The sequence below is a fragment of the Dermacentor variabilis genome, chromosome 4 (assembly GCF_050947875.1).
Source record: "Dermacentor variabilis isolate Ectoservices chromosome 4, ASM5094787v1, whole genome shotgun sequence".
NCBI classification, from domain to species: Eukaryota; Metazoa; Arthropoda; class Arachnida; order Ixodida; family Ixodidae; genus Dermacentor; species Dermacentor variabilis.
This window is the reverse complement of record NC_134571.1, coordinates 41,761,194-41,833,282: the sequence shown is the minus strand read 5'-3', so window position 1 is coordinate 41,833,282 and position 72,089 is coordinate 41,761,194. Positions and strand designations below refer to the sequence as shown.

At 44.3% G+C, this 72,089-nt stretch overlaps 3 protein-coding genes across 4 annotated transcripts; 1 reads left to right on the top strand and 2 right to left on the bottom strand.

Annotated features, from left to right (window-relative positions):
* The first annotated feature begins 8,708 nt into the window (after positions 1 to 8,708).
* On the top strand, positions 8,709 to 18,996 carry LOC142578994 (uncharacterized). The gene is made up of 4 exons (XM_075688759.1): positions 8,709 to 9,256; positions 16,545 to 16,775; positions 18,078 to 18,162; positions 18,780 to 18,996. Exons 1-4 carry the CDS (start codon positions 8,724 to 8,726, stop codon positions 18,990 to 18,992), a joined length of 1,062 nt encoding a protein of 353 aa, XP_075544874.1. The 5' UTR covers positions 8,709 to 8,723; the 3' UTR covers positions 18,993 to 18,996.
* A 7,432-nt stretch (positions 18,997 to 26,428) lies between these two features.
* LOC142578993 (polyprenol dehydrogenase-like) lies at positions 26,429 to 37,046 on the bottom strand. Of its 2 annotated transcripts, none has more exons than XM_075688758.1 (7): positions 36,618 to 37,046; positions 36,432 to 36,540; positions 33,551 to 33,615; positions 32,693 to 32,794; positions 32,395 to 32,599; positions 32,092 to 32,284; positions 26,429 to 29,379 (listed from the first exon to the last, which is right to left on the bottom strand). In XM_075688758.1, exons 1-7 carry the CDS (start codon positions 36,754 to 36,756, stop codon positions 29,155 to 29,157), a joined length of 1,038 nt encoding a protein of 345 aa, XP_075544873.1. In that variant the 5' UTR covers positions 36,757 to 37,046; the 3' UTR covers positions 26,429 to 29,154. The 2 variants fall into 2 exon arrangements, with proteins under 2 accessions (XP_075544873.1, XP_075544872.1); XM_075688757.1 differs by having other exon boundaries at positions 32,395 to 32,602; positions 36,618 to 37,043.
* An 886-nt stretch (positions 37,047 to 37,932) lies between these two features.
* On the bottom strand, positions 37,933 to 55,827 carry GatB (glutamyl-tRNA(Gln) amidotransferase subunit B, mitochondrial). The gene is made up of 12 exons (XM_075688756.1): positions 55,566 to 55,827; positions 55,335 to 55,488; positions 55,161 to 55,274; positions 51,365 to 51,560; positions 50,823 to 50,945; positions 49,813 to 49,926; positions 49,658 to 49,742; positions 48,518 to 48,737; positions 43,911 to 44,044; positions 39,732 to 39,855; positions 39,333 to 39,422; positions 37,933 to 38,084 (listed from the first exon to the last, which is right to left on the bottom strand). The coding sequence occupies exons 1-12, from the start codon at positions 55,652 to 55,654 to the stop codon at positions 37,950 to 37,952; spliced, it is 1,578 nt and encodes a 525-aa protein (XP_075544871.1). The 5' UTR covers positions 55,655 to 55,827; the 3' UTR covers positions 37,933 to 37,949.
* Between the last annotated feature and the right edge of the window lie 16,262 nt (positions 55,828 to 72,089).

The following is a 72,089-nucleotide window of genomic DNA, read 5'->3' as shown; positions in this document are numbered from 1 at the left end:
TGTGGTGTGCGTGTGTGCGCGTGCGTGTGTGTGTGCTTGAAAACCATCATGATTTCTTGCCAAATTTTTGCCACTCTCCCAACAGCAGTTCTGTCTAATGTATAGATGCAATATAGGAGATAAATTTTTTGGCCAGACGGTATATTGTGCAGTGCTTAAACGTTGCAATTGAGCCAGGAGGATGGCGGCTGTAGCTGAATCCCATTTTGTAAGAATGATATAGAGTTAAACCTCCATATGACGAAGTAGGTAAAGTCAGCAATTTGCTTCATTATATCGAAATTTCGTTATATTGAAATTTGAACTTTTATGCGAATAGTACAGTCGCCAATTGAGTTTTAAAAGGAAAGGGGCCGCAGAATTTTCCAAATGATCTGACAATCGAAAAAAGTAAATCTGAATGAGAAAACAATTCATTTTGATAAAATTGGGAGTCGGCGACAAGTGATGCGGTTTCATGCCATGTAGACGATATCTTCACATCGGTGGTACGAATTAAGCGAAGCCAGCCACGCTTTCGCGTGCACTCCGCCCGCGCGGCTAATAGCGTTGCCCGCAATGGGACGACGCTGTCATTAGAAAGTTTTAGTTTAGGGGGCACAAGATGGTAGTGCCTTCATGAAAGCGGTCGTGTGAAGCAATACATTTCACTCAGAAGTGAAACTGGTGTACTTTAAGAAAGCAGAACGTTTGATTTACTTAAAACTTACTGTTCATTGTCTACTCCTTGCAACCACTGCACGGCAACGGCAAAAATAAGTTGCGTTCACAAACATGTACGTGGTGACTGAAGGGGATATTACGAGATTCATAATTTGTTTCTGCTGTGTCCTCAGTGAGCTAAACGAGGCATGTTGTTTATGTCTAGGGAAAGTTAGGGGCATGGTATAAATAATGCGTAGGCGATGTTCCAAATGGGTGGGTGAAATGCGCACTTTCCAGTAGAATATGTATGCAAGTGGTAGTGTTACTAGCCTGAGATGCCTGTGCTACAACCGAGGTCAAATTTTGCGAACATAAGGGGAATAATATGCCAAGTTTATGTGCGATGGTAAATACGTGTCGATCAAATACAGTGTTAAGAAATTGTAAACAAGTGTTCGAAAGTATCATGCTACTGCTATTAGCTATAGGTTTCCCAATGTCCCAAGAGAACTCTGCGTTTCAGATATTTTATACTTTGAAGGAATCGGCAGCATTTTATGTGCAATGGGTCATGTATTTAGAAGCGTTACGAATAACTATTGAACCCTCATATTCTTTCTTTTTAATTTTTCATGCGTTGTACATTAGTTTCTCCTGGTGTCCTCACTGAACTAACGGAGGCAGCTTCGTTATATCTGGTGACTGTAAGGACAAGTTAATGGGTTATGTGGAGGTGACATTCAAAATAAATGGGTAATTGGGTCTTTTGCAATAAGTTACATGTGCAAGCACTCTGGTGTTATGAGTGTGTCTAATGAGCGGGGAAAGATTGAGCCCACTTCTCTGGCAGAACTATAAAAGCCGCCAACACCAAATTTAGGGGAAATTGGTCGTACACTATGGAAACTCTCTTTGAGATGGTAAATTCGGTTGGAACAAACACAGCCTTTGTAAAAAATTACTTACTGAAGTGTCAGAGCGTGTGAAGCGGCCGCTATCAGCTATGCTTCCCAGTGTCCCGACATAACTGTAGTTTACAACAGGTTTATATTTTGTGGAAAGAGGTGGGGGAACATGGTAACTAATGTGCGACTAAATTTTTACACTCCTGGTCTGGCTAGAAACGTTGCAAATAATTAATGGGCCGTAGTTTTTCTTTCCCTATTTTCAGGGGTCATAACATGTTGCATCTTAGTTTCAGTGATGTCCTCGGTGAACTAAACAAGATATCTTGTTTATATTTGGCGAAAATAAAAGGTGCGTTATGGGTAATATGCACGTAAACTTCAAAGATAGGGCACTAAGCGTGACATTTGTAGTACATTACGCATGTAAGCTATCCGGAGCTTTATGAATGTGTTTTGCGAACAAAGAATTTATCCTGTTACCCTGGAAGAACGGTCAACTCAACAGATATCAAATCTAGCGGAAATTGAGTGTGTGTGTGGGGGGGGGGGGGCATTATAAACCAATAAATCATTGCATACCCCCCTCAGCAGTTGCGGTAGTTTTCAACAGATTCACTGGACATCTACTGTCGCAGGGCCGGGATGGCGAGTCGCATGCAAGGCCGGGATGGCCAGTCAATTTTTTATTTTTTTGTGAATATAGCTAGTAATTTATGTTGATTGTACGTCGTTGCGTATAACCTCGACAATACCATTACCTAAACTAGCGATGAATTCACACTGTAGACTTAAACAGCAAGTACAATTATTTGTTTAATTGAAATTCTTCGTAGCAAATGTGCGTTTTTTTATGTACGCTGTACTGCTGCTACTGGGCGGCATCCGAGACCACTGTGGGGCACTCATTGCCTTTTGTCCCTGTGTCATCTTGAGATTTAATATAGTTGCAAGAGATAAATGCAAATTCAGGTCACTTTTCGGGCTCCCATGGTTCACCATGTGTGATTGATAAATAGGTCCCTGAACCCGGCTTACCTTTCCCCTTCCCCCCCCACCCACCCAAGAGAGCTGGGAGGCTGCCCTGCTCGGCTGCTCTACCTTAGAGAGCCAAAGAGCTCTCGTGGCTAGGGCCCGAGCTGCCGCGGAGGCCACAGGAGTCCCGGACTAGGGACTCCTCCTGGATTTTGTAAGGGGCCAGCCCTTATGGTCGTCCTCAACTCTCTCTGTAAATAAGTGAAATAAATGTTTACCCCACCACCACCTGTCTGTTAAATATAAATATAGCTGACCGAAGCATTTACAGGCTATTTCACTTATTGTAATAGTAATTTGCAATATATATATATATATATAGAGAGAGAGAGAGATCAGAACTTCTGCGGTTTGCCCCCCCTACTCTAGAATTAGTTGGTACGCCATTGGGGTGTAATTTTGCTTATGAGTACATAGCAGTCCTGCAATGAACTGGATCAATTGCTAAGCAGGTGTCCCTTTTATATATGAAGTTTGGTGACGTCACTCACTGATTCGTATGTTGCTGTTGCCCCTTTCCCACCGGAGCAGCTTATGCAACCGTAATCTTTACCAGGAAACACGCGAGGAGGAGGAACGTGCCTCGCATTGTTCACAGGCGCCTTGTCATCCATCATGCGGTTTTGACGCTTGTTTTGTGCTTTTCTTTATTGAAATAAATACTGAGCTGGTGTGCTGTATGCCTAATTTCAAAGGAGCTAGTATGCAATTTTTTTCGGTTTTCTTTTTCTGCTGACGGACACGAAAAATCCCGACCAACTAGAGGCTAACAGCTTCGCTGTAATACTGCAACAATAAATGGAAACCTCCGCGGACGCGGATGGTCCAATGGCTGAATCACAAGCGGCTGCTTGCAAGCGCACCTCAAATAGCGCACCGCACGACCGAGCGCGACCACCTAAGAGGAGCAGCGTCATGTTCTATATAAAATCGAAGCGCGATAAGATCTTATCGTGCCCCGGGCGCTGTACGCTTTTGGTACTTTTGTGCCCTACTTTTGGTGCGAGGGTGAGCCGAGACGTATGGTGACTTGAGCGCCGTCTTCCCGCGCAAGCAAGTGGGAAGAGAGAGAGGGGAGCGAGCTGGCGGTAAATCCGCCTCTTTCATGTTCCTGTGCTGCCCTCTGACGCACGCCGCTGGAAACGTTTTGGAAGGGTGTCGGAGATTTCGCCTGTTGATTTGTGTACCTGCGCCCATGTTGAGTGTGCGTCGGTTGTGCGGTTCGTAAATCGCGATTAATTATTATTGGTTTCTCCGGGGCAGCATGTCGTTCACCCATCGAGTATAGTAGGTGAACATGCCCAAGTGCGCTGTTGTGGTAACAGCGCTGCTGATAAAGGCACGCTGAGTTCCGTCTGCCGACACGGCTGCCTTTAGTTCGTTGTAGCTGATGTCTGCGATTGCACATCGCTTTTTGTATTCCTTTTACCCATTCAATAAACATTTCGCAAATTCAAGGAACCTTCGAGCGCAGCCTTACACGTGGATTTGCTAAAGCGGTGAATTTGTTGACATCTACAGCTTCATATCGCTGTTAGCTTCGGTTATTGTATGTTTATACATCGCTGATGCGCATCGCTGATGTGAAATAATCTCAAAACGTAGCAAAACATACAGACGAGTCCGTATGAGCGGCCGAGTCCCTTAAACAACAGCAACTTTGATCAATACACATATAAATTACGGGCTGTTACTACTGATTCTCGGTTTTGTTTAACTTCACCATACTTACAGTTTGCGCGTGCTATGAAGTATTATTAGAGACAACTGTGCTCGGCATAAGTCCCCCCCCCCCCACTTATTTGCCGTGCAGTTCTCTCGTGAAAAGGCGGATGCCATCGCTGACACCGTTGGCAACTGAGCGAGTTTATGCTGCTGTATCGAATGCGCTGTCTCTTTCCTGTTTGACGCAGAGGTAAACAATGCTTCTTTGGAATTAATAAATGTCAGCATAACAACACACACAGACCCGCCATTTACGGGAATCGGTGACCAAAGTACAAGATGTTGGCACAGCGCTGTGTCGCCGCTTGCCGCTTACTGTGTACGTGCCGTGCGAAATGAAGAGTAGATATCAAATCACTATAGGGCCGCAACCTAACTATAAGAGCGGTTTCTTTACGAAAGGAACTGCTTATTTTAAGTCCAGCTCCATCGGTAGCGCGTGCACGAATTCGACGGGGTCAGGCCTAACCCAAACTTCGCTAAACAGGATCAACATTGACTCAAACTTCACGCGCACGGCTTGAGAGGACTGAAGCTCGTGCATTTCAACTTCGAAGACATGTCGACAAATTTTGAGCGCGAATAATTATATGTACAAGTGAATGAGCTGCAGCTATCGTGTTGCCGGTTCGACGGCTGATCACGCAGGGTTCAATCAAGCGCTATCACTGTCGGCACGCTGATTTTGTCGATGCTTTCGACACGAAAGCCCGTCGCGCTATATGACAACTCGCACCCATCGGTTGCGTCGTTGTCGGCCTATTACGATGAAATGGTCTCAGTGACACAGTGCTGAATAGTCGGCCAATCGTCGACGTCAGCGTCTTGTCGGTCTCGTATCGACCCAATGCTACCACGCCTTAAAACAGTACATGAAGTCAGGCATGCGCTGCCACCACCTGCAACAGTGGGCCGACGCTGCAAGAAGACTGCGTCAGCAATGTGTTTTTGAAGTGTCGCCCAAGTGTAACGCAGTGGTTTATCGATAAATTTGACAGCCGTCAATGCAAGGCGGCAACTACGTGGTCCACGATGCAGTTCGGACCAATTGAGCCCTGGCCCGTTTCTGTTTCAAAGTGGAGTTGCAGTCTTACGCACGTATTCGGCACCGCACCGACGTCGAGCTACTAGTAGAGTTTCAACGAGGTACATGGCACGAGCGTTTGCAACAGCGCGCCTCCAAGCGCTTTCTTTTTTTTCGGGGTACTTTCCCCCCGATATCTGGCCGCGCGCCTAGCCACCATAGCGCGGCCGCGCGCGGGCGTCCCTTCCAAAACGTTTTGCGACTAATCCGCTAGGGCAGGGCGCATGCGAGTGCGGGTGGGAGTGGAGAGCAGGTTGGCGTGCGCCTCGTTGTATAGTGCGGCCGTGGCTGCGCATAGTTGTCCGCGTGGCTGAGCGCATGCACAGCCCGCGCGCCCTATCTGTGGGCAATTTCTGTCGCGTATGCAAAGACGGCGAGTTCAGGGCGTGGCAACGTCTTCCCGCGCGTGTAGTGCTTGAGGTTGCGGAATCTCGAGTTTCGGAGATGCGTTGAAGCGAGAGGCAGACGAAGCATTCGCTGCCGGCGCTTTTCACGATATCGTCGTCCTTTTGCGGGCAACACTGTCAGCCGCGGGGGGGGGGGGGCGGAGTGGACGCGAAAGCGTGGCTGGCTTCGCTTCGTACCGCCGATGTGGATATCGTAGGCATGGCATGAAACCGTATCTCGTTGCCAACTCTCAAACTCAACAAAATATGGTTTTTAAAGCGCAGCTCAGGCATCTGTTCCTGCGGCGAGCGTCGGCGTCCTCGTAACCGAGGGAACGAGCGCAGCAGGGCATAAAAGACTGCGACAGCAATGAGATCGCGTCAGGAGGAAACTGGAGGAGGAGTGTGCAGCAAGCGGAGGAGGAGGGTATGGCGAAAGCGTGAGAAGCGCAGTGCCGCGCAAGACGGGCTTTGCGACGGAGTAGCGTGTCGTCTCTATGGAAACAAAGTGCTGCATGAGCAGAGGTCTGTCTGCGGCGGCTGCTGTGAATCGCGCCCACGCGTCACCCACGCGCTGCCTCTCGCGATCTCCCGATTAGCGAGACAGCTGCACCACACTTCGCTCCATTTGAAACGTGCCGCATGAGACAGATTGTCCGCGCCAGCCAATATATCGCGAAATGAAAACACGTACAGAGCTGCGGTCAAATTTCTCTTAAGGAGTATCGTAATCGTCGGCGAACTTTTCTAATAAAAATTTGCTTTTTCCGATTGCCCGATAGTTCGATAAATATTGCGGCCCCTTGCGCGTGTGCGAAAAATTCATCGGTGGCTTTACTTATTGGTATAAAATATAGAATTTCAACATAACAACTTTTCGATATAACGAAGCAAATTGCCGATTTTACCGACTTCTTTATATCGAAATTTAACTGTAGTGCGGGTATTAGTGTGGACTGCGCATCAACGTCAAAGGCTCCAAGGGCTTGATGGTCATTCACTGCAGTGAGGACACCTGAATCCCCACTTGACCTCCTATGGACAAATGACGGCAGCAGTGCAGAAAGGCCACTCAACAAAGAAAATGACAATAAAACGATAGCAGGGGCATGTAGGCTTGTTATAACTAAGCTCATTTATTTGGTGTGCTGCATGGCGAGCCTGCACTGGTGACCTCAATGGTGAACTGCACGTGAAGGAGTGCATGGTTTTGTGAAGAGTGTTGAGAATACATAATGGTAGGATAGCAATATTGTGGCAACTGCGAAATTTCATTAAGTCAGACACTAAACTTTTGGTGACAATCTGCTTGTATATATGTGAATATAAATTTAGTGGTACAGTTCTGAAGATTAAGTTGCCTGTATTATTCACAAGATTTGGGAGATATGTGGAGTTTATCACGTGCAAGCTACTGCAAAAAACAGCCCATGACACTGAGAATATGATAAGAAAATTGGAGGGTCTACACCAATTTCCATGACATTAAGTACAATGTTGCATTAAACAATTAGTGTGTGCACTTGTTTCAGCAGAAATAAGAATTGCAATTTTTTTTACATGAGTTGGCAACATGATTCACATTTGTAATTGTGTGATGCTGATGCCATTTTAATACTGGTTACTACTGATCACCATGTAGCTTCGTACAAGTTACTAGCAGACGCACCTGTTGACTGAAATTTTGTGAGCTATGCTGTTTAATGTCATACCGACACATTTCAAACGGAATGTAGCCCTCATTCTTAATGTGAAGACGCAAATTTCAGTACAACCTAAGCCACCAGGGGTGGCTAAAAGGGGTACGACCGACCCCCAGCAATTTCTCCTGCACCCCCCCTCCCCCCGTTTACTCCTCTAGCGCCATGGAGTGTCCCCTGTACCTCAATAAAAATGAACTACACACACATATAAGGGATGTCCCACGTAATTTGTGCCAAAATTTAAAAAAATATGAGGGTGCCACGTTGCTTGGGGCAAGTCAGGCAATTTTTTTTGTAATTCGCCCAATTACATAATTATTTACTATTAGCTGATCAACTTCTCCCATTAATCAGATCAAAATTGTCAATCAGAAAATTGTAGGCCATCATGAAAAATTCCCTATCTATATTTCTGTAGCTCTAGAGACGCGTTACAGAAAAACTTTTTCCAAGCATGAAAGAAGCTCACAAACGCACGCGAAAGATGCCACGTGACTAGTCGCGCGGCACTTTCTTGTGTTTTGCGGGCTTTCTTTGACGTCACGAGCGAAATATGGTTCGATTTCAGGAACAGCTTTCTGCGCAGCACCTTTGCAGTTGTGGTGAAACCCATAAACTTGCGTGACCACGTGGCGTTTTCCATCACAACGCCGGTGGTGCCACCTTCGGTCATTGACCTCTCGATCGCACTCGGATTTTTTTCATCCAAACTAAGGACGGAGCTACCTGCATCGCTTCTCCACTGAAATGTGGCACAGATGTCCAGAAAGTCAATTCCATCAAGAACTAACGGCTTAATCTATGGTTGGTCAAAACATCGACAGATATAGTACAAAGTGTACCCTTCAGATGAACCGAAATTTCCAGCGTATATTATGCTTGGTGATCAAGACGATTGTCAATAACTCATTTTCCTGTCCATGCGACGGGGACGACAACTGTCACCTATAGTTTTCACTCTTGCAAGCTGCCTGTTGGGGCACAGCTCAGAACTACGAGCTCGCGATCGAGCAGCGCATCACACGAGCTTTGCGAGGACGACGACGAAGGCACGAGAGTGCGGCACACCGGGCACGTGACAACGCGCTTTCTTTCAAACTGACCCACTAGGCTCGGCGCTCAACCGTCCAGTCGGCCGTTGCTGACCGCACTGGAGGGTCTGCCGACCCGGTGGGTCTGCCGGGTCTACCGACCTGATCTGCCGACCTGATCGTCGCCAAGCGTGTCGCGCTGGTCAGCTATGCGGACGACCTGCTGCATCTGCATGGACACCATTCAGGCCGGCAGCAGCAGCGACTCGAGTAGCGGCAGGAACAGCGTGAGCGCGACCGAGTGCGGCCATGTCTTCCACGAGGCTTGCTTGCAGCGCTGGCTGGCAGCGTCCAGGAGCTGCCCAACCTGTCGCAAGCCGCTCCGTGCGCATGGGACTGTGAAGCTCTTCCTGGACGCAGCGGACGTGCTGCCCGGAGGTTGCATTGGCAACGACGGCGGTCCACTGCAGCTGCTCCAGCGTGAACTAGGCGAGGCCAGGTCACAGCTGGAAGCGGCCGCTGTCGCTGAGAGGAGGCAGCAGGAGGCGACCGTCGCGCTACGCAGCAGCATGCGCCAGATCGAAGGCGTTGCGCGAACGTACAACGCCAAGTACGTGAACTCGCTGCGCGAGAACTGCCACCTGAGGACGCAGCTGAGGGGCCTGAGAGAAGAGCTCAGGGATAAGAGACACCTCCGCAGGGAGAACATAGCCCTTCAGGCTCGCCTACACGCCAAAGAACGGTACGCAGTATACGTATATATAGACATTGTTGTACACCTGGCAGCATAGGCGCCGAAAACGGAGGGGGGGGGGACTCCGGGGCTGGAGACCCCCCCCCCACATACTCAATTTGTCATTACCAGAGTTTTCTCACCCACGTCATTTGAGGTTTCTTTTGACTAGCCTCGACCATTTCACTTAAATATGTTATTGTGGCTAATAGCTTACAGCATCATTGTCGCGGACGTGCACGGATTTTAATTCATACTTTGCTTCATTTCTACAAATCCTGACAATAGGAGAACAAGCGCATTAGCAGTATCAGCTGCGGCTGCGTCATCCGTATTTTCTCCCTTCAACATTGTTTTAAATTTCCACTGTAAAAACCATGCACATACACAATATATATTTAACTATATACACAGGATAAACTTTATTATATCTTTAAAGAGAAGGAGGTAGCCAGTTAACAATTATTTCTAAAGGAATAGACAGCTTATTCCTAGAGAATGAATATGTTGTATGTTCACTTCGTTTCAAAATGCTATGCGTGCTTCTTTTGGCCCTGAAAAAAAAAAAAGAAACTTTAGGCGTTAGTGATCCCTTCGGCACAGTCTTTTATCAACGGGGTGTGAAAAACACGTGAATGATACGTGTCTCAGTATCGCTTATCTTTACAGTAAGCAAAGATAAGGACTCGTTAAAAAACTTCTAATAATTTTACAACATTTATTAGGGATGGAAACATGGCTTGCATGCAGAGGTCATAAACATACACAGAGTGTCCCAATTAACTATCATGCACCAAGATTTTTTAAAAAATGCATTACTCAAAACCTAGTGCATATTGTTTCTAGTGCAGTGGAGCAGCTGCCCGTAATTTTTTCATTACTGAGATTCAGTTAATTGGAATTATCTAACTCGAGATGTACTATCATAATTATCAAAGTGTCAATGAGGCATTTGTAGGCACAGCCAAGGGACATACTGCGGTGTTTTCAGCAACGCACAAATTTTTTCCGACTGATAAATAAATCCTGCGAAATATGACCAATACCACGTGATTGCGCTCCCACCCGCATCACAAGGCAGCGCCCTTGAACGGGCTCCTGGGTTAGCCAGGACGAAGTGAAGGAAATAAAGAGAAAAATCACCGCCCAAGCCACCCGTGCAGATGGTTAACCAGCGAAGCTGAAACGTGCGGCCCCGGTGTTTATCACTGGGTTATGGGGAGCACACGCGCCCATCTCCTGGGGGCGAGCTCCACCACTGGAAAAGCTGGCGCCACCGTCAGCGTGACGCGGTATGAGGGATCACGTGGATGCAGCGGCCGCGTCGGCTGCTTCGGAAGCGCCGAAACTGAAAACGAAAGCTTAAAGTCCCACCTGCGCTGTGGTTCTGATTAAGTGGTGAGGTTTTCCCGCCTTGGGTATCTGCTTGACAGCATTTGAAATAACTATAATAGGTAGTGGCTGATTTTTGAGGCGTGCAGCATGGTAGGCTACTGCTCAGTGCCGGCCGTACGCAACGGAGCCAGGTGTCAGCCTTATTCACACATAGCCGCGGGACAAGAAGCTGCGTGAAGCTTCGGTCGGGAAAATTAGAACCGGCAAACAGCCATCGGCTAGAACGCGGTCATGCAGCAAGCACAGACGCGCAGAAGATTTCTGCTACGGCGTCGGGACTGCGATGTTCGGTAAGGGCAGAAAACGCGCACTGAGACGCCCGTCCACGCCCGCTGCCCGGCTAATGTCATGACGCTTTATTTGGTCTACGAACTTGCTGATGCTTGATTCTGGTAAGTTCACTGGAATGGAAGGGGAGCGGTAAGAAGCACATCAGAAAAAGGCGTGACACATGGTAATGTTTTTGTTGTGAATTAACGCACTGGATTACGAAAAATAAGCAGCGGGAAATCGCACGCTGAGAAGACCGATAAACATGCAGTGCGACGCAACTTGAGAAATAATATTGAAACGTCCAAGAATTTACAAGAAAAAGAGACTGAATCGTCGCGACGGCACATCACAGTCGCCGTAGGCATCGAAGTCTCTCACTCTGTAACGAAATTATTTTTAAACAGCTCTGATAGCGTCCACGCAACAATGGTTGCTTGTGTACTGTCAAATGCTCATATTCTGCGGTCTAAAGCTCACGGCACGGCACGAAAACGCGCCCGCAGCGAAAGCAAAAATGGGCAGTGGCTTAGCTCGGCTATGCCAGGATATACGTAGCGAAAGCTAAGGAATAGCATCATTAGCCTTGGTTAATCTTGACTGCAAGTCAAGGTTAGTCTGGCTGTCTAGCTATGTTAGGGCGTTTAGCCAGTCGTTCGGCGCGCTGTTAGTCTGTTTCCTGGGCGATTCGTTTCCTCTTCATCCCGTTCCGATGTCGATTCCATGCCTCCTCCTGCTTTCAGAATTGTCGCCGTGCGTACTGCCGCCTCAACTGGTTGCGGCGCACGCTAGCTCTCCTTTTCAATCCTCCGTCATGTTATCAGGCATGCGACGCAGCTGGCGAAGCAAGCGGAGGCGAGCGCAACGACGAGGAACGCAGTGTGACGTAATGTGCCTCCTCGGAGCACGGCCACGGCGAAATCGCAAGTTCGCGGCAAGTGGAGCTATCGCTTTAAAACATTGTGCGCGGACATGCATGCAGACGCGCAGTCGGTCGCTGCGAACCCGTGCACTCGCTGCGTTGAGGCTCCATTCTGATATGCTCCATTCGGTTATACAGACAGCCCATTATAGGAACATATTTCAGATAGTTTACTCTCAGCGTTTGCCTATTGCCTACCTTTCACGCAAGAAGCCGATTCGGGAGACTCCATCGCGGCGACCGCGCGCAGTGGTGCTCACAGTACATATTCGGTAAAGAGATAGCGTCTATAAATGATTATATGCTTTCAGTTTGCTCACGATTATTATTTTGACAGTAAAAAACTTCCCTCCGTTTCCGTGTTGAGAGTACTTAGAGATATGTCCAGGAGGGCTGCCGCGTAGTGTTCTTATTGAGCGCCGTAAGCCAAACTTATGAGTATCGCGCCGCGTTATCCCTCAAACTACGCAAGGGAGGCGCTTCCGAGAGATGGCGACTCCGTAATTCCTCGCCCAGAAAATAATGTCGAGAGCAACGCCACCTAGACCACTAAGACAAGAGAAGGCCCTAGTGCTCAGCGAGTGACGTCACAGAGAAGAGGCCAGCGGCGTGCCCGGGGAAACGGGTTGAATGAAGGGATCGCGCCCTTATGGGCAACGTTAACCTGAGCGCAGTTATTGTTTTTTTAGGCATAGTTGAGCAGATGGCCCGCAGAGAACAGAGGGCGTTCCAAGATTGTTTATGCAAAAATATTTACACGCTGCATTATTAAAAAGCCCGTACATAAAAAATGAAATGGTTCTACCTGAGGATTGAGAACGAATTTCTGGTAAATGATGACAGGGAGCATGGCTTATATTGAAAAGTGACAGTGCTGCCCTCTTCTTCAGAGTAGCTTCTTTGCCTTGATTTATCGTCGGCGTCAAAGAGTTTGCCCTTCATGTATCCACAAAAGTTCAACGAAATGTTACCACTGCACAATAACACATATCTCATGACAACTTCACTGGTGTGCCCTTCTTCACATTCGGGACACATGTATTTATTCCAGTATAGATTGAGCTCTAAACGAATTATTTCGCTTTCGAGGCATTATTACATACAGTACCGCAGTCCACATATTTACAACACTGCAAATGAGTTTAGCAATGGAGATACAAAACATTCTTGCAACTATTTACAAAGAAACAGCTGCCTTATTCCGCAGAATTCCAGCTTTTCTCTTCGCGTTAGCATTAGCACCCAATATTCTGTCATTGATCTTGCGGAAACATGAACGCATGATTTTTCGGCCCCGATTAGTAACTGCTCCAGCAATCGGGCACGCAGCACTTATTAGGCATATCCTGGCATGAACGTAATCCACATTCCGCGGCAATGAAGGCTTGCCGGACACACAACCGCAATGACAACACAAGCACTGGGACTACATGCACGGTTCATGTCCAGAAAAAAAATTGCGCTCGGAAACATGTCGCAGCATGCCAGGACTTTTCTAACCCCGAAACGATCCAAGGAGCGGCAGGGTTCCCGGAACTAATCGAATTATCACCGTTGTCGCCTACTCGGTCTTCCGCGTCTCATTTTCAACACAGGTGCGCCGCTCGTAGCTTTGTAGCACGCTGCACGGAATTTCTGTGAGCCTCTTTTGCGTGACGTACTCAAAGGGAGAAAGTACAGCCAGGCCTTAAGTTGGGGAGAGGCGCACTACGCCCTCTCCTATTTAGCCCTCTCGCGCTTCTCCCTCGCTCTCGCGCACCCTTCCTCCCCGACTCACGAGAAGGTATCTGACGGGCGAGGAGGACATTCCTCTCGCAAGGATAAAAAGGTACAAAACAGCGCCACCGGGGGAGACTCTCTCGGACGCCGGACCCCTAACCTGCTGCACTGGAGTACTTGCCGGAACCCGTGAGTGACCTCGCTTGCCTGACTATCCCGGGCAACGAGGCCAGCCTATTATTACTTATTACAAAGAGGGCTTTCCTCTGCCAGTGTTCTATTTTGCTGGTAGCAATAAACGTAGTTACAGTCGACGCCGCTGGTTGCCTTGTTCGTTCGAACCCGACGTGGCAGCGATTCCCGCGCTACGGGTTGGGGAGTACGGATCCTATGTGGGGCTAGATCCGGAGCTCGCCTTCAGCCCTAGCCGTACGCAGAGTGGTGACCCCGCATTCGGCGCTATCAACGTGGATCGAATTTGGCAACACTGCGAGTCTTCTGGTATGCGTTGGCGCTAGGACTACCGACGTTTCAACGAACAATGGGGGCTGGCTTGTCTGACCTCTAAGATTTGTTCTTGTCGGATGTAGCGGCGCGAAATCGGGGACCTATTGCTAACGTGGCGGCAGCTGCCGAACACTCTACGCGTCGTCTATTCGCCAAAGCGCTGCGTGAACAGAGGTCCGTGTGCGGCGGCTGCTGTGAATCGCGCCAAGACAGCCTGCCAACGCCGCTGGTGGGTTCGACCCGCCTTGCAAGAACGAGAGAGAATGGGTCATGCCAATGCTTTGATTCTTGTATCTGTCTTATCTCTTGTCACATAGCATCGGGTAACATTTGATTGTGTCTGGTTAGCAAGCGGCCAGACGACGGTGGCGCGGCGAGGACGCTCGCTCGCTCGCGCGCGTGTTGAGGACGGACAAACGGTGCCAAGAGATGGCGACACGTGTGTCACGAAAACGATGGATGCTCTGCCTTCCCTGCGACGCGGCCGCCAGGCAAGCTGTCCGGTCTGAACAGGGCGCTCACCGCCTCGCCACGTTGAAAATCCGCTTGGCCGCTTTGCCCGCCCCGCCTTCGGTGTGAATGCGCCCTTCGCTCCGTTTGTAACATGCCGCACTAGGCGGATTGTCCGCACCAGCCAATATATAGTGAAATGAAGACCCATATAGAGCTGCACTCAAATTTCGCACTAGGAAGTATCATAATCGCTTAATTTTTAAAGCGAAGCTTTTGTCAGGGGAGAGCATGTATATAGATGGCAGGCACGAGTAAGAGAGGAAAGGTGACCTGAGAAACTCTTTCCACCCCGCCGTGTCGAATGCCCACAGTACCCTCTGGAGCTCTCTGGGGGTCGCCACATTAGCCGCCTGACAGCTGTAATTATCCGTGACTCCCCTAAAAAGCATTGCAGAAACTGTAGAGAGGAGAGAGAGGCAGTTCCCATACAAGAGAGGGGGAGGTGACCTGAGAAGGCAAGAAAACCCCACTACTGTACCACAGCCATTGCAACCGGTAGGTTGCTGCTATTTCTGAAAATAAAACCATGCAAATATTATTACTTACTCAGGGTGTGAAGAGCTGCACTAATTAAAGCGCACCGCAGGGTTCAGGAGACACTACCGAAGCAGTCAACCGTCAAATTAACACTTTTGTGCCCGCTGGATTACCCTTGTGGTTGTGGCATTGCTAGAGGTTGTGGATTTGATCCCAATTGTGGCAACCGCATTTCGATGGTGGCAAAATAGAAAACGCACGTGTACTTAGATTTTGGGACATGTTAAAGAACATCACGGTGTCAAAATTAATCCGGAGTCTGCCACTGCGGCAAGCCTCATAATCCAAATGTGGTTTTGGCACTCGCAGCCCCATAATCCAATTCAAGTTTAATACTTCTGCCACAATGCGATGTGCCATGTGAGGCAATGACAATGCTCAACCCTCTCGGAGGTTATAAATTATGGCTCACAACAATGCCTCTCCCTGTGTGTTCTGTGTACTATGCAGACAATCAGCAGTGGTAACAGGCAAAGTAACGGTTAACCTCAACTCTCCACTCTCGTGTTAGCTTGAACGTTGAAGAAATTGGGCTTTAGCCTTCACCATTGCTGCTAATTATCGTCAATCAAAGCATCCAGCACGAAAAGCTTCGCTTACATAGATTCCTATAGTGCATGGGATCTGCATATATCTTTTGTCTTTATGGTGTTGACACACTTATCGCAGCCTGAAAAACATTTATTGCACCTTTGACTTAGACACAATTGCAGAAGCCAATAGCAACTGCCGCATGGTTTGATGTCTGCTCAGTGTGCTCAGAAGTCTTGGTACCACTAATGACAACACTGTATAAAATTTCGTTGTTAAAGCTCTTTGCATGACTATTCCATTGTAATGTAGTTTCAAGAGAACATCATGCAATGTTTGTTCAGACACAGAGGCCGGCACTAAATTTTAAGGAATTCTAAATTATTCAGCTTTACACCTCTGTTTCTTCACACAAATTTGGCTAAATAAGGTACAATGATAGCTTAATTCAGTTCTTTGAAGGCAAAAACTAAATCATGGGGTGTTATGTGCCAAAACCATGATCTAATCATGAGGCATGCCGCAGTGGGGGACTCCACAAATTTGAATCGCCTGGCTTTCTTTAATATGCACCTAAATCTAAGCACACTGGTGCTTTCACATTTTGCCCCCATAGTTCTTCGAAGGCTAAAAAAATTTGTGCTCACAAATGTCTGCAGGAAAATCTTATTTTGATAGGCTGAGTAATTTTGAGGGGCGAGTCTTCTAAAACCTGTTTGTACTGCAGCACTTTCGTGCATGCTTTTCTCAACGTTGACATAACATCATGACATTTCCATTTCTTTGTATTTCCCCTGGCGTTACAGCAGTGCACACAGATACACTTGACTGATTTTCACCCACTCACCAGAGCCTCAGCCTTGTATGCTGTAGTCATGCTGGTACTTTCTTTTCATGTAACAGCCAACTGCAGACAGTAACGGACAGCCGATCACAGCTGAACAAGGAGGCGCTCGACTTAAGGAGAACGGTGGCCCGCTTGGAAGTTCTGACGAAAGAGAGAATGGCCCGCATACGTGCGTTGGAAGGGGATGTTAGTCACCTCAAGGACAGGCTCCACAGGGCTGAACACAAAGCGAGGAAAGGCAGCACTTCTGCGAGCTCAAATGCCGATGATGGTCCGTTTGCAGAAAGGTGAGAAGCAGTATTGATTTCATAGAACAGATTGCTCTTTCATCTGCAGCACCAACTTTGAGTACAAAGAGACACCCAAGGGAAATATTAAAGGAACAGTAAAGTGAAGAGTTCTTTCATAACTCAGTTTCTTTCATATGGCAGAAAAGATTATTTTAGGGGTAAAATAAATACCAAAGTTCACCTTTTTTTCTTAATTTCACACAGAAAACGACAGAGCCAGTTACGCCAGTGTGACATCATGAATTTCACATTTCTTTTTTTTATATGTGGGCTGTTTTGCAAAGGAAACATTCTACTGTTGCCTACTTTCTCTTTGCATACTGTTGAACTCATTTTTTATACTAATAACAAACTGGTTGCAATAATGTGCCTTTATCTGCTACTATACGGCTGCCACATGGTGTTGACCGAACTGGAAAAAATGCTTCGCGGCAGACTATGAAACCTTCAGTTTGTCATTGGCAGAGAGCAATTAGATGCTAGGTAAATGCCTGACATCAGTATGCTTAACTGCTATGTCCCGCATTAGAGCACACATAAGATCCTTGCTGATCACTTGACAAAGTCCCCAGAAAAGTTTTCCTGCTGCTGTTAGACCCTCTTGTGCCATTGCCTGTTTTCCTTCTTTGTGCACTTGCTAGCTCATAACTCTGTCTGGCGGTTGGCTTTCTTGCAAAGTCTACGTGCCTAAATTCCAGCTCAACAACTTTGTGCAGTACTGCAAAGGCTAGGGCTCTTCAGCCAATCAGCAATGAAAGCCGATTGTGCCTTCTGAGAAGGGAGGACTGGCGCACTGTACACTGAAAATCCTTTTCGGCAAGCTTCCATTCAGTTGGCATCAAGCGATGCGCCCTGTACCTTTCATTGTGCTGCACAAAGTTGGTAAGACAGAATAGTGGCCACATTTTTCTATATATGGGTGTGAATTTGGCAGCAAAATATGTGTTATACTTCGAGCGCGGTTCTTTGTTTAACCAGAGGTATTTTCTCAGGCTAGCAACACTGAAATGAAAAATTGTTACTTCGCCATGCAAATAGGGAACTATCTCACTATATGCTACTGCAGGGCAAAGTTTGTTGTGCCTATAACGAAAACCTGAGAAATGGGCCGCTAAAAAGAAGATGCAGCTGAAATTCGATGCGCAAATGTCAGTCATTACACGACAGCGTGTAGAACATTTGCCAGCAATGCCATTTTGGCACCCATGCTCATTGAGCACAGTAAGGATGTATAATATCTGGTGCCTGCCTTAGACATAGCAATTCCTTAATTTTTATTTTTTTTTGTTTTTCATGCAGCCCAGCGCCTCAACGAATGAAGCGTCCACGCATGACAAACCCTGAAGAAACACCTTCTCCAAGTGTTGCCTCCCCAGCTCTTCACGTAAGCTTGAGAACCACTTATTGGTGTAGGTTTTCGCTTAAGTGGTTGTAATTTGCACATGTCTCACTTTAGCATTATAAAGGTAATGATCTTGGAAGCCATGTTTTGTTATAAAATTGCATAAAGTCTGTAACAAAAATGTTGTCGCAGAACCTATGGATACGTACATTATCAATGCATTCTAACTATGTGGTGGAAACTTGGAGGATAACGGATAGACTTGAAAGGAACATAAGCACCATTTAACGAGTGTTGGATGGAAAAATGAAAGGCATAATCTTAAGAGATAGGAAGATGGCAGTATGGAATTGGGACAAATGCAGGCAGCTGATATTCAAGTTGGGATATCCTTAAAACTAAACCTGCTGCTCTATCGCCAGTCTGGTTGCGAAGGGAACAGAAACAGTCAAATGTGGCATTGGATTAGATATAGAGATGTTAAATTAGTAAATATGGAGCCGTAGTATTGAGGTCGCTGGTAGAAGTCTTTGCCCTACAGTGTACTTAAATTTACTCTGATGATGATGATGACAGCTCTTGTTATTGCGCTGGCCTTTTTTCTTATATGACCTGCATTTTTATCTCTAGTGATCCTTGCTGCATCAATTTTGTTTCAGACTGTGACCTCTGCTTGGTGCTCGACGGCTCCAAATGGCACGACACCGATGAGGGAACCACTGCTGCCATGGAACACAAGCTTTTCCCGTCCACCTGCTGCTACAGCATCATTCAATTCAGTCAACTGGACTGGCTGCAATGCTCTAGGCGGTCATTCGGATAATGTTGCTGGATCGAATCCATCTCTGAATAAATTCTACGGTGCTTTCTAATATACTGATGCTTGCATATGCCATTGTTAGCTTATTTCATTTTGTGTAAATATTTTCTTTATCCTAGCAAATGTACCATCCCATTTATGGATACCAGAACACAAATGCACTCAAATTTCACATTTTTGTACTTTAACTTCACTGAACACTTACATACCTCTTATTTCGCACACACAAAAATATTATTGACGCGCTGTGAAAAGTGTTGTGCAAGTATATTTCTAACCTGTATGTCCTAAGTTGGAATGTGGCACATATGGAATTCTTATTATGATACAAATTTATTTAAAGAGCCCAAATAATGTTTTGCCATGTCTGATTGTGATGTTCGAGTACGCACATATTCAGGCCACTGCCATTATTACATTTCTGTGATGTGACCCAAAGGAACCAACAACCACCTTTCCTTGCAAGTGGCTAACCTCCTTAGATCACCTGAAACACCTATCGAGAGTTGTAAATAAAGAACTATAGGATGAAGTTGGGCACCGACACGGAGGGATGCGAGGATTTGGAGGTTATACTTCTCACCCGAGGTCAGCCGACCCTCGGACATCTCCAAAAAGCACCTTTTCTCTCTGTGTGTGTGAGCATGTATGTAGCCATTGAGCTTGCTGATCACGTTTCCTTCCTCCATGGTGCTGGTAAAAGCGTCACCATTGTTATAATGAACCGGTCTGGTTATACCGCAGAATCGCCATTTTACAAATGCTTTCATTATGACTTCACTAAACAAGTCTCTCTAAAAGCCATGCAATACCTCATTACAGAAATTCTGACAATGTGATCGATTCTTTCATTCCACTAAGTCCTACTGAAAGTCCTGCTTTTACTGAAATTACAAAAGAAAAACAACCCCAGTTGTCATATTATTTCTGATATACAATCATGGGATATTTGTCCAGCTATGCAGGTTCTCTGATGAATAATATCCTGGCTGCTTTTAAGTTGCATCCACTGCAGGCTTGGAGTAAGACGTGACACTGGCAAAAGATGCCGAGAGAGAGTGGGGGCTATGCTAATCCAGCTACAACCAAATTGGAAAGGCCCACTTTGCTTAAACAAAGACACTCCCTCACCAGAACAGGAATTTGCCTCCTTGGTGCAGTATTCGGCCACCACCTTCCTGATTCCTACAATCAACGCATGGCCCTCAGCCCCCAGCAGCTGTGGAGCAGTTAATCAAGGCAGTGGTCAGACTTGTAACGCAGCAGAGGGTCCTAAGGATCTCTGGTTCCAGACAGGCCGCGATTGGAAACTGACCCTGTCAACCTTTAACAGCCGAACTCTGTCGAGTGAGGCTAGCATAGCAGGACTCTTTGAGGAACTATCAGACATTATTTGGGATATGATCGGCCTTAGTGAGATTAGAAGAACTGGTGAGGCTTGTACATTGCTGAATAACGGCAATGACCTCTGCCATAGAAGTCTCCCAGATAAGAAGCAATATGGCGTGGGATTCCTAACCCACAAGGACGTAGCGGGCAACATTGACGAATTCTACAGCATTAATGAGAGGATAGAAGTAGTCATAATCAAATTTCATAAGAGGTATAGATTAAAGGTAGTACTAGCCTATGCTCTAATTTCCAGTCTAGATGATGAGGAAGTAGATCAGTTTTATGAAGATGTTGAATTAGTGATGAGGAAAGTGCAAACTCTGTATACTATAGTAATGGGCGACTTCAATGCAAAAGTGGGGAAAACGCAGGCTGGAGAACAAGCAATTGGCAACCATGGTGTCGATTCTAGGAACACAATTCGCAGACAGGAATAAGCTTCGAATAATGAACCCCTTTTTCAGGAAGCGTAGCAACAGAAGGTGGACCTGGAAAAGCCCTAATGGTGAAACAAGAAAGGAAATTGATTTCATACTTTCTGCTGATCCCAGCACAGTGCAGGATGTAGAAGTGATAAGTAGGATAAAGTGCAGTGATCATAGATTAGTGAGGGCTAGGATTCGCCTCAATTTGAAGAGAGCTAAATTGATTAAGGAAAACAGGTCAACCTAGAGGCAGTAAGGGTAAAAGCAGATGAATTCAGACTAGTACTTTCAAACAAACTGCAGCCTTAGAATAGGCTGGCTTCAGAGGCGGCAATAGGAGTGGGAGGCAAGGCACTAAGACAACTAGTAGGCTAGCTCTCCCAAGTTACAAAAGACCTAATAAAGAAATGACAGAATGAAAGTGTCGAACTCAAGAGATAAGATAGAATTCGCAGAACTGTCAAAACTGAACAAGGCGAAAATAAGTGACATTCGAAACTGCAATGTGAGAAAGACTGAAGAAGCCGTAAAAAATGGACAGAGCCTGAAGTCAGTGAGAAGGAAACTTCGCACAGGACAAACCAAGATTTATGCACTGAAAGATAAGCAGGGTAATATCATCAACAATCTCGAAACTATAGTAAAAGCAGTGGAAGAATTCTATACTGACCCAGAGGAATGAATAAAGGGAAATCAGACATCCACCCGTTCGTAGCAATTGCTACAAAGGAAACCCATACGAGTTCCTCGAAAGAAGAGCCTCATAGTTGAAGAAAAATTCGTCCTGGTCCGGCACTCGAACCCGGGACCACCGCCTTTCCGGGGCAGCCGCTTTACCATCTGAGCTAACCAGGCGGCTAGCAGATGATAGGGCGAAGTAGAATTTGTCGACAACACGAAGCAAGGGCAAGAGTTTGATGTAGTAGTTCTGCAGAAACCCGCAAGGTGGAGAGAAGTAATGAATAAAGGGAAATTGGACATCCACTCGTTCGTAGCAATTGCTACAAAGGAAACCCATACGGGTTCCTCGAAAGAAAAGCCTCATAGTTGAAGAAAAATTCGTCCTGGTCCGGGACTTGAACCTGGGAGCACCGCCTTTCCGGGGCAGCCGCTCTACCATCTGAGCTAACCAGGCGGCTAAGTCGAATTTGTCGACAACACGAAGCAAGGGCAAGAGTTTGACATAGTAGTTCTGCGGAAACCCGCAAGGTGGAGAGAAGTAATGAATAAAGGGAAATCAGACATCCACCCGTTCGTAGCAATTGCTACAAAGGAAACCCATACGGGTTCCTCGAAAGAAAAGCCTCATATTCATTACTTCTCTCCACCTTGCGGGTTTCCGCAGAACTACTACGTCAAACTCTTGCCCTTGCTTCGTGTTGTCGACAAATTCGACTTTGCCCTACCATCTGTTAGCCGCCTGGTTAGCTCAGATGGTAGAGCGGCTGCCCCGGAAAGGTGGTGGTCCCGGGTTCGAGTCCCAGACCAGGATGAATTTTTCTTCAACTATGAGGCTTTTCTTTCGAGGAACCCGTATGGGTTTCCTTTGTAGCAATTGCTACGAACGGGTGGATGTCTGATTTCCCTTTATTCATTACTTCTCTCCACCTTGCAGGTTTCCGCAGAACTACTACATTTTTTTCGGAGGGGAGCCACGCACTTGACGAGACACGGCAAGGGAGAGCTGGGCAGGCTATATACTAACACAGAAATTTCAGGAGGAGGGGGCACATACTTGGTGCGCCAACCCCTGGCTAAGCGACTACTTCATAGAAGTGAGTGAGCATACGCAAATGGCTGGCGTGTTTATTCTCCGTGGATGTTAGATATATTGCTGCAGCTAGGGAGCTCTCCGCGTTCAAGTTGCGGTCTAACGTGGTACCCAGGCCCTTCCAAGCACATCATTGCATCGCCGTCACAAGAGCGCCAGTAACGCCTCGCACATTGTGACACAGCGCGTGTATTTCGTGCACGAGCCAGCGCCCGAGTACCTCGTCCAATCAGAAGTCACAGCATGTCTGCTGATCATCAGACCACAAAAGAAGTGTGTTCTGTGAGGGGAGGAAATGCTGTCGAAAAAATTTAGTGAACTTCTCTTGCAAATTGTGCAAAAGTGTTTATAACCTTTAGTTTATGGGCACATGTTAATTTGGCCACAATAAACCAGTTTGCGCATTGTCCTTCGTTGAAGATTGTTACAATACACGAATGAGTCACGACACTTGTCTTGCTGACTCTGCAGGCCGATGGCAATGACGGAAGACCTTGGAACCCTTCCAGGTTCGGTGAGTGGCAGCCTTGGGGCTGAACAAGGGCTGTGCGAGGCCCAGCAACAGCGGCAACATATCCAGGCATGCAGGGAGGATGGCGACGATGTCAGAGCCGTGTGCCACTGCACCGAGTTCAGGCTCAGGCCGCGGAGTGTGTAACGGCTGCACGGAACCGAGGAAGAGGCTGCCTCATGCCGAGCTGGCGCATATGTGTGCTCCTGAAAATTGGTTAACCGTGGAGACTGTAGGTAACTCTATCAGCGAAATACCGGCATAATCTGAAAAAATCAGCGCTGTCCAAATTTGAGAACTTGTGATACACCGACCCATTAAGGATGCTGATTTCTGTGACGTCACGTAGGACGCGTCCCTCAGGAACTATACTTGGCTAAGTTTCGGAGTGCGGAGCCACAATGGCAGAAGAGATGTGGTTTTGTAGGGAGCATTTGCACTAAATTCTTAGGGTCCTACATTTTAGGTTTTGTTATAACGAGAGTTCTGCTGTAACAAAACCTGAAATGCAGGATCCAACACAGCATCGGTTATAGCAAAGCAAATTTTTTACACAGGCCTCAGAATATACATTCAATGGCAAATATGTCAGGTACAGTTGCACACCGATCCTTCATACCTGGCATGATTCCTGCAGTACCACTATCTATCCATAACACCTATGTATAACTGTAATAACCAAAATGTCAGACGCCGCATGGTGTTTCACACATGGACCCCGCATGTGATGCTGCAAACATGGCGACCATGAACATGGTTGCTGTTATGTCGACTGGCACGGAACAGCAGCTTTAATTGCAGACTTCCGATGAAGCGGCACTGGTTAGGCCTAGCTGCCTAAGCAGTACAGCCAGTGGAATGAGTGCAGGTGACGAACTGTTGCAGGAAGCATGGCCACCAATATGTTCGCACTCATAGACCTTGTCGACAATTGAGCAGGATTAGACATACGGGCTAGACCGATGGTCATAGTAGCGGAGTACGGATCCAGATGCTGCCCCTACGTGTCCAAAAAGTCTGTCATCGGCGTGCGCGTTTTTGAAGTTAAAGCATTCTTAGCTGGCTTCACAAGGGCGCCAATAGATTTAGAGTGTCTGGTATTCTGGTAAATGAAAACTGACTGGGTGTTTTACCAGATGAGTGGAGGCACGAATGTGAACAGGGGAGGAGGGGTCACTCAAGTATTGTTGCTAAAGACAAGGTCGACATAACTGAGCGTGAAATAGGATACAAACAAGATACCAAATGTGTGAATAATTAACTTGAAATAAGAGACAGATAATGAACATTTAATCATAGAATCGTTCGAACTACCATGTACGATGACCTTTAACGTCGACACTTGGTTGACCCTTTCTTTTTATGTTTGCACTCGCAGACCTTACCGTCAATGGAGCGTGATGCATATGAACGAGCGGGATGGCTTTAGTAGCAGAATATGGATTCATGTGCGGTCCCCTCTGTGTGCACAAAGTCTGTCGGCGGCAAGTGCGTTTTGGCCAGCACGTGAATTTCGTTGGAGCGGAGTCAGCAAGCCAATGTGCCAATTCTGCGCGATCACACCGACTGCACTGTTGTGTATTCGTGGCGGTGGAGAGTGCATGTATGTAATTTAGCGTAGTTCCTGTGCCTCATCATTGGCATGGCAGGATGTTGACGGATCATAAAAATCTGCAGACCCTCTGCTGGCATGTCGGAGGCACCTCGCTTGCACTCCTTTTGCATAGACCTGATAGTGACTTTCTTGCCGATATCTGTGTATGCTTATAACGAATATAGGATATAACGACAGTATTGTCCTGCCTGGGGTGACTTTGTTATAATGAAGTTTGACTGTAGCTACAAAGTCTGTGTCATACCTACTAGTGCACAGCAAAGCTTGGATAGGAGCATACACTGTACAAAAGGTTCGGTTGAATTACTGTGTATGCAAGGTATTCGAGGATATCACTTCAAATCGCCGTGGACATTAACATTTGCGCTCTATCTGTCTAGGCTCTTGCTTTATGTGCACACCAATCAATCACATTTATTCTAAGCTATTAGCATTTGGCCTGACACTGGAGGTGATGCTGTACATTCCCAAAGTCACCCTACGCGTTGACCATATCCGTTTGGAGATAGCTATTTCTTGAATGTCACGAGATCGCTTGTTTTCAAGGTGAGACAAGACCTCAGGGCCAATTATCATGTGTTAAAAAGATAAATAAGCACCGACACTGGTCAGATGCCATTCCAGCGGTTCAGTTTCTCGAGCAGATGGAGGCCATGATGGGTGACAATGCTGAAAAGTCGATTATGGTCATTCCTGAGCAACTTCAGGCAGCAGAGTCAACAGTCAAGCTATCTGTGCACAATTTCACTCTTAACTAATGCATTTTCTTGCTCCCACAGCACCTGCACGACGCAGGAATGTCTGGTGGTGAACTGCTGTGGCCAATGTAGTGTCCTAGTTCCAAATTTCTAAACCTGTACACCACTACATATGGCGGGCATCACTGGGAGGGAGACTAAAAAACAGCTACACAATGATAAAAACTCACTAAAATCTGCTTCTGTGGAAGCACTGCCCAATATCAACACGCACTAGCTCATCCAAGTATGTAGCCGTTATCGAAGCTGAATTAAGCGATTAATTGAGGCTGTAGATGGTTTTATTCCCCGGTCTTATAGAAGTGGAAATAGAAACAATGTAAAATATTTGGAACGAATATACTGAACCTTGTCTAAAATATTGTCGATATTCCTGAAATTGTCATTATGTCCTCAAATACCTTGCGCAACCATACACTGCCAAGGCTTCACGAGAATATTGTACATGCGTGGACCAACAGGACTAATATGCATGTGGAAACTTTTTAAACGAGGATGTATAAGAGATGTTCCTATGCAAACAGGGCTCTACGGACAATGAATAGGTGTGTCTGTCACATACAGTATTTATAGGCAAACACATCTTGGCTAAAATATTAGTTCCATGTACCCAGCTAATGGTTCTGGACAACAATCATGCAATTTTACTTTGTCGCACTCACTCACTGCTATAGGCCTTGCTGTAGGCTGGCTATAATTGACTCTTGTGGTATGCTTATCAGAGAATGTAATATAGCCTACAGGTGCAGATTAGTTTCTATAAAGACCAGAACATTAAAAATGTGTCGTCCATCATGCTGACAAGATTCAACATATGATGCAGATTTGTCTCCTTCAATTGCAGTCAACAATGTGTATTTGATCCAGGAGGACCACGGCAGGTGCTGCCTTAAGAAAGCAAATAAAAGTCTTGCAGAGATGAACTATCCGCAAAGACTGCAGTGTATTCACAGAAATGTTTAGCTACAGATGACCACGGGATGATTCTCGCGAGAGAAATGAAATACGTCAAGTAGGGTGTTGGCATGGCTTTATTATTTAGAAACACATGGCATTAATAATAATGAAGTATGTAAATAAGGCCTCACAGCACATTTATTCTGGCGTGAGGCCCAGTTCAGCACGCCAAAAAGTTCCAAGACCCTATGATATAGTAGTTGAACTTCTAGCAGCATCTGGTTCCGGTAACAGATGGCAAGCATGGCATAAAAGACAGCATAGAGGCTATTTTGTTCTCCAAGCATTTCACAACAATTTTTGGCCAATCGATCACACATGCTGATGTCTACTCATAGGAGTGAACATTTCAAGCATTACTAGGATTATATTATAAAAAAGTTTGCACTCTTGGGGGTTGTCTTGCCCTCAAACAATAATCGTAATCCATCTTTCATGCCTTTCCGTTAATGTTGCATACCCAGTACTACAAGGTCATGAATGGCATGCACATTATCAGCATGACACAGCATTCTTGACAGGAAAGTAGCAAGGGCAGAGTTTTCACGAACGGAAATTCAAGCAAGATAGACTATTCTTATTTAGATAAGATCCTTTGAAGGTGTTCAAATGCTTGCTTAACAGTCTGAATAATACTTCAGTGAAAGAAAGAGGAACATGCTAAAGCACCAAGCTTCAAGAGAATGACCATGCTATGGTTTGCAGCTTGTCCACAATGTCTTGCTCTTTCACAGATGAAATTTGGATTTGAGTAGTTGGCTGAACAAGGGCAGTCTCCATGTGTTTTCCGTTTTCTTTTTTGAAGTTTTCAATTCATGCTCACTGAATGAATCTCTTTTTGTTCATTTTAAAATTAACATATAATTTAGGCTTTCTAATCACACTTTCATTAGGTCTACAATTTTGCAACTCTAACTTATTGTGATTTTGATTACCCATCCAATTCTTGACCAATATTGTTGCTACAAGCAATGCAAACAAAAAACAACAGCAACAAGATTATCTGGGCCAATGGCATTTGGCTGCATGCACACCAGCAGACTAAGAAAACAAAGGAAAAAAAGTTCTAGGAAGAAGTTTAGACTGCCATCAGAATTAGTAGTTTTGTGGTAGTAGATTTGACTAGGTGCAGTTTCAATATAGAAATTACCCACTGCCATAATGCCACAATAGCCTGTATACAGCTTGAGCTACTACATATGGCATGCACATGGATCCTTGGTGAACGAGACTACAGATGAAAACGAGGCACCATGCAATTGTAATGCAGATATAACACCCACAACATGGTTCACATTATGACAGTGATGCAACCAGACATTCTTTAGTTAGACATGCCTTTTAGGTGAGAACAAGTTGGATGGGGTAAAAGTAGTGAAATGTTTAAGCAGTAACCATACGTAACTTCTTTAAGCCGAAATTGTCTGTACAAAAATGTCTGTGCCATAATTTTCATCAAAATGTTTATATGTGGATATGTAACGTACCTCAACTGCAATTCATAGTACCTTACATGTTCAATCGTTCTGCCCTTCGTATAACAACTAACGTTACATTCAAATGGTTTCAACTGTGCTCTGATTCAGTTTGCTGCCATGCACAGTCCTCTTGAGATTGGAGCCTTTAGCCCGATTCATTCAGAGTGTTGTGCTACAGCAGAAAGAACTTGGAGGTGTTCTTACCGTTATAGAGACACTAAAGGCAAATATTAAGACAAGCTAAAGCAATGGATTAATGCTCGAGAACCTCTATGGTGTCATTATAGTGAACAGAGCTTTAGTAATCAAGAAATTGAGGTAAATGCAGAACACGATTTGAGACTCCCCTGTGACATTCAAGTACTAGCCTGATAATGTAGGCACTCCTCATTACAATTGTCACTAGTACTCGACCACTTATAATAAAAAGATCACTGCATTGCATGCAATCATCTACTTCTAGTTGAGTAATAAAGAAAAATAACTTTTTGACATTACCCTTGACAACGAGGCAGCCGGTCAAAAGGTTTCGTTCTTGCTCGACTCTGCACTGTCCACGCTTTTGCGTTTCAGTAATTTCGTTATCATGTAGTGCTGCTCTGGTTTTGCTGGCTCGTGAAACTCACACAAACTGCAAGTAGCAGAGAATTCCACGTCCATGTGATGTTGTGGGATGCCCAAATGGTCTGTCACTTGACCCAAGAACAACTGCAGCAGCGAATCCGACGCTCTGTCTTGGCTTGGTTTCTCCATGGCTGTGCGTTTGTGTTTTATGCAATAAACCATAGCACCATCTATCTGGCGCCTGTTAACGCAGTGATGGCAGTAAAAGGCGCTGATGACATATGCAACATGACACCACTCCCTGCTCGGGGAGCGGTTGATTTGAATTCCTCTGCTCTAAAGGTATGCAGACCCTTCAGGCACAATTTCATCTTAAACTAAGTCTTTTCTGAACACGGAACATGCACTGAAACATTTCTGGAATGGTATTTTAACAGTTCCTATTGACTTAATATTTGCCTTTGGTATCCCTTAAGCAGAGAGGGCAACTGAGATCCAACAGAATCCGGCCACGCCTTTAATCCATTACAATCCTCCAATCGCTCTGGAAGCAGATGAACATTCAGCTTGGGCAGGGTTTATCAAATGCAAAGTGCATATTGAAAATACTTGAAAGCTACCAGTCAAATGTACCAGAAGTTTGCATTTCATGTTGCCGATTTCCATAGCCTCGACTACGTTTGCGAGGTGTTTAAGGTACTGAAGCCTACTTGGACCCCCAATCTATGACTGCATTTTGAGACCTAGGCACGAAGGAATGGTTGAGTAGCAAGTGGCGACGCTGCAGAAGGAAGCCAAGGCTGCAAGCAGGCCCAGGTTTCTTTCCACAACCTATCTTGCAAGGCACGGTCTTTTGACTGTGGTGCTGGCTCAGAAACAGTGCATTCCTCCAGGTAGGCACCACTGACACCCTCCATTTCTGAAGACAAGGCAGCATACAGGCTTGTTTGTGCTCCTTCGTCGGGTGTCTGTGGAAAGAAGCAGAGAAAGAAAAAGCCGACATCTTATTACAGCTGAACTTTCATGTTTGAAGCATGCCACTGACAATAATGCACAGATTGACTAGTACAATACCAGCAAAACGGGTTAGGCTGCTTAGCAAGGCTAAAGCGATAGAAGATGTAAACATGTTTGGTTGTGCAGTGAAGGCAGAATAACGATAACAGTGAAGGGTCTAGACTAGTCAAAAAAGCAATGTGCTAATATTAACTTTTTAGTTATCTCCCCAAAGCTATACTCCTCATCAAAAGTTGAGCTAACAATGCCAGTAATGAGAGTTGCCAATTTATGCCCGTGCTCCACCTTGCTTCCCAGAGACAAAGCAGGTATATCAAGGTATCATTTCCAACCCACTGCGGTGGTTTAGTGGCTATGGAGTTGCACTGCTAGGCATGAGGTTGCAGGTTTAATTGCCGACCGCACTTCGATGGGGGGGAAATGCAAGAACACTTGTTTACTTATTCGCTGCACAGTAAATAAACCAGAGTGGTCAAAGCTATATTAAGGTTCCCCACTACAGCTTACCTCATAATCATATTGTGGTTTTGGCACCTAAAGCCCCAGAATTTAATTTTAATTTTTAAAAAATAAATTATGGGGTTTCACGTGCCAAAACCACTTTCTGATTATGAGGCATGCCGTAGCGGGGGACTCTGAAAATTTCGGCCACCTGGGGTTCTTTGACATGCACCTAAATCTAAGTACACAGGTGTTTTCGCATCTCGCCCCCATCGAAATGCGGCCGCCGTGGCCGGGATTCGATCCCGCAACCTCGTGCTCAGCAGCCCAACACCATAGCCACTGAGCAACCACGGCGGGTAATTTTAATTTTTACCTATAATTTCCAGTGATGCCAGAAAGCAGCTGAAGTCAAAATAAGACATATTTTGGAGTTGTACACACATACACTTGAGCAGGCAATGAAAACTGAATGCTTCCTCAAGAGTGCTGTATGAAACTTATCACTAGTGTTCAAAGCTCAGCAATACGTACACTTTGTTGCCTCTAGCATGTTTGAGTTTACTGAACGTCACATGGGGGGGGGGGTTACATACGGAGAAAGGTATACAGAAAGAGGTCCCTTAGTGTGAACACTGCAAGGGATACTGCAATGTCACCCTGTCTATACTTGTAAACTGCTCTTTCACTGTTGCTTATTGTTCCATAACATGGGAGAGGAGAGGAGGGAGAAAGGAGAAACACTTTGTTCTGAGGCAGCAGCTTCGATAATGAAAGTACAATCCTTTGAACAAGATAAAATTTACTGCAGAAACAGCATCAATCAGGCATTCTAGTTGCTTCTACCATTGACCATTTTATTCACAATGGCAATTGCAAAGTTTCATTGATGGCTTGGTCAAATGTAAAAATTATGCTTCAATATAGACGACACAAACCTTAGCCTATCAATGTTGTGGCTTTTAAGTTTAATGACATCTCTTGCACATATATGTGATGGGAGCGTTTTTTTCTTTACTTTCTAGAGTCCCATTATATGTATGGACATAGCATCATGCTTGGACAGAAGCACTTAATTTCAGTGCAGAGATGCATCTGCCCATACACTCTCAGAAAGGCTGGAGAATTTATGAAGCAGAGAGAATGGTATCGTAAAGCAGGCACAAATTTCTTGCATTATAGGCCACAAGCGATCTGCAAAATATGTTAGGTCATGCATCACTCATTATGCGGGATGATAATTTTTAAGTTTTCTGTAAAATTTAAATATTGCCTGTAGCAGATTACATGATTTTAGTCCTTGAGCTGGATTATTCAAAGAGGAAGAGAATTATCCAAGAGAAATCGAAACACATATTCAACCAATTAAAAAAAAATCACAAATTAATTTCTTAATGTACTTCTTTGGGCATGTATTGCCATTTGCGAATTGTAGCCAGTCAGTTTGCAAGGGCATCCACTTGGAATGAATTTCCAGAATGACACTAGATTAGAGATATGCACCATGAAACTTGGCATAAAAATGCACTATTGTTTCACTTACTTTTATAAAAAAACGCTCTTATGCATTGAAACACAGAATTGAAATGCCCATGTTTTTCGTCCCTTCAGGAAATATCTCAAAATTGGTGTCGTCCTTGAAATTCATTTTCGAGTGGATTCATTCATTCATGAGTGGATACTGTAGCAAACTCACTAGCTGCAAATGGTAAATTTCAATGCGTCATAAAGTAATCAATCAATCAATCATTTTTATTTCAGTATCAAAGACACTTGGTGGGTACAGACAAAAAGCCATTCATCAGGCTTGACGATTAAGAAGGTACTTAAGACGTTAATGAAGAAGTTAATTAGCAAATATTTTTCATTAGTTTAATATGCGTTTCAATTTCTCATGCTAGTAATGTCTGCCTCTTTGAATAATTCAGCTCAAAGACAACAACTATGCTATCTACCATAGGTGGTTTTTAGAAATTCCGGGACATTTAATATGATCACCCTGTAGATAGCCAACAGCAATTATAAATGCTGAACAACATTTTGCCATGACACATTGCATTTCTGTTGCCATTTATCCTTTCTTTTTTGACATGCAGACAGTTGACCAACCAACTTGCATGTCGACTGAGCCACTATTTTGAATGCTCTAGCGCAAAAGCACTTATGAAGGAGGATGGACAAAAGCATACACACAAAATAAAAAAAAAAAAAAGAAACCATACCTTGAAGAAAATTCCAGAAACTAAAGGAGCCCAGAAGACTCGTTTGTACAGGTTTGTATCCACAATTCCAGGATGCAGGCAGTTTGCTGTCACAGGAATGTGTTCCACACGACAGTAACGTGCTAGTGACTGAGTGAACATCACTTGAGCTAGCTTAGATTGTGCATAGCCGAAGTAACTTGAATAGAGCTTTCTGTGGGGAAAGAAAACAAAATGCAGCATTATGGTGGAAAGAATTATATAAGTGTGCAAGGCAGCTGGTTATCAACCACTGCACTATAGACAATACAATAGACAACGTACCTGCTGTGCATGTCATCGAAGTTTATGCGGGCAACTTTGTGCACACAGGAGGAAACATTAACTATCCTAGCCATCCTCTTCGGTGTTCCAGCAGATATTAATCGCGGAAGCAGTAAAGCCGTCAAAAGGCAGTGGCCAAGGTAGTTGATACTCAGATGCGATTCGAACCCATCTTCAGTCTCTTGGTATGGATTGAACATGACCCCTGCTGTAAAACGTGCACACACATATTCCAAAGCCCTTACTTCACTAGTACACTACACTAGAGTTGCATAGGTAAAGTGAAGCAAAAGCTCACCACCACAGATGAGTATATCTACGACGACATTGCGCCGGAGAATTTCCTGCGCGAAATTGTCAACAGACGACATCGACCTGAGGTCAAGTGGCAGTATTTCCACTGTAAAGTATGAAGCAACACCTTAAGGTCATGCAAAAACTAAAAGCCTCAATAAACACTTGTGAGTAACAAAAGAAAATGTCCAAATTGGTATTGTACCATGATAGCTCTTCTTTGCCTTTGGGCTATGTCATTCTGCTGCTGAGCATGGTGCGATACGTGGGTTTTACTCCTATTCATGTGGCTTCTTTTATGTAAGGCAAAATGCAAATGAGTGCACGTGCAGCACAAAGCTTGAAATGCTTTGTCTTTGCTTAAATAAAGCCTACCCAGTCACAATTAATCTGCAGCCCCCCCCCCCCCACCCCCCCAGTGCAGTGGATCTCATAGCCAGATGGGTCTTGTGGCTATAATAATAATATTTGGGGTTTTACGTGCCAAAACCACTTTCTGATTATGAGGCACGCCGTAGTGGAGGACTCCGGAAATTTTGACCACCTGGGGTTCTTTAACGTGCACCTAAATCTAAGCACACGGGTGTTTTCGCATTTCGCCCCCATCGAAATGCGGCCGCCGTGGCCGGGATTCGATCCCGCGACCTCGTGCTCAGCAGCCCAACACCATAGATTGTGGCTATAAATTGTCAATATCTTAACATTTCGAAATATGATGCATCTGCGGTGAACGTCATCTACATGATGACTTGAGCTTGCACACAGAGCAATTGTTACCAAAAAGCAAATTTATAGTTTTCTTTCATGTCGCACATGGGTGTTTATCATCTCATCTAGCATTGCACAATCATGCAAAACACACCTTCACATCCAGGGATGTCTTCTTCCAAGCATTTCTTTGTGTTTTGAGATCGCACTGGTGAAGAACTTCCTGAAAATATTTTGCATTCATGCAAGATATATGTGCATACACATAAGTGAAAGTAAGCTTACACACACACACACACACACACACACACACACACACACACACACACACACACACACACACACACACACACACACACACACACACACACACACACACACACACACACACATATATATATATATATATATATATATATATATATATATATATGAAGAAGTAAGGAAAACGTGGGCCCTGATTTTTATTAGAAATATAAGTGAACAAACAGTGACACCAAGGACAGCACAGGGGAAATTACCCGCAGTTTTTAATTGAATTATAGAAATGATAAGTAAATGGCTATGAAAGCGGATGAAAAAACAACTAGCCACAGGTGGGATACAAACCCACGTTTTCGCATTATGTGTGCGATGCTCCCACCAACTGAGCTACCGCAGCACCATTTTCTTATCCACTTTCTGGGGTATTTATGTTTATCTGTGAGAACCAACCCTGGGAATGCTAACCAGTGCCAATCCTCACGGCCTTTGTATACATACACAGGGTCCTGCATGTTTTGCTTAAAATGTACAAAAAAGATTTTGTGCTTACCGCTGCACTGTTCTTGCTGAAATTTTCCAGGAGGATTGCATTTTGGGGTCTACGTCGTTCAGTGCAAATTTGCCTTTGCTTATGGGGATGCAAGCTGTTGCTGCAACGGCGCAAGCTTTAATTTGTGTCATCGCCTGCCGGCACCTACAGAAAGCAGCCGGTCAGGGAAGGTTGCTGCGTGTTGCCCATGTCTGGAACGCTGCTTTCTGCAGCTGCCAGGAGGCGGCTACACAAGTTTATGTTTGCGCCATTGCAAGAGCAGCCACATCCCCATCAGTAAAGGCAAATTTGCACTTTTTTCTTAAAAGCTAGGCAACTAACTGTGGCAAGTGTTACTACTGAATGGCGCGGACTTCAAGATGTGATCCTTCTGCAAAATTTCATCAAGAAGCATGCAGCGGTAAATATAAAATCTTTTTAGAACATGTTAAGCAAAATATGCAGGCACCTGTATACAGATGCTCCTCTACCACAAAAGAGGAAAGAAAAGTAATAAGCAAGCAGGGACAAATGACACAACACAGCAGTGATCAAATAAACAGTGAACCATATTTATTATATATTTGTAAATATATTTATATCTTATTGTAGCATTGTCAGTTGTTGAAAATAGTCCCACTGCCAATCACAACTCAACAAAAATTCCCTACACTGCATAGAGTAGCCCTGAAATTTGCATATCTTATTACAAATGCCATAGCAAAGTTATAAGCTGGGTTGCCAGGTTTAGCGACTTCTTGCCAAATTGGCTGCTTTAGAGCCTATGGTGACTGAAAATTGTGGCTGGCAACTTGGCCACTGTCTGGCTACTTTTGGCAGTGGTAATTGGTTTAGGTAGTGTCCAAATCGCACTCCCTAGGACAGCTCCCTTGAAGCAACAGCCCCAAACGCCAGATCTTGAAGATCAAGCCTTTGTCTCTTGCAAGCTCCAGAAGCAAATCCAGGAGCTGAAAGCGTATCATAGCTGACATATGGCCAGTAGGGCTCCTCGACTTGTAGTGCCGGGCTGTCCAAGATAGCCCAAGATTCGTCATACGCAATGCTCATTGGTTGAAATCAATGCCTCAGGCAGTCCAGGAATGTCAGAAAAGTACAAGTGAAGAGGCCCATTGAAGTTTCTCTACAAGTGGCGTACAGCAGCTCTCTCCGAGCAATAGGAATTAATCAGTCTTAAAGGTAAGTCTTAAGCCTTAAATCGTAATTTGTTAGACAGAAGCAATAAGTGGTGTCCTAATCCCAGCAACGGTTACCGCTATAGCGAATCTCGAAGACCTTGCTTCTCAGCACCAGAAGTGACTGGAACAATCACAAATGCATCAAGGCAGCCATGACACTAAACGTGCCAGTGTCTATGTACATTCTTTAAAGGCGCATACCAGGGAGAGTAGAATGTGCGCGACACTATACAGTTTGCATGGGAATGTTTGAAGAGAAGTCATAGTGGTGCAGCGATGGCATGCAGCGAGTTTATTGTGCTAAAACTGGCGACACCACTCTGGCTATATGAGAAAGCACGCAAGTGTACATGTGTGGTGAAAATAATCAAAGAATGTCAGCTGGTCTCTATGGTAATTTATTATACACAAACATGTGATAACGATTGTTTTGTTATTCTTGTTTGCCATCGGTACAGCAGAAGACTGCATGTATTTTCTGCATTTTTTTTTTTACTTTAGCATCGAAAATGGACAAGTGTTGGTTTGTCCTACTGTGGCTACTTTCTTGGCTGCCAATTAAACCTTTTGCCACAGTTGGCGACTTTTTTGGTTACTTTGCGGAATTTTTCGGCTACTTTTTCTCCCGAAGACCTGGGAATCCTGGTTATAAGCGCTAAATTAGAAGGGTGCCCCGTTGTGCTTGATGATAAGAGAGTAGAGATGACACACACACTCACACGTTCCAGTACTGCAAGCTTTCCATGTAAATAACGATAACTATTGCAGTCACCGTACAACGCGTGATCGCAATTTTAAATTTAATATTTAAACACAGTCCTATAAACAGATTCCACGCAATAAGGGTGCATGCACAAAGAGACTGACTTGCTATTTGACCTACAGTCATGCCCAAGTAACTAAGTAAACGTGATTCAAGCGCTACGTACAGATAGCAGGAAATTCGAAAGCGTCAGTCTCTCCCCGAGCTCAAATGCGGCAACAATTATCCCAGAGGCGGTTGTCAGAGTTCTGCGAGCTACTTCAAATAAGTGAAGGTACGAAACTTGCCGACAATGACTCGAGCGTTTAGAGCTAGCAAGGCTCTGACCGTTTCCAACCCTAAACCCTGCGTTCCGCCAGTAACGACAGCAGTTTTCTTCTCCACAGAGCAATCTGAAAGCAATCGCGTGAGCGCTGCAATCAATCAAACTGCTTTAGATCGAAACATTTCACTAAGTAGCTGTACTTACATGTTTTTGGTGCAGGCACAGAATATACACTTTTGAACCGTTGCGCGCATTCTTTGAAAAAGTACTCCGCAGCAATGAGGTGAATTTTGAACCAAGTTTCAATATGAAATGCCGCACACTCCAGCCAGTGGAGAACCATCGTTGCCGCTATCCCCAGTCGCCTCAGCTCAGCTGTTGCCGACACGAGTGCTTCCGTGTAGCGCGACGAAGCACATGCGCGCGCCCTTCACCATAAATCAGCATGCCTAATCGGCAGCGCGTCGCCAGCTTGCCGCGTGCAGACCTGCGCGAAACAAATCCACGTGGGTACATCCGTTGGTGCAACACTCCCACACTCCTTTCATTTCGCAGCAGCTACAACAGACCGCATTAAAGCAGCGTAGCGCTAGCTAAAAAACTCCGTAGCCAATCAACTCCCGGCGAATTGACTTGCATATGCGCGCATGCCAGGATTTCGCCACCGCATGGCGCCCTGAGCGCTTGTTGCACAAATTTTGTCCGAAACCCGCATGTTTTCGACTGTTCCAATTGGCCGGAGACGTTACCTATGCACATCGGGTGCCAGATGGCGAAAGATGACCGCATGATTGAGGGCTCGGTCAAAATATTTCTGCACGACCGCGCTACGGCAGGAAATGGGCGGCGGAGGCAAATGTGAATAACGTGACAAACTTCCTCCAATGTCAAAGGAGAATAATGAGACACAACGTTTACGAGTCTGTCCAGTTTATCGAAAGCTGGAGAAAAATAAAATAGCGATCTCCGTTGCATCAAATCATGCACGAATAAGTAAACCTTTCTTTCACTGTGCGCACCAAAGAAAATCCTTGGACAATGCCTTTGGCAACTTTGATATGAAAAACACTGCATTCTAACTTCCACCTCTTACTGCCCCTCAAAACACACACACACACACATACATAACTTCTGGGAACTTGCATTAGTAATTCTTTCCAAAGCTCACAACTAATAACCTACACAACTTTACACTTTCGTCTGAACATCACAAATGGCATATATATGCCCTCCATTAACCTTAAATATAAACTTGTTGGCACATTTGGTTTTCATGGGACACAGGGAAAACATGATATAACACTTTTATAATACTTTCGAGTGCTCCTATAAGTATTTTTTCCAAAGCTAGGTCATATTAATAGCATGTCACTTTAAACTTTACACACACACTGCCCATAAATGCCCTCCAACCGTTCCCTCTAATTGGAAACTTGGTGTGACATTTCATTCTCCCAGCTGGACACAGAGAGAACATCTATATAATGCTTTCAAGTGCCCTTGTTACTAACAGCTTCACTGCACAAACATTCTCTTTTATTTCAGTTTGTCAAGAAGCTCTGACATAATTTGCTTGGCAAGTTTCATTTGGGCTCGGCTGTTTGACAATGCATTCACTTTTGTCATCATCGAGTTGAGGAATCGCTCTTTTCCTTTGGCTGCCTTCTTCGCCTGCAATAACGCATTATGCAAGAAATAGAAGAGAAAGTAAGATAACACGTAAACACTGATGTAATTAAAACAATTAGCTAAATACACAATAGAGCAGTCATGCTACAGTCACACCTCGTCATCTGCCGTTATGTAAAGGAGCTGAACACAAAAGCCTTGGTCAGGATAATTTAACAATCCTATTCCAATTCTGTTCGGGCTTCATCAGTAGTCCGAGCGGCACTTTTCTCAGATCATCACTAGCATAAAGCAGTCGTGCATGGTGGATGGTAAGAAAGGAACAGAATCGAGTGAAAGGAATCAATACATTATACTGGCTCTACCCAGTTTGGAATATTTAAATTTTTTTTACAATGTATGGTTGCTGAGTGTCCTTTATACAATTTACAGGTTCTCCACACTCAAATAACGAAGATACCAGCCTTTGAGATTAACCTGGTGCACTAAATGTGGGAGGCCACAGATATGGGTAGCTTGCTGTCCGTCGTGTGTAGCTAGAGTTTATCGCTGTTCTTGTCATTCTGCCAGGCAGAAAACCGCTTGCTCCTGTGAGGTGTCATGCCAGACAACGCACAAAAGTGAAAGTATCTCCAAAAGTGTTTGACTGGGATAACGGGCCCTGCTGAAGCTTGTGCAGTTTTCCCCGAATATGTTCTTTAATACATGATGCATGAGGCACTAGGCATGCTTGTAGCATCAGTGTTGACAACACGACGTAGAGGTCCCCCAACTGCTACATTTAATATGACCAGTGGCACTTGCAATACACCTGTTGGTATTTTCCACTAGCCAGAATAGTCCAAGTGAATGTACTAAGCTCAAAATAATTAAGTTTTTATTCCACAGAGTGGTAGAGCACTCGTACCTGTCTTGACTATTCAATGCCATCAAATTCACTGACATGCTGAATCAACCTACATTACATTAACATAAGTCTGGTGTAGTTTGTACAATGTTACTTATGCACTCCTTTAATTAAGAAGTGTTCAAGAGGTCACCTAGTTTTCTTTTTCTAATGCAGTAGCAAAGTAGAGATTAACTTGAAGTATTCTTTCATGACTTCTTACGCACCCTAATGCAAACAACAAGACATGTTTCAACATATGCTATGTTGCACAATGTTTGAAAGGTCAAAACCACTGCTAGCTTTAGATCTTCCTTATTACTAAGCTCTCATGCTTGCATCAATTTCCAGATATGCTGCAGGCAAGTACAGTAATACAAGCAAACAAATTAGTTCACACTTACATCTTTTGGATTCTCATCTATGACAGCCTGACATAATTGCTTCAGCTGCTCAACATCTGTTATCTGCCACCAGTCATTCTCTTCAATAATCTGGAAAGAACAAATCATGTTCAGGGGGCAAACATTTGTTATTGTTGTGCTATAGTAAAATAGATATAGTTAGCTAGCCTAATTAGTAACTGTGTTCTGAAAAATTATGATTATGCAGCTTGCTCATGACATCTACAAGTATATTAGGTCACAAAATATTTTATACAAAACATTGCATACAAAAAAAAGTACATTCTTTAGTACAGTGAAAAAATAGTTTATTTTTTTGTTAGCAACATCAGTTCAAGTAGTTCAAATGAAAGAACTAGTTATTGTCTAAGGAAATTTCTTGGTGCCGAAGTACTTCACCTTTGTCGGTGTTCTTGGATCGCCATTCAGCAAGAGCTCCAAAACGTCTTGTGCAGTTGTGTTGCTAACCTGCTGCTTCTGTATAAGGACAAGTAGCTCGTGGAACCTATCTGCATCTAAGGAACTGAGTAAAGAGACAGGAGGACAGGTACGTGAATATATGCAGTTTATTAGTTGAAGGCGAGTTTAATGAAAAGTTGTAATTTGTCATTGCAGTTAATTTACACCAAACGCCAACATGTTGACGAGAACCAGTGTGTCAAACCGGAAGAGAATCAAGAAACTGAAAACCTCAGAAAAGAAAACCTAAGATTTTTTTATAAAAATCACGAGCCATTCCAATCTGCGAAGGTAGATGACCAGCGAAGCTGTTTCCTCATAACCACACACACACACACACACACACACACACACACACACACACACACACACACACACACACAACACAACACACACACACACACACACACACACACACACACACACACACACACACACACACACACACACACACACACACACACACACACACACACACACACACACACACATATATTGTGAGACGAGGTTTAGGCAGCCAGTCTCTTCTTTATTCTCCCGAGTGAGAGCCCCACCACCAGGGTCCAAAACGGTGATGATGAGTATGTACAGGTGAGAATATGAAGCGTATGAATAATGCTCACACTAATTTCCCCGCACGCATATAGGGTCCAAGAAAGCGGGATTCAAACTTCTCGCACAAACCGGGTGTACGAATGGGCGTCCAAAGGAGCACTTCCTCTCCAGGACGAAAGGAGACGTCGCGACGAGAGATGTCGTAACGTTGCTTGCGATCTAGCTGACTGACTTCGGTGTTGAAGCGAGCACGTTCACGGCATTCCTCAAGTCTCGAGACGAACTGTTCGGGTATACTGGCCGAGGTGTTAGTTGGGGCATTAAAGAAAGCGGCGTCGATGGTGAATGTCGGGGAACGGCCGTAAACTAGGTAGAAAGGTGAGTATCCCGTAGTTCGTTGGATAGCGGTGTTGTGAGCAAAAGTCACGAAAGGTAAAAGTTTGTCCCAGTTGTCGTGGTTTGGCCCGATATACATGGATATCATATCTATTAGTGTGCGATGAAATCGCTCGGTTAAGCCATTTGTTTGTGGGTGATATGCGGATGTTGTCTTATGAACTGTGCCACAAGCTCCGAGTACTTCTGCTAGCATTGTTGACATGAAAGTCTTGCCGTGGTCGCTTAACAGTACACGAGGTGCACCATGGCGCAGCACAATGGCATCTAGAAAGAAGGTGGCAACGTCGGAGGCCGAACTAGGGCGTAGAGGAGCGGTCTCTGCGTAACGTGTGAGCTGGTCAACAGCTGTCACGACCCATCGATGACCCGCTGGCGTTATGGGCAGAGGGCCGACTAGGTCTATCCCAACGATGGCAAACGGTGTCGCGGGACATGGAATGGGCTGTAAAAGCCCAGCAGGAGGCGAAGTCGGTCGTTTCCGCCGTTGACACTGAACGCAAGAAGCGACGTACTTAATAATAATAATATTTGGGGTTTTACGTGCCAAAACCACTTTCTGATTATGAGGCACGCCGTAGTGGAGGACTCCGGAGATTTTGACCACCTGGGGTTCTTTAACGTGCACCTAAATCTAAGCACACGGGTGTTTTCGCATTTCGCCCCCATCGAAATGCGGCCGCCGTAGCCGGGATTCGATCTCGCGACCTCGTGCTCAGCAGCGCAACACCATAGCCACTGAGCAACCACGGCGGGTGAAGCGACGTACTTGGCCACAAAGGTAGACATGCCTGGCCAAAAGAAACGGCTCCTAACGCGGTGGTATGTTTTGTGGAATCCCAAATGGCCAGCAGATGGGTCGTCGTGCAAGGCTTCAAGGACTTGTGTGCGCATCGAACGTGGAGAATAGGTACCCAGCACCTCCACCACTTGTGAGCCGAGGTTTAGGCAGCCAGTCTCTTCTTTATTCTCCCGAGTGAGAGCCCCACCACCAGGGTCCAAAACGGTGATGATGAGTATGTACAGGTGAGAATATGAAGCGTATGACTAATGCTCACAATATATATATTCTCTGCATTACGAGCCGGATGAGCCATTGCATTTTTTGCTTGCCTAGGAGTTATGATCTATCGTTGATGATGATAATCTGTTTTGACACAGAACAAAAATGCACGAAAGCCTAACCATAAACAGCTTCGCTGTAAAAGGAAACCATATTTGAGGGTTGCTCTTATGCAAGGTGACAGTTCCAATGCTATTTTTTTCTTACAGTGTTCTGGCAGGAGTTGAACATATTAAGAAACTTGCCCTACAAGTTAAGCTATCTGTTTTCTGCAAAGTGCTTCTGTAAAGTTTGGAAACCTGTAGCAGACAGGAGGTCGCATTTTTTCTTATGTCTGCAGCCTCTTAAGTTACTAGGTTACATTAGAATCTCAATTGGTGGGAGTACTTTGTGGGGTCACACTGCAATATGTTTGAGCAAGTGCAAGGAATGAAAACAGTTCAAAAGTAGTAGTGACATTAATGCGATAACTTTTGTAGCTGAGCACTGCAGCATATCACATGGCTTAACACACCTGGCACTGTATTTTGTAACTATTCGTTTCTCCTGTCATGGTGGCTAAGCAGCTAAGGCATTGTTTTGTTGAGCACAAGGTCGTGGGAGCAAATCATGACCACGGTGGCCACATTTCAATGGGGGCGAAATGAAAGAACACATGTGTGCCACGCATTGGGTGCACATTAAAGATCCACAGGTGGTCTAAATTAACCTGGAGTCCACCACTTATGGTGCTTTTAATAATAAAATTATGGTTTTAGCACATAAACCCCAGAACTTTAGTTTAACTGATCAATTATACTCATATATAGTTAACCACTGGGCAAAAGCAGTGCAGCTGCATGAGAGCCAACAACAAAGGGTTAAAAGTATGAAAGAAGAAAAAAAAATGCTAACAAAATATTGCTCACTGCTGATTATGTGTTTTGCTCTGCGTGACATGTAGAGTCCCATACATGCCTGCCAACTGATGTCTTACATTTGTGCTTGACAAGTGTCGAAATCATAAAAAATGAGTAGTTCCAAATAAGAAAAGAATGTGATGAGTCATTGCTGGCAGCCATCCTCATAACTGTAATAAATAAATTTAATTGTTATAATTTCACCGTGTCCTCACTTGAAACATGGTGCTGTGACCAGGATTCAAACTTAGGAACTTGTAGTAAGCAAGAAGAGGGGTGTTTTTCTTTTTTTTTTACCAGTGCACATCGATTCATGCGCTACTGGTGAAATTTCATCAGTCATGAGACTTAATTCCTCTCGCCATCTTTTTCAGTGACGTGAATACGCAGAAATAAGACAGCACTAGATTGGGTGACCTGATATCATTGTTGGATGACATATTGCCATGAGTACATTGTTTTAGCTTTTCCTTTTTCTGAAGACCATTTTTCAATGTATTATTATGAAGTAATTGTTTTATGCAAGATGGGCCCACTATATCCAAGGTTTCCCAAGTATTGCTGCCTGCTGTACAGCATAAGAGATTTGTTTAATCAGTTTGGGCTCACAACTTTCTCGGATGTACAGGAGCACCAGCTAGCCTTTACTCTGAACTTTACGGAGAAATGTACGTGTATAAATAACAGACATATTTGACCTGAAAGTTCAGAGTCTATGATTGATGAATGTGCTACCCCCTGTTATTGTGATTCAAGTGTTCCTTGTTATCCTGGTCATAAGTTTACCCCAATAAAGGTCTAGATTCTTGATTCACGCTATTAGCAGTGTTCGGTCCTTCTCTCACTATGAAGTGACGGTGAAGAACCATTCTGATGCTTATTTACAAGCCCACGACAAATGCTGATGTTCTTCCACCACAGAACAGCACTGTTTCGAGTGCAAAAGTAGCAGAGTTCTGCAGTTTTTATTTTCAAGTGTGATATGTACCGCAACTGCACGATGGGCGATGGAATGAAAAATGATAGGCATAATGTTAAAGCTAGGAAGGCAGCAGTATGAATAAGAGACCGAACAGGTGTAGTATTGATATTCTAGTGGAGATAAAAAGGAAGAAGTGGAGTTGGGCAGGCTATGCAATGCATAGGGCAGATACTCAGCGGTCTGTAAAGAGTAACAGAATGGCGATGATAATGATGAAGATGTACCTGGATGGCAATGTGATGTCCGCTTTGTTTAGCTGGGCGAGCAAGTGAAGAAGCATCCAGTTGATAATGTGCTTAACTTCACAATCGTTAAAGCTGGCCAGTTTAAGAAAGAGTTCCAGGAAGCCATCTTCATTCTGCGAAGAAACAGAGAGAGAGAGACACATGCTAGAAGCATGCTGAATTTCAATGTGACTGAACTTCAACTTGAAATATTCGGGGGTTTTTGCAACAAGAGATTCAGTCCCAATGACCTTTGCAACATCTTTCGTGAAAGGTGGAAAATGGTTCTAGTATTGAAGGGTATCTCTTTGTGAATCGTGGAGTGGGGTGATTCATATATTCGTTTGGTGCATACACACTAAAGGACAAAAAAAAAAGTGTATGAGAAAAGGCTAAGTAGGATGTGTTGTTTTGATCCTGCTTTATCCACTTGTATGCTTTGTTTGGGGCCTGTACTATCTTTGGCAGGTGGATATGTAGCAATGTGAGGTTGTGTTCTCACATCGTTACTTCTAAGAGATGTTCTACTTTATACTTTTGCATTTGCATTTCATCTGTACATGATATGCTCAGTGGTCACTCCTGTGTCATGTTCAGCTGTATCCTTGAGAGTGTGTATAATGGTCTAACTAGTGTGATGCACAATGATCTACTGAGTGCACGCTACACAGCCTATCACTGTGGTCCTCCCATTGGTGCTAAGTGCCTTCAAATTTTTGTGCATATTCTTATAAAAGGATTACACTGTACTTTTTTCTTGAGTGCGAAAAGTCTCGACATAATATTAAAAGGAAAAAAGAGCTTACCAGCTTTAGAAATTCAAATGTGTATAACTGCACCATCTACTCCCAACAGGCATGTACCCAGGGGGGGGCCCGGGGGGGCCCGGGCCCCCCCCCGAAATCAAGTGGCATACCGCCCCCCCCCTCCCCACCTACGCCACCACTCCTCACACATTCCTAAAGCGCCGCCAGATCAATGTTAAGACTTCGTAGCTGTTCATCGGTCAGCATTATGCTGCCTTTTTCACTCCTTTTAGATGGCGGTAGTTATCGGCATCTCTTGTAATGTGAAGGACAGTTTTCTCGTAGATTCCGCACCCGCACGATTAACTCGAGATACGTTCAGTTGTCACCATCTATTCAACAATCACGCGCATAGCTGTTGCTTTTGTTAGTTCAACCTTCTTTGTTTAGGCTGATCCTGGGACCAGGAGAGGGATGCGGCTGTTACTCAGCTGGTCTGTACTCTCATGGAACGAGTTGCGGCCGGAGAAAACGCCAGTTGCGTTTAACTTATCCCTTTGCTTCATTATTTCCTTGAGTTACGGCTCGCCGCGACGCTGGCAGATCCGCCGGAAGCGCTGCCCGGAGCCATATACACGTGATATGGGTTAGATAAGGTGGGAAATAAAATAATGTGAAAGAGCGTCCATCATGAAACCCTGCAATAACCCTTAAACCCATAAGCAAGATGACTGTTGCCTGTTACCTCGTCTGTTTTTCCCTAATTGTATAGCACTTTTCGTGTAAAATTGGCAACTGGAAACAAAAATCGCAAGGAGTTGAGAAATCAAGCGATCTATTAAGGGAGAGAGCCAAGGCAACAACCAAACTGCAAGCAAAAGCGAATAATAAAGAAGTTAACCGTTGTTTATGAGAATATTTATGGATTAACATCTTTTTATTTAAAAAGGAAGTAGAGAAAACGCCGCCGGAAGTGGAGAACAATTCCTTGTTTTGAATGACGCTTCTACAGTTATCGGTCGAACCGCCTCACGTAGCCACTTCTCTGCTGTGCTGATGTGGGTGTTTTTCTAACCTTTCGCAGTGAGCACAGTACGTCTAGAATCGCAGAGTCCTGCGCTCTATGCGGTTGTATGGGACTGGCAGCCGCACAGCGTTACGCAATTCGCAACTGTCAAAACTGATCAACAAGGCGAAAATAACTGATATTCGAAACTATAACATGAGAAAGACTGAAGAAGCCGTAAAAAATGAACGCAGCCTGAAGTCAGTAAAAAAGAAACCTGGCATAGGACAAACCATGATGTATGCACTAAAAGATAAGAAGGATATAATATCATCAGCAATCTCGAAGATATAGTAAAAGCAGCGGAAAAATTCTAAGCTGACCTGTATACAATACCCAGAGGAGTCACGATAGTTCACTTAGAAACAGTAATGAACAGTATACAGAAACCCTCCTATAACTAGCGATGAGGTCAGAAGGGCCCTGCAAGACATGAAAGGATGAAGAGCGGGAGGATAACGTGGAATAACAGTCGATTTAATCAAAGATGGAGGAGACATAATGCTTGGAAAACTGGCGGCTCTTTATGCGAATTGTCTATCGACTGCAAGGGTCCCAGAAAACTGGAAGAATGCAGACATTATACTAATCCACAAAAAAAGGAGACGTTAAAGAATTGAACAATTATGGGACCATTAGCTTGCTCCCAGTATTATATAAAATATTTACCAAGATAATCTCCAATAGAATAAGGTTAACACTGGATTTGTCAACCAAGGGAACAGGCTGGCTTCAGGAAGAGATACTTTACAATGGATCGCATCCATGTCATCAATCAGGTTATCGCGAAATCTGTAGAGTACAATAAGCCTCTCTATGTGGCTTATATAGATTACGAAAAGGCATTTGATTCAGTAGAGATACCAATAATCGTAGAGGCACTACGTAATCAAGGAGTACAGAACGCTTACGTAAAAAGCTTGGAAAATATTGCTACATGCTTGAGGTATTTGTTTGTTTGAACGAGGCACGTAGGCGCCATCACTCCAGAAAAGAGGAGGAACAACGAACTGGGCTCGCGCTGTGAATCTAACCGGTCAGCGCTGCAACCGTTGTTGTAAATATAATCTATAAATAGTTTCTCGTCTTACTGACTCGTCTTTCGCGTTAGAATATCTACAGAGGTTCTACAGCTACCTTAATTCTACACGAGAAAAGCAGGGAGATACCTATAGAGAAAGGGGTCAGACAGGGAGACACAATTTCTCCAAAGCTATTTTCTGCGTGCTTAGAAGAACTCAAGCTATTAAACTGGGAAGGCTTAGGAGTAAAGATCGACGGCAAATATCTCGGCAACCTTTGGTTTGCCGATGACATTGTTCTATTCAACAACAATGCAGACGAGTTACAACAAATGATTGGAGACCTTAACAGAGAGAGTGTAAGAGTGGGGTTGAATATTATTATGCAGAAGATGAAGATAATGATAAATAGCTGGGCAAAGGAACAAGAGATCAGGATGGCCAGTCGGCCACTAGAGACTGTGAAGGAGTACGTTTACCTAGGTCAATTAATCAGAGGGAACCCTGATCATGAAAAGGAAATTCACAGAAGACTAAAAATAGGTTGGATCGCATACGGCAGACACTGCCAGCTCCTGACTGGAGACTTACCATTATTATTGAAAAGTAAGGTGTGCAATCAGTGCATTTTGCCAGTGCAATATGTCCAGTGCCAATGCATTTGCCAGTGCATTTCCCAGTGCATTATGCCAGTGCATATGGGGCAGAGACTTGAGAGCATGTTAAGGACCACGCAAAGGGCGATCGAAGATTGATAGGCATAACGTTAAGAGAGAAAGAGAGTGGTTTGGATCAGAGAGCGAACGGGTATAGACGATATTCTAATTGACATCAAGAGGAAAAAATGTAGCTGGGCAGGTCATGTAATGCGCCGGTTAGTTAACCGTTGAACCATTAGGGTTACAGGATGGGTACCAAGAGAAGGGAAACGCAATCGAGGACGACAAAACACTAGGTGGAGCGATGAAATTAGGAAATTCGCGGGCGCTAGTTGGAATCGGTTGGCACAGGACAGGCGTAATTGGAGATCGCAGGGAGAGGCCTTCGTCCTGCAGTGGACATAAAACATGATGATGATGATGATGGTGGTGATGATGATGATGGAGGTGGTGGGCCCCCCCCGAAAAAAAATCCTGGGTACGTGCCTGACTCCCAAGGCATCAGTTTCGGACAGGAACATTATCATTGAGGCTACATACACTTCATATACACTTCACTCCATGTAAACAGTCTCCGGGTAAGCAAAACTTTCTGGTAAACAGAACTGTGCATGCAAAATTGGATGGTTGCATATCCTTCATGCAAAACTCTGCCCATGCAACAAATTTTTCGTGATAGGGTTCTGCTGATAACAAAAAATTTATCTTTAATCCATTGTTGCTACGACAGCATTTGACTTGATTGTGGAAACACCAAATGAAATATTCAAATCAGTCATCAGACACAATAAAAGACAGTCGAGGTCTGCAACACAGTTGAAGTCTGCCAATCAGTGATAGCTGGCACTGACTGTGCTTCTCTGCCAGCTTATTAGGTGAGCACATACTTTGTTCAGAATGAGATTTCATATGGGAAGTGCTCCTACCTCTTTTTCTCAACTGTGCCATATTATTTTTGAAAAAAAAAAAAGCTTCAGCAATAAGTGCACTCTTCTTTTTGGCAGAGCAAATTTTCAGTGTCATTTCTGTTTGATTTAGGCAGATGCTACAGGAACATTTTATGCCATGTTAGAAGCACAGCACTCTCAGAGTTTTAGATGAATGCGCAGCTTACCATTATAGTCTGAGCTTGATGTGGTGTCAAGCCGTGATCTTCCACAAGTTGTTCTTTGTGTTGCCATGGAAGAGTGGGCATTTCTTTGTGTAGCTTCTCAATGCTGATTGTGGCCAGGTCATCAGCCTCGTGTGCAGAAATCACTAAAGGAGGCAAGTTGGGTTCCGGCATAAACCTGTAATCTTGGACAACTTCTTTGTCTCTCATTGGAACAGTGCACCTAAAGAAGAGTTTTGTCAAAATGAAGCAAGGTCCATTGACCTTCAAAGCAGGGCTGTCAATTCAAAGCTGATGCCTTGAAATAGTGCAAATTAATAGACAATTGACTGCGTCATCTCATTTCTTTCTTTTATTATGTCGCCTGTGCTTTTTTATAATGGCAAAGTGCACGCCCTGAGGTGGCCTTCACGAACTGAAGGATTATCAGAAATTTTGGCAACACTTTGCAGGAGCAGTGAATAACCTGCAAATGGAATCGCGCCATGTCAATTCAGTTTGCTATGTCATGCAGAGCAACTCACCAACACAAATATGGCGGACACGCTCAAAAAAAGCAAAATAATATTACTTTGGAGGCAGTCTGGCCATGTTAGCCAAGAGATTGATCCATTTGCGCCATGTATAACAGCAGCACTGCACTAATTTACCTTATTCAGCACTGTCTGCACCAATCCATTTTGCAACATTGTTAAAAATTATTGCAAGGAACCCTTATAGCCTAGTTCACCATTACCTATGACACCCAGCGTAAATGCCTCCATCAAACAATGCTATCAGGAGCATGATGTGCAGATTAGGTGTTACTGATGGTGACTTTCCAGAATTTTACCCATTAATCACTTATTTTTGACACTGTACATACTACTGCACAGAAATTTCACAATTTAATAAACAACACTGAACAAATAATGAAAAACATTAGCTAATATTTGCTAAAATTAAATTAGGCAATATCGCAACCATAGATTCATGGTTGGATGGGTACAAACAGTATTAAGAGTTTCTCATGCACCTAATCTAGTCTTATGGCTATTCAAGTGAATGTTCTTTCATTATGATCTCAACTTAAAGATTTATCTTACATTACAGCAGTAAAGACAACAAATGAAGTATACACACAATCTGTGTGGTAAATGTTACCTCTTCAAGCTGTCAAATGACATAGTTGTGTTGATAATTTTCCCACCAGATGAAAGAACTTCAATCTGTCTTGCAATTTCAAAGTCTGCAAAATTAAAGAGAAACACAATGCTCATGTGTAGCAAGCACAAGGCATTTGCAATTTGTACTCTTACCTACAGCATTAGCAACAGCACGCACACTGTTTAAGTTCTTCACTTCAGTTCGTGTGCCCCATGGTTCACCTGGACGATTCACGGATACATTTGCATCCACACGCAGAGTGCCTTCTGCAAATGTAATGTGACGAAATGGGGGAGGGGAGGGGGGGATGAATGTTAACTGTGTTATAAGATGCTTACAAAAGTATAAATATGTGCCCACTTGTTACAATGGCTCAGTGGCTATGACATTCTGTTACTGAGCATGAGACTGCTGATTCAATTCCCATCTGCATTACCATGAGTGTATAGTGAAATATGCGCATGCCCTGTGCTTTCAGTGCACAAAAGAGCCCCCTATGTACAAAGAACTAATTTGAAGCCCTAAAGTAGTACGTCTAATATGTTTTGATATCTTAGAGACACTAGATAGAAATGCTAGATCAGTTTAGACAGATGAAGCATTATTTGAAAAGTCTAGTTTCATTATTTCACTCTGTTACTTATTGGAAGAGAAAATAAAAGTCAACACACTACTTTTTAAACTTTGCTGGTACTCAAGAGTGCACTCAAGTGGTACTCAAGTGGTACTCAAGTGTGATGTGTGAAATCTTAAAGGTATTTTTTCGTAATTAGGCCAGTGTGGCTCAGCGAAAGTGCTTGAAACTTTCTAAGTGCAGCCCCTGGATCTTTTTAGAATACAATGTAGTCCACTTAAACTGATAGTAAATCAAGTAGGCCTGAGCGGACACCATCAAAATCCATGCTATCATGGCAAACTAGTGTGAAAACTTCCACTGTGGCATTGCCTCCCATCTTTCCTTTTTGTGTCCTTCCTGGCTTAGCCTCTTCTCATGGTGAGAGTGAGAAGGGTGACTTACTATTACTACTTAAGATATCTTTATCTGTGTTCTCTGTAAACTTGATCAATCAACAATACAGACATAGCTTTTGAAGTTGTGGCACTTGCAAAAAGGTATACCCGCGGCATGTTATTCACGCATATTACCAGAAATGCAACCCACCTTCCATCTTGCCGCTACACACATTAAGAGTGCGTAACGTGATGAGCAATTCTTTGACAAGGCTAGCTGCCTCTTCACCATCCTTAAGACATGCGTCAAAGACCAACTCCATGAGACCAACTCCTGTCGAAATAACCGGTGAATAATATTACAGTGTAGCTAGCAGACCAGCTAATGTATCATTAGCATCATAATTAAGCCTATTTTTTAAAGTGCACTACAGGACGAAGGCTGTGATTTCCAATTACCCCTGTCTTGCGCCAGCCGATTCCAACCTTACACTTGCAAATTCAGTAATTTCATCACTTCACCTAGTTTTATGCTATCCTTGACCTGGGCCTTCCTTCCCTCGGCACCCATTCTGTAACTCTAATGGTGCATGTATATGCGCGTGCACGCACGCACGCACGCACACACACACACACACACACACACACACACATGCGTGCGCGCGCGCACACACACACACACCTAAGTTGCAATGGCTTTTTCGGCAGCAGAAATGGGAAGCAGCTGTCAGGGAGAGGAAAGCAAGGACTTACCTGCACGGTTAAGATCAATGAGGCTCCTACCGTGTACGACATCATGCAGGCTTTTGCCACTGTCCTGCTCAAGCTGAAGTTGAATTAGTGTTGCTCGCTTGGAGTATGTCTCTTGAGAGCCAGGCGCAAACACAACAAAGTCTAGGTAGCCACCGGTGGCCAAAGGTGACCTTTGTTGAGTAATCTGGTACCCTGCCTATTGAATGAAAAGAAACATTTGCCAAATTATAGGATTTCATTTTACTTCTTGCTCACGCAAGTTCAAACACCACATATTTTGCATGCATGTAAACTGTAACTTCTTTCCCCGAGGGGACTGCAGTTTCACCCATAACGTGAAGTACTGGCATAATAGCTGGCACAATATTATGTGCAGCAAGTTCTGCACTTTTCATTTGGTATCGATTAAACTAGACATTATGAGAGGTGCATGGGCAATCTGTTCCAGAGAAAAGGAAATTTTTTTTTGATGTTGACTGTAGTTTATGTCGTCTTCGTTTGTGGAGGTAGCACTCCCTGGTGAGGGAGAAGTGGAGCGACATAGCTTCTTCCTTTCTTTATATTCTGTCTTTTGCTCCTTATTGCTAACGTCATTTAAAATCTTTAACCTGTGCTGTTTTATATCGATCAGCTGCAGATCGCCGTGTGAGCCAATCATGGCTCTACAGGTGAATTAGCGACTCTTTTCTGATGTGGCATTGGCAAAATTGCACTACCATTCCTCCCTCCCCCCTTTTCTCTGTATGTATAGCATTCCCTGGAAAGGCATGTTTTAAAGAGGATACACATTTTTACGTTGTCTAAACAACACTTTCCTTAACTTCTGACAAAAGTTTTGCATTGCTAAGACGTGCAGCCACTTCACATCAAATCATGCTATCATCCTTATGCTACATTTATAAATTATGATATTTAAAAAAAATGACTATATCATTTTGTTTACAAATTGATGCATTTATATAACGTATGTTGGTGACCTAGTTGGTACATGACTGAGAAAAATGAACCGCGCTAAAAACGGGACCAAACTCTTGATCAGCACACATTTTAGCGGTGTTCGTTTTTCCAAGCATTTAAATAAGCAGCAATGCCTAAAAACAAATAGTGAACAATGTAGCCCTTTGTTGCCCACCTTCTGCAGATATATTCTGCACATGCATGATAGATGTATTTTCCAACCACAATATTCTTGTCACCAGCTGTAGTTGCTTAGTGGTTTTGGTGTTGCACTGCTAAGCATGAAGTCGCAGGATGCCCTGCCATGGTGGTCGCATTTCGATGGAGGAGAAATGCAAAAACACCCATGTACTTCGATTTAGGTACATGTTTAAAGAAACCAAGGGGGTCAATATTAATTCGGAGTCTCTCACTACAGCGTGGCTCATTATCAGATCGTGGTTTTGGCATGTAAAACCCCATAATTTTATTTTTTTAATATTCTTGTCCCCAGACTAGCAGAACAATGTATTCTTACCATTGTACAGCTTCGACTTTACCACTCCAAACCCAATCTTCTAGGCTTCAGGGACAGAAAAAGCACTAGAATCATATCAATGCATTTCTTCAGCAGCTAGGTGTGTGGGGGAACCATGAGGACAACAAATTTTTCCAGGAATTCTAAAGCCTTTGTGCTCGTGCTCGTCCCCCTTGAGAGACCACAATTAGAGGGGGAAATAGAGTCTGTAGAGAAGAACTAAAATCAACATTGGGATTGGCAGTATGTATGAAATAAATAAAATAAATAAAATGCCATACAGCCGTGCAAAGCAGCAAACTTGGATTCTTGCAAATGGCCTATAAAAATACATCATCTGTTTTTCGTGAACGGAAAAAGGATTGGCATTTCCTTTAATCGTTATTACATGATGCAGAAAAAGGAGAAAGAATGGCGCCAGAAAGAAAGGCAAAGCGCAATAAGAGACTTGTTGAAGCTCAGGTAACAGCGCAGATAAGTGTTGTTTTCCAACCAGATCGTCTAGTGAGTGGTTATGCCACAGCTACATATAGAAGAGGGTGGGCACTATTTTACGAGATGCCTATTACGCAATGGTGCTTCTGAAACTGTGGGCATGCTATATTTTTCTACATTTAAAATATGAGAATGAACCTTTGCTCTACAACTTCAATACTGTCACATAAAGCAAGTTTCATTCACTTTCTGTGACCTGCTGTCTGACTTGTTTGAAGAGATGTGTGGGAACCATATCATTATTTGACCATCCTCAGGAATCAATGAGGCAGACAGTTTGAAGTAGGGCTGTTTTCTTTGCCTTTGTCAAAATTACGGCTTAAGATAAGGGCTAGCAGCTCCAAGAGATTTTAAAGTGTTGTGCATCCCGACAACTGGGTGTTCTGAAGACTGGAGAAACGTTTTGTTAGGAGGGACTCTCTGCAGCAAGCAGCACATGTTACGATGGGGTACGTGAATTTCAGCTAGGCAACTGGCCTCAGCTGTGTGGTGTCGACGGATCAGGCAGTGACAAGACTCTCTTCCTTCCTCCATAATTTCTTTGCCACCTTCGTTCTTGAAGTCTTTTATGTGCGTCCAAGTAGAGGTGCACCGTAGGTGGGCTGGCTGCAATTTTCTTCCTGCTACAGGAACTGAGCAACAACTGTCTCTTACTGCTCTCCTCGAAAGTGGTGCAGTCCTTGTGCCCATTTGACGCAAGGAGTGTGGTCCTAAACATAGCTATCTTAAATATCGGACTCGGGGGAGGGGAATCTACAGCTGAGAGAAAAAAAAAATTGATGTCACGCCTTTGTCCACAGCACAAATATGCTTGCAAGCAGCACATGTTTCTGCAAGCAGCAAGGTCCATGGAGAATCTCATCAGTGGTGCTCGTTGTGTGCACAACCGGTGACAGGCACAAAGCAAGGGCTGGTCATTCTCCAGAAAATGACAAAGTCATAATTCTTTGAACAAAGAAAAATGTATGGTTGCTTCAGACAGCTTTTTGCATGCTTGCCAATTTTCCCTTCACTAACGCATCTCTCTCTCTCTCCGCTCCCGTAACCACTATGTGCCTGTCATAAGCATGTGCACCAAGGGGAGCAGTGACGTGGATGAACTTGGGTGTATGCTTCAAAAACGCACTGACACCAGCCGTGGATGAAGCTAAGGCCCCCGAAAATTTTTGGAATCTTACTAGATACAATAGCCCCGCAGCCTGCGCTTCTTGAAATGGGCCCTTTTAATTGTCTGCTGGCACTCTTCGTGCCCACTAGCCGGTACGTCCCCTGCAATTGGAGGCAAAATGTTTCAGTAAATTGTCCAAACTTCAGTAAAGGCCCTTTGTAATTTCTGCTCCCCACTCTGTGCTTTCTCTCCAACTCTGTTCCCTCTTCACTGCACGATCCCTCTTTCTGGCCAATGCTCAGGTGTCAGAAATTGACAGTGCAGCCAGCGAAATTCCTTTTTTTTTTCTTTCTTTTAACAATCACAAATGCTGCCGTTATTTCCACAATCAGACGCGAGCTGACGCGGGCGCGTAATAAGCTGAACCTTTCACCTATTTGTTCTTGGCGCGACTTGCTATCACAGGCAATGCTTTCACATTCAACACCCCCTTTCATCCATGTAGCTTTTTCTGAGCCCGCCTACTGAAATTTGGGGAGGGGGGGGGAGCGTTTAGATCTGCCCCTCCTGGCTACGACAATTCTGTATATAACATATGCTGCTCCCAAGCCCAACGTGCTGGCCCTCAATGACAATGCTCCGACATAAAAGATGTAGCGAATCATTAAGGTTTACTGTTCCTCGGCTTAAATAATGTCAAACAAGAGCATCGCTCTTACTGGCATATCTGCGTAGAAGTAATGCTTCCGGTCAAAGTGGGACACAGTGTTGATATTGCAGTTTAGCGCAAGCGCAGTCAGGACAGCTGCCTCGACGCATCTCCGGTTCAGGACCTGAAACAGACGCAAGGCATTTGATCTAAGCACCCACCTTGATCTAAGCATGCACCTTACCGGTAATGTTCCGGGTATGGACGCGTCAAAAGGTGAAACTTGAGAGTTTTGAGGCTCTCCGAACTTGTATGGTGAAGTAGAAAATAACTTTGAATAAGATTCTATTTGAACGTGGACTTCGATGCCAATGACTGCTTCCCATTCCTTTAGTTTGCTAGAGAAAGAAAAAAGAAGAGCCACGAATTTTTACTGCTGTTATTCGATGGTTTATAGGCAACCCCATTAACGTACCTATTGGGCTTATTACCAGCGCAAGTAGTCAAAGTGAACCGCCGGTAGCTTTGCACCAGGCCAAAAAGCGGTCGCCGCAACACCGACATGGTGGACACATGTCCTAAAACGGTGTTTTGTAAAGTAAATGTACGGTCGCGTAATCAAGCAAATGGTAAGACGTAAACGGTTAACAAACTCTCGTTTAATTAGTTGGTTTAGTTTATCGGGTGCTGAAAAGCTCGCATTGCGCGCACCGCATGATGCGAACTAAAAAACGCCACCAACCGTGCTTGCCTTTTGTTCCTAAACGTTACCACAAGCCACCGAGGCCAGAAACAAAACAAGAATAGGAACTAACGCAAACAAAATACATTAAATAATGATAATTAAGCTTTTTACATGTCAGTAACCTAGATAAGTAATGTTGACGTCACAATCCTCAACAATAATTTCTACACTGCGAACGGTCAAAGAAAGACTTATGACGTCTTTGCCGACGTGTATAAGTGAGCTTTCGGTTTCGGTTTTGCGCACCCGTTTTTCAGTGGCAAGTCCGGGCGCCGTTGTGCGTCGAGCAACGGAGCGCCGGCTGCTGATGCTGCTGACTTTATTCTACGCCGCTGATTGCTTCCTGATGTCGTACATAACAGCTACGCCCCGTACGTGTTGCCGCTATGAAATTACCGCGTTTCCAGTGCTTGCATACTAGTTCAGTCTGCACAGGAAGGTGCGTTTTTCTCTTAAATTTATAGAAAAAAAGATTTCGCACTTACCGCTGCTCTGTTCTTGCTCAAATATTGCAAGATAGAATTTTATGGTACAAATAATTCAATATAATGCAATTAACAGTGGTCTGCTGCGGTCCACTTTCAGTTGTATTTCGCTCTTCGAAGAGGCAGGATGTGTGTCGAGTGAGTTCGTGAACAACACTTTGCAATGTGATCAGTGGCGTAGCTAGGTCGTCTGGCACCCGGGGCCCATAGGGCTTCTGTCACCCCCCTCCCCGGAAGTAGCCGGCGGAAAGAGGGGTGTCTTCAGACGTATCTGACACCCCCCCCTCACTGGCCCCTTGCACCCGGGGCCCACGGCCCCCCGGCCCCCCGGCCCCCCCTGTTGCTACGCCACTGAATGTGATGAAAACTGTTTAAAGGGGGCACTAAAGAGAAGAATGATTTCTTCTGCATCAGTTAATTACCTTTCTACAACACCAAAAACACCACTCTTACCACGATAAGACGCTTGGTAAGCCAGAAAAAGCGCAAGAACGAAAGACGAGTGGCGACGACGCCTCCTTGAAGTTCCCGCACCTAGTCACTGTGACCTCATGGATCTTGATGTCATCTTCTAGGGCACACTTAACTATTCAGCGGTACAGAGTGACTAAATTGTGTTTTAAAGGAAGCAAATATTAAACATAGCAAGTTTCGGGAACCTTTACTTAGCCAACGCGGCCCAAGTGCGAACATATTTTGGAATCCCTGACGTCACACTAACGTAGTGACGTCAAAGTTTCGGCGCGAAATTCAAATGCTGATACTTCGACCTTCATTGTTTCATCTAATAATCAAACTATTATTTTGAAATGACTGCCTGCAGAGTTCTCAAACAATGCTTTATTAGTCTAAACTGATTTATTGTTTCGCTTTAGTGTCCCTTTAAATCATGGATCCGGGGCCTCAGAGAGGTAAACAAAACAAGAGAGAATCGGTCAATCGTCCTGTTACCAGTGAGACATATTACACCAGCTTGACCCAGCTGGTACTGCTGGTACATATATGGGCCCCAACAGTGCACGTCGAGAATGGCAGCGTGGTGAATTTGCCGACCGGGAATCACTGCGACAAGTAAAAAAAAAAGTTTCATTAACTTCATTTTGTCCGATTACCAATAGACTCGGATTTCCGCATGCCAATCGTATATTCTCGATTGTGGTAAGCTATCGAACCAAAGATTTCAAAGGTGTTTGGTGACCTCAGAAGTATTGCCGTATATTCATCGTTTATCCCACAACTTGGAAAAAAAAATTCGAGCAGGTACAATTTGTCGATCGTTTTTTCCGCCATGGGCACGCTGGCTGGGCTTTGCCCCGGAATCGCTTCTGAAAAGAAGAAAGAATCTGGAGGCTGCGGCAAAAAAAAAAAAAAAAAAAAAGCAGGTTCGGGGATACGTGAAATGCACCGTTGGCGTTGTCTCCGAGATTGCGCTATATATGTATAACTTGTATAACGCGCATTTGCCTCTGCACTGTCAAGCTTGCATGTGCGTTCCGGATTTCCGAGAAATCAAGATTCTGGGTAAAAGCTAAGATACCACTGTCCAGAAGCATGATGGAAGCATTCTATATATCTCTGAGAGGGAAAGAATGCGCAAGTGACCCATCAATTTCTCTAATGGATAGCGAGTGTTTTTGGCGCGGCTTGCTATTATGTGTGTTTGTGGCAATGTGATCGCATGGTTTCGCACATGTGCGATCAAGCGCATATATTGACGAGTGACGAGGAATAAAGTTAGTTGAAAGTTAGCGCTGGTCCGTGTCTTTCACTATGTGCTTGTAATGAATATATATATATATATATATATATATATATATATATATATATATATATATATATTGTAAGGAAGATAACGAACGTGCGCACACAGTCAGCAGCATCCGCCACATCAAGCGCGCAGCAGAGGCTCGAACTCGGGAACTGCTCGGTGCATCCTCGAACCGGCGATCGCTACGAACCCCAAAAAATCTCCTTTATAATATATTTATATATATATTTGTGTGTGTTTGTGTGTGTTTGTGTGTGTGAAGCTAGGCTACGTCAGATCCGGCTATCCCAAAATCCCAGATTCGTTACGTAAGAAAAATAAAAAATAAAACGAAAGAATGAAATTTCAAGAAACTGCGATATATCACGTACAGGCCACAGCGGATTCGTTATATATAATTCCGTGTAATTATTATAGAATCTCGATAAGAGTTCGGTAAAATGAATAGTTCGACATATCTGTGTTCGCTGTAACGAGGTTTGATTGCTCCTCGTTCACCGTAGTGCTGCGCCGAGAGGCTATGTGTGTTCTGCTTTTCTCTGCCTTCATAAAACACGACGAGGTGCTTGGAGACACCCAGGGGCCCTTCAAGCTCTACTGGCCACCACTTTTCAAGACAAAGCAAGTCGTTGTTGCGCTAGGATAGAAAACCGATTTTCGCATACGGTCTTGTTCGGCTCGTTCTCTCCGATGCACCAACCCGTTTTGTGAAAATCCTGTCATCACATAAAGCCGTCGCGTTCCTTGTATGCGGTATCCATCGGATGATGTTTTGCAGGGAAAGCAGCCAATTCTGAATCACAAAGCTTATGTATTATGTGGGTTTGCCAATCGCAATGATTGCGGTGTTGAGCCCATGCACGCCATCCGCCTCATACAGAGAGGAGGCCCAACGTATACCTATGCGCTGCAGGCTTGAAATACGCGAGAACAGTAGTGGTGCCTGGAGCAAGTATGCTCACGGTTCGCGCTCATATGTTTCGGGGTTGCATTGAGCTGACCTGCTTGAGCACTTGTGTTTCATTTGCTGCCCCCAAAACGATCAGACGGCGCGCATGTAGTTTCTGTGTCTTCCTTCTTTTCTGCCACTGTGAAGCGTGTAGTCCAAACCGATATTTGTCGAGAATGCACGCATATATGTCTATGATTGACGGGTTGGCTCTGTCTCCCACGAGCATGTATAAATAGTTTCTGTGTATTTTCCTTCTTTTTCATGCATTAGCATTCTTAGGATACTACAAGCACTTTCCGAGGGCTATCTATGCACGTATCTATCAAACAGTTTTCCCGCCTACATGAGTCGCTGGGTAGTCCGCGGTGTAATGGTTAGCACATCGGACTGCTATGCTCAGGTAACAGGGCTCGAAACCAACCACCTGACCAACTTGTGTCCATAAGTATGTGCCAATGTGTTCATACGTGCCGCTCTTCAACGAACCCCATTTGCCACCGACGTGGGTCACTGTAGATGCGATACTGGCTAGGCATCGCTGTTCGAAGAAACTATTTCACGGCCACTTGGAGCACGGGATATGCGCCACTTTGTCCGTGCTGGCCTTCAATAAACCTCCTTATGAAAACTTGGGTCTCTGCATATGTCCGAGTGCGCTGCTCTTCAATGAACGTACCTGAGGCTAAGTTGGGCAACTAGATATGTACCACTGGAAATGTGCTCCTCTACAACGACGAAAAAGATCCCTTTGACCTTTCAGGTGCCAAATTAATTATTTGATTAATTATGGGGTTTTACGTGCCTAAACCACTTTCTGATCACGAGGCACGCCGTAGTGGAGGACTCCGGAAATTTCGACCACCTGGGGTTCTTTAACGTGCACCTAAATCTAAGTACACGGGATGTTTTCGCATTTCGCCCCCATCGAAATATCGAAATGCGGCCGCCGTGGCCGGGATCCGATCCCGCGACCTTGGGCTCAGCAGCCTAACACCATAGCCACTGAGTAATCACGGCGGGTAGGTGCCAAATAGTTATGTTGGTTGAAAACTCACCTTCACAGCATTTTTTTCAGATGTTCAAAATCATACAACACGTACAACTACAGAATTGAATAATTTCTAATTATTTAGGGAGTTTTGTCACGTTAACGGAATTCGGATTGCATGCCAAATGTCACCACAAGAACATCAGATCGGACAACAGCAACTGGTTCATTTCTAGCAGGCTTGTAAAGCACCTATCCAGCCAATAGAAAAATGTGGCTGGCGCAACCATTGTCAAAAAGATTGAAAGAAGTGAACCCGCTACATGCAACGATATACTAACAACGAGCAAGAATACCCAACCTTCTACGTTCCCTATTGTTTTACTGAAACATCTTGCACATGTTATTAATGCTACTTTACAATTTCAATCTGAATTGTTCCAAGATGCACACGATATATTTTAAGTATCAGTGCTTTCATCATTGTTACTCAATTGAGTACACAGTGCCTGAAAGGGTTCAGTTTATACGAAGCAAGCGAAATCGAACCCACGTCGCATGGTTTTCTCAAGGACATCAATCCGACGCATTAGCAGGCTTCGTCACAAATGCACTGGATATGTGCGCCGCTTTTCAGCGAACCACTCGATGGCCAGCTCGGGTCACCGAGTATTTGCCGCTGAGTGTGCGGCAAGCGTGGCAACAATTCTCAGCGTTCGCAGGCATTGGTGAGCCACGCTCGTCGTCTCGGAGGCCACGCGTGGACTTTTCGGCATTGCCACTAGATGGCGCCGCGCGTCATTTTAACCTGTTGACCCTGTTGACACAAGGTGGAGGAAGCGAACTAGAAAATTGACAAGCAAATACTTGGGCGGCAGTTGGGGGACAGGTAAGGAATTATCTGTCAAGAAAAAGGTTAAGGAGACAGAGAGGGGTATGTGGAAAACAGAGATGCAAACCAAATCAGCATTAGTGACATAGAGGACATTTAAGCAAGAAATAGCTAAAGAAAATATTTACGATAACTCTAAGGGAAGTTTGAAGCCAGGACAGGTGTACTTCGGACTAAAACATACCGAGCCAGATACCAGGAGATAGATTTGTTGTGCGGGGCGTGTGGAGAGGAGGAGAAAACGGCTGAACGCCTGATACTTGCTTGTAAACAACTTCATCCTGCAGTTGAATGTAACGGGGAACTATTCAAAGCTTTGGGTTTTAAAGACAGTGAAAGTAAAATAGACTCTGAACAGGTAGAAATGACTAAACGGAGGCTATCTGACTGGTGGATAATATCAACGCAAAAATAAAGGAGTAAATACATAGGTATGCATATAGTACCATTCACGGCTAGGTGGCGCGCGCCGCCACCGCCCGATTCAAAGGGTTTAGCCTCATCCATCCATCCATCCATCCATCCATCCATCCATCCATCCATCCATCCATCCATCCACCCATCCATCCATCCATCCATCCCATAGAGTTTTCTACAAAAATTCCATCCATCCATCCATCCATCCATCCATCCATCCATCCATCCATCCAGGCGCTAGAGAGGAGCCCGGTGACCGCATGACGCGTTTCCCAACGCTCGCACGCACCGATGCGCCGGGCATTTCGGAGGCCACGTACAGGCTTCGCGGCAGCGGCGCCTGGTGGCCGCATTGCCGTCGGCGTTCATCGTAAGACCAGTTCCGCCACTTCCTTGAAAATTAAATTTGATTCTGGCGTTGTTTTTTTCGAGCCAAACCACGACCTGATTATGAAGAACGCCGTATGCGGGGAACACCGAAATCGCAGTACAGGAGCGTGTTCGCATTTCGCCCCCATCGAATGCGGCTGCCGCGCCCGGGATCAATCCACGAACTCAAGCTCAGCAACGCGAAGCCATATATCAGTATGCAGCAGTATTAAGCATGCGTAGGTAGTCTAGCCATTCATTTCCGGGTGCCGCCTTATATGTCCTTGAAGTCTGTTTGTTTCTTCCCGCTTATGTCCGTGTTTTCTATACACCTGCCTTTTCGTACAATGAATTCCTACCAACTTGTCCAGCTTTCTATGGTTCTAAATATAGCAGAATTTTAAAGGTACCCGGGATAGCACGCCCAGATGTCTCTGCTTCACATATGTTCTCGCGCGGGTAATGCAAGCTTTCCCGAAACCGAATGGCCGAGAAGAGCTACGAGGGCGCTTACAGATGACAGACAGATGAAAAGAAGGTGTCGCTAAGGAAAGTTATTTAAATCAAACGACAGTACAAGGCACATTTCCGGCCAGTATGCAGTATGTCTTTTTTTTTCACGTCGTAAAAAAAAAAAAAAAAGGTTTATATACGACGACTGCATGACACAGTGAGAACAAACGGTAAAGCAATGTCGACGTCAAACCCATGTAAATGCTAATCACATCTGTTTCTTTTCACATACTCTCAAGCCAAAAGGATTTCCGGGTGATCGTCTTCGTCGTGTATACGTTCGGCTTCTTGCGCACTGGAGTGGTCTCAGCATAATTTCTTTTTTTTTTCCCCGGCTACATTTAAGGTTCGGCGCAAGCACAAGGTGTAGTGTGCCTTTTTTTTTTTTTCATTTTGCCCCGCCGTCTTGGGATTCACGCGCACACGATTTTGAAACCGCGCGATGCGGATCGGAGGCGGGAGAGATGACTTTCTTTTCGCTGAACCCAACGGGCGTCGTGGCTCCTATACATAGGTAGCCCTTAACGCGTAGGGACACGCTCCGTATTGTCCATCTTTATAAGTGTCAGGAGCGCATTTCGTATTCCAGGATAAATTTTTTTCACCATCGATCATACGCAAGCAAAAAAGGAAAAGAAGAAAAAGAAAATCGCGGGACTGCGCGGAAAGCGGCTCAAAGCGCGGGCGAAGGTGCGCGAAGCAAGCAGGAAGACCAAGAAGGGGGGGGGGGGGGGGTGGCAGGAATACTACCCGCGCGAGCTGTCATTTTATTTTCTTTCTGTGTCAAGACAGCAGCCCCATTCTGTCTATACGCCGCGGGCATGTTGCATATATACATGAAGCCCTGTGGCATATCCAGATCTTCCTTCCTTGCTTTTAAAGTTAAAACCCTCTCTTTTTCTCCTTTTTTTTCTCATCTTGACATGTACTAGAACACACACACACACACACACACACACACACACACACACACACACACACACACACACACACACACACACACACACACACACACATATATATATATATATATATATATATATATATATATATATATATATATATAGGCTCGCTTCTGGTAACGATGGATGTCACTTCCCTCTACACGAATATTCCCCATAGGGATGGCATTCAAGCTGTCTTGAAATCCTATGAACACCTCCAATGTAATAGCCCGATTGATAGCTCAACCCTCGAGGTTCTGCTTAAGTTAGTTCTCGAGTTTAACAACTTCGAATTTAATAATTCTCATTACGTACAAATTAGTGGGACATCGATGGGAACTAAAATAGGCCCCAACTATGCGAATGTTTTTATGGGAGTGCTCGAAGACTCGTTCCTTAATAGTGTACGACTAAAACCGATCTACTTTAAGCGCTACATCGATGATATATTTTGTATTTGGACGCATAGCGAAACGGAACTCCTAAACTTCATTGCGGAATTCAACCAGGCACACCCCGCTATCAAATTCACGCATCATTACTCACCGTCATCTGTAGACTTCCTTGACGTGACGATTACCATTGCCGATGGACGCCTAATCACAAAACTCTACAAAAAGCCAACTGATAATCATCAATTTCTTCATTTTGAAAGCAGCCACGTGCGTCATTGTAAGACTGCGATTCCATATAGCCAGGCACAGCGCTTTAAGCGCATATGTTCCGAAGAAGGCGATTTTAATTCTTGTTGCCAGGAACTCAAAAAGAAACTTCTCAACCGTAAATATCCAGAGAAGATGATCGATGACGCGATACACCGAGCGGCAGGATATGACCGGGTGGACTTTCTTAAAGGCAGGAACAAGTCCAGTGGCTCCCAGTCGACTAATTTGATACTCACACATTCCGCATCTAACCCTAAGGTCTCAGGCATACTCCGCAAACACTATAACATTCTTACCCAAAGCGACAGGTTAAAAGCCATTTTTCCTGAGCCACCTCGTGTCGTGTATAGACGTTCGAAAAACATAGGTGACATACTAACGTCTTCAAAAATCGCCACTTCTAACCCGACCGGTTGCAGCCGCTGCAATAAACCACGTTGCAAAGTCTGCGCTCATATAACGCCTACATTAACTGCCACCAGCACAGCCAGCCAATTCATGTTCACTATTAAAGGCAGTTTCAACTGTGATTCATATAACGTAGTGTACTTGCTCGAGTGCGGCACTTGCCACATGCAATACATAGGGCAGACTGAAACACCTTTCAGGATCCGCTTTAACAACCACAGGTCACATGCCAAATCCCAACCAAATCTACCACTCTCGAAACATGTTAACATGCCGGGCCACTCATTTAATAATCTCAAAGTAACAATACTCGAATCTGCATTCCGCACCAACCATGACCGCGAGCTTCGCGAATCTTACCTGATTCACAAATTTAACACTGTCTCGTCTGGAATAAATGAAAACAAAGGAAAACTAACCTGTCTAACTTTAGATTGAGCACAAATATACACTTCCCGCACAGTGTACAGACATGATTTCAGCGCTTTTTTCTGTCTCTTATTTTACATGTGGCTTTTTTGACGTATGTCGCTGTGGCTCGAAGTTGAACGCTTAACATATTACATTTTTAGATAATTCGAGGTTGCACTTAGAGATGCCATGTGTCAAACATCACGCCTTTGTATCTGCACGTGTAAGTCATTTTGTTTTCACTACACATAACCATTGTAACCGCTGGCACTTACTTGAGAGTCATGTTTGTATGTATTGTATCGTGAACACATCTGCATTTCATTTTTTTTGTATATTCCAAAATGCGTGTCATGTACAATGATTTATAATGCGCAATGATAATGATTTATGATGCGCAGTGTATGGTCGAGTCAGTGTAGATAGCGCGCCCTCTGCTCGTGATACGGTGCCTTTATAGCTGTGTATGTGTTGTCCATGCGTTACTGTACTCTGACGAAGGCTGGTCCACCAGCCGAAAACGTTAAGTAAGAAAAAGAAGTCTCCCAAAAAGTTCGTCGTCTCTTTCCTGCGTATTTTACGTCGGGTCCAGCGTGCAGAACTTTGAAGAAAACCCCTATATATATATATATATATATATATATATATATATATATATATATATATATATATATATATATATATATATATATATATATATATATATATATATATATATATATATATATATATACATACATATATATATATATATATACATATATATATATATATATATATATATAGAGAGAGAGAGAGAGAGAGACTTATGTATGACTTGTCACAACAAGTCTACGACTGCGCAACACCGACTCTTCTTGAAGAGTAGGTGCTGTGCAGATATATATACATATGTTCTCGAAAAGTCGGCACTGTTCTTGAACGTGTTCGACCTTTCCCAATATCGATGGCGACACGAAAAAATAAATCGAACAAAAATAAATGAAGAAAGGAATAAATAAATAAATAAATAAATAAATAAATAAATAAATAAATAAATAAATATATAAATAAAGCAAGCAAGAAAGGAACGACCAGCTCAGGGGTCAGAGCTAGAGCCACCGCCACCGAGACCAGCGCGCGTTATCCTCCGCTCGAAACTGCGGGAGCGCCGGAAATGCCATCCAATAAGGGACCGTTAATGATGATTAAGATCCCGCCCAGCAGTGCCGCGTCGCGCCGCAATAATTTGAGGCGACGCGCGAAGCGCCGAGGGAAGCGACGGTCCCCCCCCCCCCCCCCCCCCCCGCCCCCCGCGAGCGCGTTCGCTTTTCACCGACACCCCGTACCCTAGCTTGCTTCCCCCGGGTACCTATATATGCCGGCAACGCCGCCACCTATACCACCGACAGCGCGTCTCTCTCTCTCTTTCTTTTTCTTTTCGTCAAGTTATACATCTTTCCTGACCATTTAAGACATTATTTTGCCCGCGAAATGGCGCAAATGGGTGTTGTACACTTATAAAGACAAAAATAATTTCTGCTGCTTCCGCTCGCTCGCCGCTTACGCCGAGACAGGCTTCGCTTATTAATTTCAATCGGTTCCGTCGCAGCAAGGAAGTTTGTCTTTCTGCCGCTTCTCTCGGGCCTCATTTTAGCGATTGTGTCGGGACGAAGAAGCCGTTTGTTCTGCTTTTTATTTTTTTTCTGGCGTCTCTCTTTCCATTTTTATGATCTCACACACACACTCTTCTTATTTTTTTTTTCTCATCATCGTGCCGTGTTGTATCCCGTGGGAACGGCTCGAAGATGACGAGTACCGCGAGCGCTGAGGCGGCGCGTAATGCTTTTCTGTGTAAAAGTTGAGTATATATATTGTAATTAAAAAAAAAAGTCTCTCTCCAACTGTCGTTTAATATGCACGCCATATACAGGGGAAGATGGGGGAATCGGGTGCAGAGCGCTGGAGGAGGCATAGGCGCGCGACCGCCGTCTCAATTACCTACAGAGATTCGTTAAACCCCACCACGGGGGTTTCTGTGCGTGAATCTCGCAGAAGTATCGAGCGCTGTATGGTTTCGTTTTATGCCGTGCAAGCGTGTATATGTATACTTACACGCCGGTATAGACCAGCCTGCTTCGTGCGATTATCAGTTCGCTGCAAAGAGCCGATCAAAAAAGAAACAAAAAAAGGGAGGGGGGAGGGGTGAAGCATACTTTGTCACTGTTATACTTTTAGACAAATATGCTCCGCACTTCTACAGTTAGTTCATCGCTATATTTGTGTTAAGCTGCGCTATCCGTCATCCATACACGCCGTTTATGTAACGGTAGAGCGTATAGTATATTGTGCGTCCTTTGAATACTTTTTTTTTTGAGCACGCGTTTACACGCGGTGAACAGACATGAAAGCTGACGCAAAGCCTGCGCAAGCTACTTTCCAGAGTGAATAAATTGAGTTACTATAATTCATTTGTTTTTCTACGGAAGCAAATCACGTTCTCCGGCGACACGAGCCACACAGCCAGATCAATCACCCATCTTGCTCGGCATATCTAGTGCAAACTGAAGGCAAGAAATATACTTTGTATTTTTAAAATTTTCTACGCACCTTGTCTTCAACCCGAGCTGTGTCCACAATACACAAAGCGACGCACGGTTGGTTATGTACGTAGGCGTATCTACCATGCAGGGGGGAGGGGGCAGGGGTAAGAGGGCAAAGTACGTCATTTACCCTCCCCCCCGCCCCCCCCAACTCTGACATACTGAAAGCGGGTACTTTCGGCTGCACGCTGGAAAGGCTAAAAAAAAAAAAAAACTACAGATGAAGCAAAAATTTTTTTTTTTTTTTTTTAGAGTGACGACATAAGTAATGCTTTACTTCACTACGCATCCCCTACTTGGACAGCGAGAATTGTCTTCTGTGCCTTCTCGGGACTCCTTGTAGCGGACGACGCGCGGAATTGGCCATACATACTCGCGTTGCGGAGGATGCCTGACGGCAGCACTTCCTGCCATAACAAATGTCAGATTGCGCAACTTGCACCATTCCGAATTTTTGGGACCGCTATTTCCGTATTTGAAAACACAATCAGCTTGGTACATTTAAACTACGGGCGAGGAGGAGTTCCGGATAAACGATTGCAATCAGCCGCGCCCAACGACTGGTGGGCCTTACGACATGAAATCGTGGGATTATCAAATGCTTGAAATATTTAATCTCTGTTTAGAGATTGCGTTCGTGGCGCTGCAGTCACACTATCTTATCACCATCGACAATCTAATCAAACCTCTTACAGGTATAGCTGTCAAATTTCAGCGTGTAAGCACGTCTTATCGTAGATATGCTCGTGAAAATGACCTTGGTCGAACATGCAGAGCCATTTCAATAGCGATAGAACAATGACGAATTTTTTCTAAAGGCATGTGTCACTTCTGACTTTCCCGATTTCATTCTCAGGCTGTTTGTAAATAAGAGCTACACTATTACTTGTTTCCCGATAGGAGCAAACACAGTATATGTTATGTATTTCGAGAAAAAAAAAAAGAAATGAGGGCCATTTTTTGGTAACGTGTACCGAAAATTCACTCTGGGTAGGTTGCTTATGTGCTCCGAAAAAAGTTACCGAATAGTCGCTTTCTACCAATTATTGTGCGTTATACACGGCATTCAGTTGTTTTCTCCGGATATCCTCGGTAAAATATGCGAGGCACGGTGTTTATTATTTCGAAGTACGAATCAATGTTCTGAGTGTCGAGCGATGTATTTTTATTTTGCGTAGGTTCATTACAACCTTTGTAGAAAGTAACTCATTAAAGCGTTCCAGAGTGTCATACTGCTGCTAATCTAAATGTTTCCCAGACTCTTAAAACAACAGCACAAGAGGCGGTTGATAAAGCGGGAAAATAGCGATAATTTTAAGCGCAATGCGTTGCGAAACTTTCACTGCCCTGCTTCAAATGCAAGTGTTAAAGACAATTACTAAACCTCTGTTTTTCCACGCGTTTTCGTGCATCATACGAGATTCGTAGTTTGTTTCTCCGGTGTTCTCGGGGAGCTAAACAAGCTATCTTGTTTATATTTGGGGAAAATTAGGGGCCTGGTATATGGGTAATGTGTTGGCAATGTTCCAAATCTGCGGGTTAAATGGGCTTTTTTCCCGCAGAATACTCATGCAAGTGGTTCGTTATTAGCGTGATTTACGAGTTGTATAAAACTTACTGCTGCGCTGTCACATAGTTACAACTAAAGTTCTCAAATTTTGCGAACATAGGGGGAAGGATACGCTAAATTTACATGCGATGGTAAATGTGTGTTGGCCAAATACAGCTTTAAAAAGATCGGAAGCAAGTATTCGAAAGTATAACGCTGTTGTAATTGGCTGAGTTTCGGAATGTCCCAAAAGAACTCGACGTTTCGGAGATTTTATGCCTTGAAGGAATAGGCATCATGTTAAGTTCAATGTGTCACTAAGTTTTAATGTTTCTCGCTTAATTAGTGAACCGTCATTTTTTTTTCGTTACTTTCGCATGCTTGATTTATTTGGTTAACCTGGTGTCCTCACTGAACTAAAGGAGGCAGCTTTCTTATGTTTGGTGACTGTAAGGACCAGCTAATGGGTGATGTGCAGATAAACTTCACAACAGATGGGTAATTGGGGCTTTCGCAAGAAATCATGTATGCAAGCGCTCTAGAGCGTTATGAGCTTGCCTAACTAGTGGGGCAGAATAGAGTACGCTGCCTTGGCAGAAATGTAAGTGCCACCAAGAGCAAATTTAACAAACGTTGGTGGTACGCCATGGGAAAATCTCCGTGTGAAGTTAAATCTGGTTGTATCAAACATAGCCTTCGCAACAAAAATATTATTCAAGTGTTAGAGCATGTGCTACGGCCGCTATCAGCTATGCTTCCCAGTGTCGCGACGTCTGTAGATGTAGATTACAGCAGGTTTGTTTATATTTCGTGGAAAGCTGGAAAGTGCAATGCACGACAAACGTTTTACGTTCCCCGTTCATTTAGAAGCGTTGCAAATGATTACTGAGCCGTCGTTCTTTTTCCCTATTTTCGTGCCTCGTAAGACGTTTATAGTTGGTTTCAGCGATATCCTCGGTGAACTAAACAAGACACTTTGTTTATATTTCGCGAAAATAAGGGGCACGCTTTGGGAAATATGTAGGCAAGCTTGAAAGTCAGGGTACTAATTATGAAATCTGCAGTTAATTACGCATGATAGCGATCCGGAGCTTTAGAATGTGTCTTACGAACAAACTAGAATTCACCTCGCTGCCCTGGGGGAACTGAGAACTCAGCCGATATGATATCTTCCTAAAATTGGGTGGGGAGGGGAGGAAAGGACGGAGGGAAGGAGGGCACCATGGGAAAAGTTCTGGCGAAGTAGCACGTGCGTTGATAAATTACTGGCTCTCTAAGATTTCCCAACGAGAAGTGTTCCAAAGCACTACATGCGGACAAGGTTTCAAACGCGGAAGTCATGTTCGGGCAAATTTTCAAACTATGCGATATGATCACAGGGGACTGAAACTATTATTGCAACTGATCGAATGAAACCAGCTTCGCCAGAAATCGGTTTGTGTTTCTTCAAGGTCACACACAGCTGTCTTTCTTTTTTCTATTGAATAGTGCAAGTCATCTATGTTGATCGTAATTTGCTGCTTATAACTTCGACAATACTATTCCCTTAACTAGCGGTACATTTGTGCTGTAGACCTACACGCAAAGTACAATTATTTGTTTGATTAATCGAACTATTTGTAGAGATTGTGCATTTCTATGTGTGCTGTATAGCTGCTATTGGGGCCCCCTCAGGGACCTCTTTTACGTACTCATTGCCTTTTGTCCGGACATCATCATCAGATTCTATATAGTTTAAAGAAATAAATGCAAATTCAAATAAATTTCGGGTTCCCATGGTTCATCATGTGTGATCGGGAAATACGTAAATGTTTGTTACATATAAAAAATGACTGACCGATGCATTTCCATGCTCTTTCACTTAATGTAATAGTAATTCGCAATATATATATATATATATATATATATATATATATATATATATATATATATATATATATATAGAGAGAGAGAGAGAGAGAGAGAGAGAGAGAGAGATCAGATCGATTGCGATTTACCCCCCCCCCCCCCCCCTACCTTCCGCCACTCATGAAATAGTTGGTACGCCATTGGTTATGTACTACGTATACGGCGCTAAAGCATGTCTGAACTAGGAGGTATCTTGAAGAAATCCACGTCACTTATCGGAAGTGCGTGCTACTACACAGCTGCGAGTACTACTACTTAAGACTTAAGTTGGAAATCACACATAGACAGAATTTGTGGAGCTGCAGACAAAAAATTATGGTTTCTTCGCCGAAAATTAAAGCTAGCAACCACACCCGTCAAATTACTTGCATATTTAACTTACATTAGACCGACGTTAGAGTATGCCAGTGTCATTTGGGATCCGTTTTAATCAGGATTAATAAACCACATTGAGAAGATACAGAGAAAATCTGCAAGGTTCATTCTTTCCCGGTATTATCGTACTGACTCTGTTTCCGAAATGCTTCGGTTGCTTGATTTGCCTCCACTTGCTCAACGGCGGAAGTTGGCTAGACTTACATTTCTTTTTTTTTTTTGTTATCGAAAGGCCACTTCAGTATTGAAACCGCACCCTATCTTGCTCTCAGAGCTGCAGGCTAGAAACGTCAGGTCAAGCAATCATTGCATGTTCTCAATTCCAAAATCATATCTGGACATGCACGCTTATTCATTTGTTCCGCGAACGATTAAGGAACGGAACAGTTTGCCAGCGTCTGTTTTGCAGTCAAGTAGCATTAAAATCTTTGCGGAACGCGTTAAAAACCTTTTATGAAATTGAATTCTATTTGTGTCGTGCAAACGTTGTCACACTATTCTAGAAATACATACAATAGTCTTTCTTTTATGCTGTTTCCGATTTCACTGTCACAATGTTACAAACATGCATTTCTTAGCCAGAAGATTGTATTTGTATTTGATTATTTGTTTTGCATTGTATTTCCAACATTCATTGCTTCATATGTCCTATTTACGTTTGTAAAGTGTTTACATTTCTTACGCTATGTGCAAATTTGCTGTACCCACCCTCTTACGGCCAAGACGGCAAACAGTATTTGAAAATAAAAAAATAAAAAAAAACTAGCACTACTACTAGTACTAGAGCGCATGAACATGCGTTCCCCACAGGGAGGAAACGTGGCAAGCGGATGCGGCGACGAATAAGAGCCCTAACATATGACGCTGAGTGCGAAGCGAGAGAGAGAGAGAGAGAGAGAGAGAGAGAGAGAGAGAGAGAGAGAGAGGGCAAAAGAAAGCAAGAAAGATCAGCGGCCAGAGTACCTTCAATGATACGGGGACAAAAGCGGAAGCGTACGCTCAGTCACAGTCAAAGAGCGGATTAGAAG

Coding starts and splice junctions, on each gene's coding strand:
- LOC142578994 (XM_075688759.1), top strand. CDS start 8,724: ATGCGGACGACCTGCTGCATCTGCATGGACACCATTCAGGCCGGCAGC. Junction 9,257..16,544: donor CGCCTACACGCCAAAGAACG/GTACGCAGTATA, acceptor TTCATGTAACAG/CCAACTGCAGACAGTAACGG. Junction 18,163..18,779: donor TTGCCTCCCCAGCTCTTCAC/GTAAGCTTGAGA, acceptor ATTTTGTTTCAG/ACTGTGACCTCTGCTTGGTG.
- LOC142578993 (XM_075688757.1), bottom strand. CDS start 36,756: ATGGTTCTCCACTGGCTGGAGTGTGCGGCATTTCATATTGAAACTTGG. Junction 32,603..32,692: donor AGATATACTCATCTGTGGTG/GTGAGCTTTTGC, acceptor CACGTTTTACAG/CAGGGGTCATGTTCAATCCA. Junction 32,285..32,394: donor TTCGATGACATGCACAGCAG/GTACGTTGTCTA, acceptor CTTTCCCCACAG/AAAGCTCTATTCAAGTTACT.
- GatB (XM_075688756.1), bottom strand. CDS start 55,654: ATGTCGGTGTTGCGGCGACCGCTTTTTGGCCTGGTGCAAAGCTACCGG. Junction 48,738..49,657: donor TCATTTGACAGCTTGAAGAG/GTAACATTTACC, acceptor ACTCTTCTTTAG/GTGCACTGTTCCAATGAGAG. Junction 39,856..43,910: donor GACATCACATTGCCATCCAG/GTACATCTTCAT, acceptor CTCTTTACTCAG/TTCCTTAGATGCAGATAGGT.